The sequence below is a fragment of the Henckelia pumila genome, chromosome 3 (assembly GCF_033568475.1).
Source record: "Henckelia pumila isolate YLH828 chromosome 3, ASM3356847v2, whole genome shotgun sequence".
NCBI classification, from domain to species: domain Eukaryota; kingdom Viridiplantae; phylum Streptophyta; class Magnoliopsida; order Lamiales; family Gesneriaceae; genus Henckelia; species Henckelia pumila.
In genome coordinates this window covers 71,913,157-71,985,245 of record NC_133122.1, presented here as the reverse complement: position 1 = coordinate 71,985,245, position 72,089 = coordinate 71,913,157, and the positions used below count along the sequence as shown (strand labels likewise).

The 72,089-nt window shown below is 36.0% G+C and overlaps 3 protein-coding genes across 3 annotated transcripts; 1 reads left to right on the top strand and 2 right to left on the bottom strand.

Moving 5' to 3' along the window:
- Nucleotides 1-23,307: 23,307 nt before the first annotated feature.
- Nucleotides 23,308-24,206, bottom strand: LOC140889001 (uncharacterized). The gene is made up of 2 exons (XM_073296694.1): nt 23,685-24,206; nt 23,308-23,574 (listed from the first exon to the last, which is right to left on the bottom strand). Exons 1-2 carry the CDS (start codon nt 24,204-24,206, stop codon nt 23,308-23,310), a joined length of 789 nt encoding a protein of 262 aa, XP_073152795.1.
- Nucleotides 24,207-31,496: 7,290 nt separating this feature from the next.
- On the bottom strand, nt 31,497-32,483 carry LOC140889000 (uncharacterized). Its single transcript, XM_073296693.1, has 2 exons — nt 32,214-32,483; nt 31,497-32,093 (listed from the first exon to the last, which is right to left on the bottom strand). The coding sequence occupies exons 1-2, from the start codon at nt 32,481-32,483 to the stop codon at nt 31,497-31,499; spliced, it is 867 nt and encodes a 288-aa protein (XP_073152794.1).
- A 14,690-nt stretch (nt 32,484-47,173) lies between these two features.
- LOC140892696 (5-OH-xanthotoxin synthase-like) lies at nt 47,174-49,275 on the top strand. Its single transcript, XM_073301659.1, has 2 exons — nt 47,174-48,043; nt 48,370-49,275. Exons 1-2 carry the CDS (start codon nt 47,174-47,176, stop codon nt 49,006-49,008), a joined length of 1,509 nt encoding a protein of 502 aa, XP_073157760.1. The 3' UTR covers nt 49,009-49,275.
- Nucleotides 49,276-72,089: the final 22,814 nt, after the last annotated feature.

Genomic DNA, 72,089 nt, shown 5'->3' with positions numbered 1-72,089 from the left:
TTTCTTCCTAATCCTATTAAATTCATTCATATCACCAAAATACTCCTTCATGACCAATACGGACCAGTTCAATATATTCAAAAGACGAAGCATAACAATATTTAAAAATTGGTCAATCAAAAGGATCCGATTACTTGAAGAAAAATACAAAACTTGAATAGTGCCGTTGGATTATGGCTACCGTCCAAAGATTCCCGTGTCTGTAGTAACCCGATCACCATTTTGAGGTAATTAAATTTTAAACAAGATTAAGGGTTATTAATTATAAAAAAATATAGTGCTTAAATAAGTTCAAATTTTAATTCCAAACTTCGGACCCTCCGAAGAGTTCGGAAGCACCTAACTGATCAAAAGCAAGAACGGAAGCAAAGGCAGAGTTCGGAAGATCCAAACTGGGATCGGAACGTCCAAACTAGGTTAGGCCATGCAGAGTTGAAGTGTCAACTACACACAGACAGTGAGAGTTCGGAAGGTCCGAACTAGAGTTATGAAGAACTAGAGTTCAAAAGATCCGAACTCATCTAGCCACTTAGGTGTCAAGAGGCTTTAGACACGTTGATGCATGTTTGGGATCGGAAGCTCCAAAGTGGAAATCGGAGCTTCCAAATTGGCTAGTTCGGAACGTGGCATACATGCAAGGATCGGAGCTTCCGATCCAGAGATCGAAACTTCCAATCGATGTCGGTAAATAGTCCATTTGAGAGGCACATTTCTTGCTCGCTTTCAAATCCTCTCTCTCATATTCAGTGGTTTCTTAGGTGTTCTAACCATTTGATCGAGGCCCGGGCACTAGCGGCTCGCTTTCGGAGTAGTGGCGGAGCTGTGCCAAGAGGTGGGGCCTTCGACTTCAAAGGATTGACGACAAACGCAGATATAAGTCTAAACTCTTAATAGCTTTTGGGAGTAACTATTAGTCTAGTTAAGGTTTTTAGTAAATGGTAAGCAATAGGTGATATGGTCATTATTTGATTATAAACTTGGACTCGTGAGCCAGAGTTGCTAGGTTGCTTTATTAGAGGTACATACATATTATGAGAGATACCCTGGTTGAGTATGTATGTTCTATGTGTTGCATGTTTATCTGACATGTTTTATGTGCACAGGGACAGATCCATGAATTATAATTGAGGGGGGCTTGAACTTAAAGTAAAAAATTATATATTATTATAAAAATAATATATATATATATATATATATATATATATATTATTGTTCAAAAGATTTTAGTCCTACGAGATTTTGAAACATAAAATTCATCTATAACAGAATCAACATCTATATTCTTAACTAAATCTTGTTCAATATAGAGTGTCAAATAATCGACAAGAAAGCCATCTTCTATTTTATTGCGTAGTGTCGTCTTTACATGCTTCATTGCTGAAAAAACTCGCTCGGTAGTGGCGGTAGGAACATGTAATGTCAAAATAAGATGCATCAATTTAGTCAACATAACATAAACCTTTGACGGCCCACTCTCAGTCAATTGTTGTCACAACTCAACAAATGTTGAAACTTTAAAATTCTGCTTAACATCAAGTTTATAATGTTCCAACTCATATTCCAAAGCAATGATGTCTTGATCTGTGAAATCTTTCGAATAAATTTTATCCCTAAACACGTAATACATAAAAATCAAAAAAAATAACAATAAATTTATCACCCGTATATTTACTTTGCAATCCAATTTTATAAGGGAAAATATTTTAATAAATAAATTACATAAGATGATAAGAAAATATATTTTAATTAAAAAAAACACAATTCCAGTAGCATATATAAATAAGTTATTCAAATTCCAATTATATTTTTATTTTAGTTTGTTGATAATTTGTATGGCTATCGTTTTTCATATCTAAATCATGTGTATAAGTTAATTAAATTTAATACACTACAAATAATTGTTATCTGTAGCAATGAGTTATCATTATTTACTTAAAAAATTAGTCAAGTTGACATTTTGACCGAAGTGATGAGATTATGAGATAATCAAAAGGGGGATAAACTAGCAAAACACTCGATAAACACAGGATTTCAACCACTATAAACAAAAAGCTAAAGCCCAAAAACATGCAATCAAACTGTAAAACCCGAGACTTTGGCCCCAAGTATATTCAATAAGGAATAAACTTTCTACATTGAAGCCAAAATCCTTCCTTCTCAGAGTGCGAGATATTGACCGAAACCATAGCTCCATATCAGTTTTTTTGGCAAACAAATCAAGGAGTATAAGCTGCAAATTTCCTTTCATTATGCGCGAGATCAAAGCTGATTTTTTAGCTCCTATTTAATAGCAAGAAATCGCCCATTCAGTCACCGATTCCTTACGAATTTTTGCTGGTTTTCGATCACTTAAATATATATTCCCTCACCTATCAAGTTTCGAAGCATCAGAAGCAATTCATTTTCAATTCAAGTTTCCGAGGAGGTGGCTTGGGGAATTGGAAAGATTAATATTCATTATTTTCCACTAATCTGTCAAAACTTTTGGATTAAGGTTAGAGATATGCTCAAAATCATTTTCTTTTGTCCACTTCCTCTATTCATTCACGAGAAGTGTGGTTGACCAATAGGCTTATTAGTTTGCCATATTGTTTTTCTTGAATTCGAAGGTTAGGAAAAGATTTAAGGGAGGCTAAAGCTTAAGAAAAACCATCCAAGAAGGCTGCCTAATTATCGAATAATCAGTAGATTGATTTTCGAAAATTTCTTTCGGGAAATTTTAGATCAATCTTTGCTCCTCGAGTTACTAAGTTTCGTTTGCACAAATAATAGTAAGTGGGCTTATGTTTTAAAATTATTATGTATGATTTAAAAATTCGATCGTTGGAATTTTGTTACTTAATATTGTTTATGATGATGTTTTGATGAAAATATGTTTTGACACTGTTATGAATCGAATTAGGAGTGAAAAGGAAATTTCTGAACCATGTTATGTTATGGCTCTGATGCGGTGGGTAATAATAACCGTTCTATGACCTCACCCCTTAGAGGGATTACATATAGGGGACTGGTCAGTTAGCCACGAATAATGAGAGGAATTTCAGTGTCTGACCAAAGTTATGTTATGTTATGTCATGTCAATTATGTTATGATGATGTTCATGTTATGCTATGTTAAGACATGATATGAAATGTTTACGTTTTGAATATGCTATGAGTTTTTGAAATAAATATATATATTTTGGTATGATCGATCGGCCCCCACTTGCTGAGTGTTTCCCAAAACACTCACCCCTTACTTTTTCTCCCAGATGGTACCGAAGAACAATTAGAGAAGAAAGAACAAGACATGCTTTGGAGATGGTGATGAAGATAATTTTTGAGCTTTTATTCTTATTTTTAAGTTGTAAGACGTTTCCGTAAGTTTATTCCATTTTTAGGAATTTTGAGTTGTACAGAATATTTATTTTGGAATTTATTCATGAAATAGACTGGTTTTAGTTAAATTCTGTACTAAGAGCCTGGTTGTTTTCGAATTTTATTTGAAAGAAACGGCGATGTCACCCGACCCCGGGCACGGGGCGTGACACAAACAGCACAATCGAATCCTGATACACATAAATAAAAAGTTTCGCAAAGGTAAAAACAGATGATCAAAATTGAAATGAATTGCAGGATTAAGAAAGCCGAAAGGACAAAACATAAAAATTAAGGTAAACCTAGTTGGAGACTGCCGAGTGCCGACACCATTGCAGCCAAGAAAACTCAATTGAGAAAAGGCCACTGAGTGTTGGTGCAGCTTATGACAAGAAGAAATCTCAATTGAGAAAAGGCCACCCACCGACTCAAAGTAGGGGTGGGCGTTCGGGTTTGGGTTTCGGGTACCCGAACCGACCCGAACCGATCGGGTCGGTTATTTTTTAAAATAATCGGGTTCGGGTTTTTACCCGAACCCAATATATACTTTCGGGTTTGGTGTCGGGTTTTTTTAAAAAACCCGATCGGGTATCGGTACCCGACTATATTTAGTTTTAAAATTTTTTACACTACCCGACCATATTATTAGAATATGTTGTATCTCGGCCCAATATACAAATGAGAAGCCCAAATCTTTAATATTGTCGTCTTCTTCTTGTAGAAGCACTGAACAGAAGGGTTTCTGTTTCTGTCTCAATTGTCAATCTTTTGCCCTTTCTCTTGACTCTCGTTCTTGTTCGCTCTCTATCTTGTACCGCAATCAAAGCCATGAAGATTGAAGCACCATTCACGACAATCTAAATTCTCAAGTAGAAATAAAAAAGTGGACCGTTACACTGAATTTGATGGGATCAGATGGATGAAAACCGCCTGCGTGACTGGTTTCAGGCTTGTGTTTTGCTCATAAAAGTAGGTCTTGAGATTATTCAGGTTTTGGTCATTTCTTGGTAATTTTTTTTCCTAACAATTTTATATTTTCTGATGAAGTAGTTTCAAAAATAAATTTCCATCGTGAAAGCAATAATCCATCCAAGGATTTGAAAGTCTTAATCGTTGCTGCGTATTATCGTCTTTGGGATACTATAAAATGGAGACGTACTTGGTTTAGGAACCGATAAAAAAGAATTGATTCAGAAGAAAAGCGTAAAGACATTGGCAAAAAAAAAAAAGAAAAGTAGAACAACATTTCGGGTACCCGCATTGTGGTACCCGAAATTACCCAAGATTTTTGGGTACCCGATCGATATTTTCGGGTCGGTTTCGGGTAGTCAAAATGACTACCCGACCCGATAAACCCAAACCCGACAATACCCGACCCGATGCCCACCCCTAACTCAAAGTGATATTAAGGCTTATGAGATGGGCTGGACCTGAAAAAGGTGAGCTGGGCTAGGCTATGATATATAAGTAGTAAAAAAAAAAATTTTTTGGGCTGAGCTACAGCCCACCACAGCCCTTGAACGCACCCGTCCCTGTATGTGCATATATTATGTCATGGTTATGATGTTGCATGTATTATCATGTTGAGTCTATACCTTGTTATTGTCTGTAGTGGGGTCGCTCAGCCCCTTATTCTTTATTGGATGGTTGGATCCCTTAGTACGGGATCAGGTCACCTATATCCACATATTCTTTCTAATGTGTGAGCCACCTCCTGATGCGACGACCTAGAGTGCTACATACCATGATGCCACTCGACTGAACAGATTTCTACCATGATAGGTATCTGGTACCCTGTTTTGCATTCATGCACTCATAGCATGTGTATACTCATACTTCCATACCGAGCCTTATTATCGCTCACGTCCTCGGTTTTTGTCTTGACATCCCATTCCATGGGGCAAGGCTTAGGTTGGATAGACCCGATGTTAGCGGTTACTGAGATGAGGTTGAAGTAGTTTCCGGGGATCACAGTTTATTTTCCGTTTTAGTAGTTGATTTTCCGTACTATTTTGATTGTGTTTTATAACTTTATCTCTTTGGGGTTTTAGTGTCGGTTGTATTATTCCGGCTGTTTTGTTGTACGGTTTAAGTTTGTGCTTGTTATATCTGCTTTCTCTTATCTTAGGTTAATTTCATGCTTTTAGTTTAATAAGTAAGTGATCCTGGAACGGGTCGCTACATTTATGGTATCAAAGCATGCATGAGATTTTTTGGATTTAGGAAAATGGTTTTTGGGCTGATATCTGTTTCCTTTCGTAGATGGCGGATCACGATGATGAGAGTCACGGTAGCATGGGATGCTGGGGTGACGAGGATGATCGTGAGTACCATTGAGGACACCGCCACCATCGTGATGGTCGTCGTTGCTTTGACATGTATAAGTTTGTACAGATGGGACCCAAGCCGCTGGTTGAAGGCGAGACCATGGAGGTTGCGGAGTACTGGTTGGAGCGGATTGAGGGATGTTTATGTGATTTGCACTGTACCGAGGAGCAGCGCATGGAGTTCGTTAACTTCTTACTGGACGAGCATGCTCACAAGTGGTGGATGTCCACATCTGCACCTCTATTGCATGTACATGGTAAAGTTTCATGGGCAAATTTCCGTGCTGCATTTATGAAGTTGTATTTTCCGTCCGCACTCCGCCAGGCCAAGTCTATTAACCCGTTTAAACATTTGACCCACGTTTTTAATTTGAAAAACATTAAAAAAACATCTTCCCATTGTTCTTCAAAAAATGTACTTGGAGAACACTTTTTTAAAAAACTTTTTCAAAAACAATTTACAATTTTTTACCCAAACACAAATTTTAAGTTTTTTTGAACTTATAAAACGCTAAAAATATTTTTAAAGTAAATGTGCAAACACGGTTTTAATTTTGCGTAATTTTTTTACCCTCTTATCCAACTCAAAATCACATTTCAGTATTGTACTCAAGCCTTGTTCTTTTTATTATTATTATTATTTTTTTTCTAATCTACTTATACAGATTTTGTTCAATTTATTCATAGAAAATCCTTCCAAATATAAGAGTGTAATAAAGAGTAATATTCATTTTGATACACGAACTATTGATAAAATGTCAAATTGGTATGAACTATTGTAAATGATTTAATTATTGGCACATGATCAAGTTAAAAAAGTCAAATTTACCCTTAATTTAAATTGCTATTAAGTCCAATATAATTACTATTATTAAAATTTTATTAGGTACATATATAATTTTATTTTCAATTTTATTTATTGATTAATTTTAAAAATATCATATTTATTTATAATTATTTCATGATAAATTATTGTCAACTCAAATTATACAAAAACAAATATTTTAATATATTAATGAAAATATAATAAAATTAATATATTGCACCTGATCATGTTGATCTTGTTTTTTAACTGTTGAAGCACACATAATCACCATTTTAGCTTTTTGAAACCTGGTATTGTTCTGTTGAAAGTTCAAAAAAAAAAAAAAATCAACATTAATGTTTTAGATCATGAAAAAACAAATCTCATAAGAAAAAATCTCACTCAATGTCTCGATTTACGTGATTTTAATGACCTAAAATTTCTCCACTTGATTTAAGATATTGTGAGTTTATAGTTTTTACTCATTTTTTAACTAAATATAAATAAATAAATATTTATTATATTTTTATCGGTATTAAATATATTTTAGTTGTGTATGTATGATTTATTTAATGAGTGTGGCTTTGTAAATATACAACTTTTATATCAATATTTTTTCAAAAAAAAAGGATAATTATGTAATATAGATAGGAAAAAACCATTTTATTATATAGTTATTAACATTTTAAAAATATATTATATTGGAATAAATAATTTATAAATGAGAAAAATATATATAATGGAAACAGTAAGAAATTATTTCTTATAATTTTTAAATTAATATAAATTTATTTGTACACTTTTAATCAATTATTTTGAAAAATCAAATGCGCACTTAGTTGAATTTACTAAAAATAATTCAACTTTAAAGCAATTTTATTAAAGGATAAAATCGACTTTTTAGATTGATTATGTATCAACTAAACAATTTTCAATAGTTCGTGTATCAATTGGACATTTTATCAATAGTTCGTGTATCAAAATGCTTTAATCGTGTAATAAATTAATTGTAAATTATTGGTAATATTATAATGCGGCCAATGCATTATTTTTTGCATAAAAGAAGCCACTCATATTAAGGGAGTGTTTGCAATCACTAAAAAAAAGTGATAATTATATTTTAGCTTTAAAAAATCACTTTTGTGTGTTTTTTTATGCTTAACTTAATTGAAATCCAGTCATATGGTCATTATTATTCTTCAAAAGTGATTCTAATAAAAAAAGTCAATGTTAAAATCACTTTAATCACTTATTTATCAAACACTACCCAACTTTAATTTTTAGATTTTCACATTTGTTTTCAAACTGCACTATCAAATATTGATTTTTCTTAACTTTTTTATAATCTATAAATTTAATCACTTCTACAAAATCATAATCTTTTGCAAATATTCTTAAAGATAGGAAGCAAACATTCCCAGAATGATTGAGCATGCGGTGCGTTCGCATAAATGTCAAAGAAAGAAATTGTAAAAAAATTCACAATATTTGCGTTTGTCTCTGTTTCCAAAAATTTTATCTCCAAAAATGACAACATATTTATTTATTTTAATTTTTTGACGGTCATATTTATTCCTTTTCGATTCTCCAGCAAATGGTTAAAATAGAAAGCACCGACTAATTAGTACTTATCACATCTCCATATACATCAACATATATAGCAGCACTGGAAGGAAAAGCAAATCACAAAAACAAATCACTAAAGATGGTTCTCCTTCTGGCCTTGATCTTGCCCGTTGTCATTTACTTCCTCTTCAAAAATCCAAAAAATGCAGCCAAATCTTATAGTCCGCCATCTCCTCGGGGCCTCCCAATCATTGGAAACCTTAACCAATTCGACTCATGCAATCTTCACATTTATCTATTCAAACTCGCCAAAAAATATGGTCCTCTCATGTCCATGAAGCTGGGAAAAGTTCCAGTTCTAAGATTTTCCTGATTTCGAGGACGAAATCTCTTATGGTGAAGAATGTAGAAACCCAACTCCAATCGAACAATTAAACTATCTAAGCACGTTTAAATGGTTAAAAAATGATTATGGAACTCTTATTTGAGGAAAATAAGTTGAAAATCAGATTCAGGACCTTCGGAAATGACCCAAAGGGTATCTAAGGTCTGAACAGTTTGGAAGGTCCGATTTGAACTAGAGCATGTGAAGTTCGGAAGGTCCGAACTGGTTTAGATGGAAAGCAATTCGGATGTTCCGAACTCGAGATCGGAACGTCCGAACTCTCCCAAACAGACAGGGTATGGGTTTCTGATTGGTGATTTGACTCGAGTGAGTTCGGATGCTCCCAACCTAAGTTCGAAAGGTTCGAACTCTTCAAGCACATTGGGTTGTCTAATTAGAGGACACACGTTCGGTTACTAGAGATCGGAAACTCCGATTGTGAGATTGAAAGTTCCGAAGTACGTTCGAAAACTCCGAACCAATGATCGAAAGTTTCGAACATCTGTCTATAATAGGGGTCGAGACCCTCATTCAAAATTGCCAATTTTCCAGCTTCTCCCTCTCATTCATAGTCGATATTTGGGGCTTTTAAGCATCGTTTTGAGGGCCGAGCAATAGAAAGGCGCTACTGGGGTCGTAGAGAAGTTTTGCCTAGAATTTGGGGTCATCACTATAGTGAGATAACGACGGACGCAAGTAATACTGTAGCGACCCTCTCCGAAATTGCCTACTAAACAATTCTTACGCATGCAATTAAAAATTAAACATAAAAATCCAAGATACTAACAACCCGACAGAATACAACTGGAAAGTCACTAGAACCTAATCAATACAACCCAATTGAAAGAATACTGAAATAAAATCTAAACTTGAAACATATGGTGATCCCTTGCTACTAAGCCCTGATCACTGGTCCACCACTGAACTCGATCTTGATCCACCTGCAAACCTGTCCCATTTAATGGAATGTATGTCCGAGATAAAAATAGGGACGTGAGCGCTAACATCCAGAACAAAAAATAAGGGTAAACAGGTCTATAAAATGCATGCAACGTGAAATAATGAATGATATGGTACGCTGGGATCAAGATCTGGAACATCATGGTCACAACACAGGCGCCACTAATATGCGCATGCTGCTCCGAAGATACAGTGGGTGCCACACATTCTAAACTCCGACCATGTACTATCATCATGCTGGGTAAAACTGCACACACTTCTCTGTCGATACAAAAGGTGTGACATGGTACCCGATCGTACAAAGAAACCCTAGGGTTGAGCAGCCCTAAAACAACATGCTATCTTGAAGGAATACACAGGCTCAACGTGATATGGCAAATGTCGCATGTAACTCATGAACATAAATATCATGCATCTCATGCCAGATAACAATGCAACACATATTAATGCAATATATAAACATGTATACTCGCTGACTATCTCAGTCAGTGCTTACGTACCTCAACTACTGGTCTAGGTGAACAATTGTCTACTGTCCAAGACTACAAGGCAAGATTATACCACATCACCAATACTAATTTAAAAGTCTTAACTAGACTAATAGCTACTTTTAATATCTACTAAGATTCAAAACTAATACATGCGTCTATCGTCAGCCCGCTGATGTCGAAAACCCTGACCCAAGCATAGCTTTGCTACATGCCCCGTAGCACCTCGCTATCGCCCGACCCTCGAGAAGACGACTAAAACACTAAGAAATAGACACTGTCTCGAAACCCACACCTAAAACACACACTAACTATGAGAAATCTCGTATGTATTTATAAACGAAGATCGGACCTTTTGATAGCCAGTTTGGACGTTCCGAACGCTCTTTGGAGCTTCCGATCGCTCTTTCGATCATTGTCCATCGAACACATGTCTCTGATTGGACAACACACTGCATTTGTCACAGTTCGGAGCTTCCAAACTGTCACCCATCAAATCATCCCATCAAAACCCATACCATGTTTGAATGCATTACTTTGGAACTTCCGATTGTAGTTTGGAGCTTCAGAATTGTCACTCGTTTAATCACCCAATCAAAATCCATACCATGTCTGACTGTAGGACTTCGGAACTTCCAATCGTGGGTTCGGAGCTTCCAAACTCACCCTCTGCTTCCAAATTGCAACACTCCGTCTGAACACTTTGGAACTACCGATCTTCCTAGCTCACAAGTTCGGACCTTCCGAACCACTCGAGTCCTTGGAACCCCTTCGGACCATTTTTGGACGTCCTAAATTCAATTTTCTTACTCAATAAACCCTAATTAAGAATCCTTGATCATGTTTTAACCATTCTAACATGATTAATTACTAGAAACCGAATTGGGTCAATACATTCTCCCCGTCTTACGAGATTTCGTCCTCAAAATTAGGTCTAGGTGAAAACCCGATAATGTAACCATAAAATGCTTTTCAAAATTATCTGATCCATAACTGATCTAAAACCCATGAAAACTAATCTTTCGGAATTATAAAACATTAGATCCTCATGGTAGAAAAATGAGTAAAATCGAACATGAATCAACTTGAACCAACACTAAAATTTAAACCACAAAAAACCAAAATGCGATACAATTCTTATTGCAATCCCAAGACAAGAAAACAGAAACGAACCATTTACAAAGATACTCAAACAATCAAACGATCAAAATTCCTCTGGCATATCGTCATCTATCTTAGGTTGAACCTCTTCTCTCCGAATCTCATTCACTTGCCCTGGCACTCGAGACTGCTGACTACCTTTACCATGCCTACTCTAAGCTCTTTTTTGCATTGAAACCTCTGATGGTTTACTAGCCTAAGATGCTATCATCGATCCCTGTCCACTATGTACACCACGCTTAGGGAAATCTCTCTTGAAGTGTTCCACACTTCCACAGATAAAGCAAGCTCCTATGACTGTCCGGCACTTCTCAGTGGGTTGTTCTCTCTCGCAATGGTCGCACTGCAACTTCATCTTATGAAAATGATGAACCTAACCAGATCCTGTAGATGAAGAAGATCCGGGCTTCTTGAACGACTGTCCCCTCAGTGCCAACACACTTGGAGTTCTACTTGCTTGTAGAGACTTCCGCCTCAAGGAAATGTGCTCATCCTGCCTACACCAATTCACAAATCTCTCATAAGTACTGAGATTATCGAAAACAACCACATGCTCATAGATATCCTGATTCAGTCCTAGCATGAACTAATAATGCTTCGCAGCTGAACTCTCACTGATCACGTGAGGACAAAACGACAACAAGTCGATGAATTCTGCTGGTATTCATCGATTGTCATCTCCCCTTGCTTCAGGCACAACAATTACATTGCCCTTGCCTGAAGGAGTGCTGGAGGGAAATGCAAGTCTAAAAAGTCCTAGCAAAAATTTTCCCAAGTGACACTCACTCGCTCTGCCATCACAGATGCCGACGCAGACTTCCACCACTTGCGAGCCCTGCTCTCTAGAAAAAACTTAGTGGCTTCCATCTTCTGCTCTTTTGAGCAATAGAAAGACCTAAAACAACGCTCCATGCATTCTAACAAGTTCTCTACGGCCTCCAGGTTCTAACTTCCTACCAATCGCTTAGGCCCCAACCGAATAAACTTTTGCAAATCAAATCTACAACGATTGTCCTCCTGTCGATAACGACGATCTTGAGGATATCTCTAGACATCCTCATCACCCAAAGGTCTGTCACTATCATGATTGCTCTCATCTTCGAATCTAGCCATTTTTAAAAAGACACAACAAAAAATCAACCCCAACAGAAATTTCTATATCCCAAAATCTAATTCATGCTCTGATACCAATAAATGTAGCGACCCACTCTTGAATCGCCTACTAAACAATTCTTATGCATGCAATTAAAACTTAAACATAAAAAATCAGAGATAGCTGCAGAAAACTTAAATCAAATACTAACAACCTAGTAGAATACAACTGGTAAGTCACTGGAACCTAATCAATAAAACCCAATCAAAAGAATAATAAATAAAATCTAAAACTTGAAACCTCTGGTGATCCCTTGCTACCAAGCCCTGATAACTGATCAACCACTGAACTCGATTCTGATCGACCTGCAAACCTGTCCCATCGAATGGGATGTCCGAGATAGAAACAGGGACGTGAGCGCTAACGCCCAGAAAGAAAAGTACGAGTAAACAGGTCTATAAAATGCATGCAACTTGAAATAATGAATGCTCTGGTACGCTGGGATCAAGATCTGGAACATCATGCTCAGAACACAGACGCCACTAGTATGAGCACGCTGCTTCGAAGATACAGTGGGTGCCACACATACTGAACTCCAACCATGCACTATCACCGTCTTTGGTAAAACCATACACGTTGCTCCGTCGATACAAAGGGTGTCACATGGTACACAATCGTACAAAGAAACCCTAGAACTGAGCGGCCCTAGAACAACATGCTATCTTGTAGGAATACACAGGCTCAACTTGATATGACAATGCCTCATATAACTCATGAACAACAATATCATGCATCTCATGAAAGATAACAATGCAACACATAGACACGTATACTCGCTGGATATCTCAGTCAGTACTTACGTACCTCAACTACTGGTCTAGGTGAACAATTTTCTACAGTCCAAGCCTACAAGGAAAGATTATACCACATCACCAATAATAATTTAAAAGTCTTAAATAGGCTAATAGCTACTCCAAATAGCTACTAAGAGTCAAAACTAATATCTTTGTCCGTCGTTAGCCCGCTGATGTTGGATACCCTGACCTAATCAGAGCTCTGCTACACGCACCGTAGCACTTTGCTATCGCCCGGCCCTCGAGAATACAAATAAAACACTAAGAAATTGACACTGTCTTGAAACCCACACCTAAAACTCACACTAACTACGAGAAATCTCGCCTCTATTTATAGACAAAGATCATACCTTCCGATCGCTAGTTCGGACGTTTCGAACACCCTTTGTATCTTTCGAACGCCCTTCCGATCATTGTCCATCGGAAACGTGTCCTTTATTGGACAACACACTGCTGCCGACATAGTTTAGACCTTCCGAACTCTAGTTCGGAGCTTCCAAACTTTCACCCGTCCAATCACCGAATCAAAAATCATACCCTGTCTGACTGTAGGACTTCGGAACTTCCGATCGTGGGTTTGGAGCTTCCGAACTCACCCTATACTTCCGAACTTCAACGCTTCTTTTGAACAGTTCGGAACCACCAATTTTCCTAGCTCACAAGTTCGGACCTTCCGAACCTCTCGATTCCTTGGAACCCCTCCAGACTATTTTCGGACGTCTTGAATCCGATTTTCTTACTCAATAAACCAAAATTAAGATTCCTCGATCACGTTTTAACCATTATAACACGCTTATTAGCAGAAATGGAATCGGGTCACTATAAATACTCCGAGATCCTTGATAAGTTTGGGAGTATCTACTAGTTTAGTTAAAACATTTAAATTGATATAAGTTATACGGTATACTTTTGATTATAGGATTGGATACTAGGGTGTTCAACTAGACTTGACCTATAGAGGTACGTAAGTACTGACCGAGATATCCTGCTGAGTTTGCATTCTTATGTGTTGTATTTTATCTACCATGATATGCATGTAATACTGTTCATATTTTACATGTCCAAGTATCAAATTGAGCCGAATCTCCTTCAATATATCCATGTTTAGTAGGGTCGCTCATCCCTAGTTTGTGGACGATTGGACATCAAGAGTCATAGTGCCTGACGTGTCAGGACGACTGTGATGTTTACAGGACATTTTAGATCCACATCCGTTTTAGTTTGCTAGTATCCAGAGGGATATTACCGCGTTGATACTATGCACTTTGGCACCTCCAGTTTGAGCATGAGTTTTCCCTATTGATCCATTTACCCAGTTCACGTCAGATGCATACACATATAAGTTTGTATACTCATATTTAATATACTGGGAGTTAGCGCTCACGTCCTTGTTTTTATCTTGGACACCCCATTTTGCGAGACATGCCTCAGGTTGGATGAGATTGGCAGGAGTGAGCCCTTAGGCGAGGAGCAACGCCGTTGAGTTTAGGTTATTTGTTTTGGCCGTTTTATCTGGGATTGTATTTGATACACCAAATTTTGATATAGTTGTACCTTAACCAGTATTTTAGACTGATGTTTTTGATTTGGGTTTGATGTATTCCAGTATCCGCTGGATTATCTGACTATTGTTAATTAAGATTTGATTGCATTTGTAGGATTTGATTTAGTAGGTGATTCCGATGTAGGTCACTACAGGATGTCCCTGGCACAAGCTCAATCTCGATCTCAACATCTCTGACCAGAGAAATACCTAGAATCTCGTCCGGGAACACGTATGGAAACTCACAAACAACTGAAAGATCCTCAATATCACTACTCTATGTGGACTGTCAATCGCATAGATAAGGTAGCCTTATCTGATTGGCACCAAAGCTCGACAGACTTTCAGAGCCAATACGAGAGGCATAGGGGGTCACGATCCCTCACCATATAAAAAACAAATATTGCCCTCAACTGGACGAAAATTGCACAATATTCTGATAACAGTCGACAGTAGCTTGGTACGTCTTCAAAAAATCAATGCCCAAGATACAGTCGAAATTATCCATCGCTAAGATCATAAGATTCGTTGTCAACTCATTACCCTTGAATACTAGAGAGCAACCCATGACTAGATGCTTGGCCAAAGCTGAATGCCCAGTATTAATACAGAAAGTACAAAATCTAGGGATACATATGGAAATCTATGAAGCTTAACAAACCAGTCAGAAATAAAGGAATGAGATGCACCAGTATTAATGAGAATAAATGCAGGAATGACACATAAAAAATGTACATGCGATGACCCTATCGTTCTCCTCTTGGGCCTGATCCTGATTCAGTGAATACACTTGCCCCTGAACACGAGGTATAAGATTAGAGTCTCCAACTGACTGTATATGTGGCCTCTTCTAAAATGAAGCCTGAGAACCAGAACCGAAAGCTGATCCTGCACCTGCTTGCGGACAATATTCTTCAAATGGCCAATCTCACCACTTCGAAAACAAGCCCCTGCAACCTTATGCCACATATCAGAATGATTTTTTCCCCCTCAATTCTCACACTGAACCTTATTCTTCCAAAAGCGAAAAACACCCCGAGAACCCAAAGAAGAAGTGTATGAAGCAGATTTCTTTAAAGACTGGGCTCTGGACCCTAGAGTACTGGCCGATTTAGAAGACTGAAGAGTCCTACCTCACAGCAAACTAATATCCGCCTGTCGTCATTGATTCACTAAGCCCTAGCACGATGTCGGATGGTAAAAAATAAACACATGGTCGAAGATCTCTTGATTAAGGACCTGGAGAAAATGAACATATTTCGCCTTAGAACTGGCATTTATGTGCGTACAAAATGGTAAAAACTCCAAAAACTTCTATTGATACTCGTCAATAGTCATGCTTCCCGGCTTCAACCCTAGGAGCTCAATAGATTTTGTCTGGCAGAGTGCAAGAGCAAAATACAACTTAATAAATTCAGCACATAAATCTTCCAAAGAAATTGCACCATGCTCATGCAACAAAGTTGCGGATGCAAACTTACACCACTTGCGAGTGTGCCCCTACAGAAGAAAGTTAATAGTCTCCATGTGTTGCTCCTTGGTACAATGAAAAACACAGAAACATCCTTCGATCCGCTCCAACCAGTCCTCCGAAACTTATGGAGTCTCGCCTCCAACCTGGCTTGGGTTCCATCTGAACGAACTTATGCATGTCAAAACGACGGCTGCCATCCCAATGGTGAAGATGTCCTCGATGGTGCTCACGATCATCCTCGTCACCCCAGCATCCCATGCTACCATGAGACTCATCACCATGACCTTACATATACAAAAGACAACAAAGATCAACCCCAAGAAAGTTTTCCTTAAATCCAAAAAATTTCATGCATGTTTTGATACCATAAATCTAGTGACTCACTCCTGAATACCCTACTTTTTAAACTAAAAGCATGCATTTAACTTAATAGAACAAAATCAGATAAAATCAGAGGCAATTAACCAAGATAACAGTACAATCAGAAGAATACAATCCCAGCCTCAGCAACCGCTCCCAAGTAATAAAGTTATACAACCATATCGAAATAGTACGAAATACCATACACAAAAACAAAAAATAAACACCAATCTTCGGAAATAGCTGCAATCCCAGCCTCAGCAACCGCTCCCACTGGGTCCGTTCAGCATAAGCCCTGCTCCAAGGAATAGGATGTCCAAGACAAAACCAAGGACGTGAGAGATAATAGTGCTCAGTGCAGAAGTATGAGTATACACATACTATGAGTGCGTGAATGAAAATGTACAAGGTACTAGAAACCTATCACGATAGAACTCTGCTCTTCAAGTGGCGCCATGATATGTAGCACTCTGGGCCGTCGCATCAGGAGGTTGCTTTCACACCAGAAAGAATCTATAGATATAGGTGACTTGATTTCGTACTAACGGGTCCAACCATCTACTAAAGAATAAAGGGCTGAGCGACTCCCCTACAGGATATAACAAGGTATAGGCTCAACGTCATAATGTATGCATCATAATAATCATGACATAATACATGCACATAAAACATGCCAGATAAACATGCAACACATAGAAAATGCGTACTCAACCAAGATATCTCAGATAGTATGTCCGTACCTCTAAACACAAAACTAATTAACAACTCTGGCTCACAAGTCCAAGCATATAAGCAAGTAATTACCATATCAATTATTGCTTACTAAAAGTCATATCTAGAATAATAGTTACTCCCAAAAGTTAATAAGAGTCTAGATTTATATCTGCGTCTGTCGTTAGACCTTTGAAGTCGAAGACCCCGCCTCTTGGACGCAGCTCTGCCGCTACTCTGGAAGTGTCCTACTAGTGCCTGGCCCTCGATCGGGTGGCTAAAGCCCAAGAAAACACTAAATATGAGATAGAGAAGATGAAATTGAGAAAGAAATCTGGTCTCAGATGTCTTATTTATAGGCGCTGAACGAAAACTCCGATCCCTACATGCATATGTTCCGAACTGGCCACTCCGAAAACTCCGATCTCCACCTTCGAACCTCACGATCTCATGCAAACAAGGACGTGTCTAAAGCCTCTTGACACATAAGTGGTTGGCTGAGTTCGAACCTTCTGATCTTCCGAACTTTCATGTGTCTGTGTAGTTGACACCTCAAAATCTGAATGGCCTAACAAAGATCGAACGTTCCAATTCTAGTTCGGATCTTCCGAACTCTACCTTTACTTCCGATTTTTATTCTAATCAGTTCGGTGCTTCCGAACTACCTTAGGATCTCCCGAACTCTTCGGATGGTCCGAAGCTTAGAATTTTATTCTGAATTCAAAGATGCAGTTGATCTATTTAAATTAATAACCCTTGATCGCGTTTAAATTTTAATCACCCTAAAATAGTAATCGGATTACTACATACACAACTTCTCAATAGTCTTGAGAAATAGGAATATGGTCGAACACTTGGGCTATGATAATCATCAATCCCAATTTATTTTTAATTGGAACATATAATTTTAAGATCTTTAATCCCAGTGATGTCTTCGGACTCAAGATTCAGAGGTGTTAGCTAAACTTATTTTAAACATTTAATGAGGACATCACATAGAGAATTTGAAAATAAACTATCAAGGAACAAAAAAACAAAACAAAACAATAGTCTTAATCTATGAGAAAATTTTATTTTATTATAACATGAAAACAGAAGCGTTTTTGTTTTATTATAGCATCACAATAAACTATTAAATAATAGCAGGAAGCTGATGAAACAATAATAAATTTTATTTTCATTAGAGTATTAATGTGACATTACATAGATGATCATCACGTCATCGTCAAATCAACAATGTCCAAAAAATAACAAAATTTGGGATAAAAAAAAATAGCGAATTACGATTGAAATTTGACAAAAGAAAAATAAACAAACCAAATTCCTAATGTTCCTTGATTTCTAGTATATAATGGATGGGTTTAAGAGATTTTATTTCCATATATTTAAAAATTTTCAAATTTTTAATTCTAAAATATCTTTAGTCTTTTCTTATTGCAGAAATTGATTGATCAAGTATAATTGGTGACAACGTTGGACCTTTGGTCCACACATTATGAAAATTTCTCAAAAATCTAGAAAACGATTGTTCTTTATGATAAAAGTAGATTGGTAATCTAATATGTGCAAATTATTTTATTTTATTTTTTATATCTTGATTGAATATAAAATATAAGATTTGTTAGTCAATGATTTTTTTTACTCGTTAGATGATAAGAATATATGAAATAATTATTAGAAAGATATATATATATATATATATATATATATATATATATATATATATAGTTTTGTTATGCTGCCACCAACCGTGTCAATATCTGTGCCCACCATGTACAATAGTTGAGTGTTGTATACATAGTGCGTACAAAAGTTGGCACGGTTGGTGGGCAGCATAGCAAAACATATATATATATATATATATATGTGTGTGTGTGTGTGTGTGATTATTATATTTTAAGTGTATATGCATTAAATATATAATATATGTATGGCTAAGAAAAAAATTTTAACATTTCAATATAATAACAATATATTGGAAATAATCAATCTTCTCACGGAATTACAACCATTCAAAAGACCGCCAAAGTCAATCAACAACGATTCAATATCATTGTATGTGAAAACTTTTGGCGGATATATGAAGAAGAATCCATAGATGTAATACCTGTTGGTGTATCGTTTTCTCGCATTTTTAGATGTCATATGGAGGGATAATGTCTTAAAATGTCATTATTTCCGTGATTTCCCATTTATGTCCCTCAAATCTTTTTGTTTTCATTTATATCCCTAATTTGTACATTTATTTTCATTAAATATCCCTACCGTCAAATAGTTGGTTAACATTTAACGGGACATTGTTAACATCTAATGGGACACTCACGCACTTGCATGTGAGCCATGGAGACGCCCAACATAAATCTTAAATCCCATTTTTTCCAAGTTACAAACCCTAATCCCCAAAATCCACCTTCCACTTTCTCCAAATTCCATCGCACAATCGGCCGATTGGTCTCAGACATTGGGCGGCGAAGGGAAGCAATGGGAAGAAAGCATAATCGAGAGAGAACGGACGAAGGGAGAGCTGGCGGTGACGAGGAAGGATTTGAATTCTCCTAGTATCACATAAAATCAAGAGATCGAATTATTTACGCAAAGAGAACAATACTTATATACGAAACCGTAGGTCATTTCATATTTTGAGGAAATATCCATTAATGTAATAGCAATGTTCTACAACTAGCTAGACCTAGTCGGGCGTCAAAACAATGCCTAGCGCATAGATCTCCTAAGCGGGGATTAGATGCCGCTAGGCAGATTGCATAGTATCCATATAATAAATAACATTTTCTCCCACTCGTTCGATCTACAGACGACAGAAGAAGATGAAATTGGTGTTAGAAACCTACCAAGCTTTAACTGTTTTTCATGGGTTTTAAGGGCCTACAAAAAAAAAATTGTTCATGCTTTCAATTTATTTATTCGGCATTTAAATTAAAAATTCATTATTAAAAGCCCAAAAAACCCTTAATCGTCCTTAACTCCGAGGACGTGCGGGCAAATTATTCGACACCTAGGACCGCCTATGCAAGAACGCCTAGGTTGACTGACTAGCCCTTTTCCAGTGAGGTCGGTAGGCGCCTAAAGCCTAGATGACTGCCTAGAGCAAATTTTAAAACACTGAGTAACATAGAATTGGCATGATGATTTCTGAATATCGCACACATTCACATTTTTATGATCCACTCAAAATCAGATGAATTTCGATCCTCTTATGTAACTAGTTTGTTCATTTATTTGTGTGATTTTCTACCCTCTTATCCAACTCAAAATCACATTTCAGTATTGTAATTATGCCTTGTTTTTTTTTCATCTACTTCTACATATTCTGTCCAATTTATTCATATAACTGTCAATATTGTACCCTGAGGTTCTATATCAAATGGAAAATCCTTGCAATTTTTTTTCTTTCTTTGCATTACTCTACTTGAACAAATTAAACTCTTAAAATTGTTCAAATATTAACCCATTAACTAATAAGTCATGGTTATTTATAAATAATATATTTGTAGGAGAAACTAGCCAAAGAATAATGCAAAAAAGTAAATTCAATATCTCAAAAGTATTACTTGAGTGATCTATTTATAGGTACAAGAAATTTTAAGATATGATAACTATGATATTACAAGGAAGTGATATTATCTTGATTCTTTACCATCTCCCAAATATTTGATTATGATTTTCTTCGATCATCCAAATCTTTGACATCTATAATATTGTAGCACTCTCCCTTGGATGTGATTCGACGGATGTGCCCCGTTAAAACCTTATTAGGAAAAACCCAATGGGATAAAGGTCAAACGAAGGAAAAATAGTACAACATCCCTCGTTGTTGCTTAACTGCCTCGTTAAAACCTTGTCATGAAAAACCACTTGGAAAAAATCATGGACAAGGGAAAAAGAGTGCAGTTTGGATTAACTCCCCCTATTGCGAACATCACTTGAAATCTCTAAGTTGCCGCATTCCGATCTTGTTCACCAATTTCTCAAAAGTTGATGTGGGCAATGATTTTGTGAAAAGATCGGTCAGTATCACTTGAGCAAATTTGTTGAATTTAGTTGAGAAATACATGCCTAATTTCCTTCATAGATCTCCGGGATATAAATGTTCCATAATAAGTAACAAGCATCCAGTTTGACATCTTCCTTTGTGCAGATCAGATAGATATCTACATAACTAATCAATTGCAAATCATAAGAATTAAAATAAAATAAGTCTCTTGTACCATATACCTATAAGATATCAAAATTAATTGCATCCATTACTCCTTAATGTTTGGATCACAGGTCCCAAAACTCGCGTTTTGTTATTGAGTTTAACTCTTCTTGTATTGCAATATTTTAACTTAGTCAATCATGTCTACAACAACATTCATTAACAAATTTATGATCTAGATCATACCATCAAATGCCACATCATGGAAAACTTTATTGTCGACAATAATTTTCAATTGATTAAATCATTTCCCCATTTTGACATAATTTATCGAGATATCTTGATTTTCAAGTACTTGAACTTCTTTGGGGATTTGATTATCTACATTTCAGACTAATCAATTAATGAATCATATTATTCAAAATGGACATCTATATTATTGATTCTTTTTATGGATTTTTATCTTTGGATCCAATTTCTCTACCATGCTTGATTCATGCTCGTTGTTTGACTGTTCTTTCAGAACATCAATAGGTGTTGGAGAATTAGCAGCCATTATGTGTGACTTATTTGCCATTTTTCTCATTAAATACATCAGGTAATTTATTTGCAATACCTTGCAAATGGACTATTCTTGAACCTCAAGTTCACATTCATTTGTCCGATAATCAAAATGATGTAATGATGCATTTCAAGTTAATTAACTTGTTGATCGCATATTTTCTCCCCCTAATCATCGCATATGCAAATTTATTCTTAAGCTCTTGGACAAAAGCTAGTTGTAAATGAGAGAATTCATGGTAACTATCCAATCTGATGCGTATAAGTGTTGCTATACACAAAATATCTAATGCGTATAATTGTTTCTATACACAAAATATCATATCCCCATAATTGTTTGGGGAGTTTTTTTTCTAATCATAAATGGTTAGCTATCAATTGGAGACATTTAATCAATAATTTTGCTAAACCATTTATGAACATTTGCAACAAGATGTTCAACAATTATCCTAATTGACATACAAAAATATTAGTCATTAAAAGTTTGGGATTTAATTTCACCAGGATTATCAATAAAATCCTCTTAGTATGAATTGCAAACATCAATTTGTGATATCAAAGTAAATACACATGCAACCATTTCATAGATATTTAAAATATTTAAATGGTTCACATGATGGGTGAATGAGCCTATAAATATCAACTTGTACCAATTTAAAATGTAGGTGATTCAATATCAAATTTTAGCTTGTGAAAGCTTATAATTTGCCTTGAGAACAAGCAACACATGAGAATTCTTTAACATTAATAATATCTCATTCTTTAATTGATGCCCATATGAATTATCAATATTATTTTTCGCATCATTGTCATATCGAGATTTTCCCAATTGATTATGCCAAGTCATAAACATATTCATATAAATGAATTTCTTGGCTAACTGTTGTATTCGTCTCCACTATATTCATTTTTGTGTAGTATAAGCCAGAAGTAAATGTCGATAATTTTTCAACAATCTATTTTTTTCTCAACATTTTCTTCGTAATAAAAGATATTATTTTCCTTCTTGGCTTATAGTCTCAATATGATATCCATTCCGATGGATTTTTTTAAAGCTCAATAAATTTCTTTGTGACTTAGAAGAGAGTAACACAATTTGTCTCTTCATATAATATTTACTTTTCTAGCCCTTTCAATAATTCTTGTATTTATGTTGACGTAACTTTTTCTCCTTTGTAAATATGAGAAATATTTATTTCATGAATATGGAATGCATCATTGCGTTGTCAACATGACATAAATCTCTATTAATTTCATGTCTGAAATCCATATTCTACTCACAATAACAGAATCCATAAAAATAAAATATTTTATTTATAATAAAAAACAAATAACTTTTATTAATGATAAAAACAATTAAAGATAAATATAATCAAACCAACCTAATAAACCAATAGTCCTTAATAACTCATAAATATAAATCAAACTTAAATCGAAATAACCAAATAAACGATAAAAAAATTATTCAATATTGCACGATTCCATATCCAATCAAATGATCAATTTTTCATTCCGGATCTTCAAAGAAATCAGAAACGTCAAAATGTGCAGACAGAGAAGGGTCTTGACTTAAATCATCACCTTGATACATAAAATTAGTCTCAGCATCCTTTGCCTTTTCTTTTGTTGCTTGATAAATATCAACAAGGTGTTTTGAAGTACGACAATTATTATACCAATGCTCTTTATCTCTACATCTATAACACCCATTTTTTGAATTCATTGATTTATCATTTTGACCACTTTCAACATTCTTCTCTTGGTCATTACCCCACTTTTTGGAACTTCCATTACTTTGAAGTTAGATCATTATCATTATTATAACCACCATTAAAGTAACGAGGTTTTCCATGTCCACGAACATATATATATATGAAAGCGTACTCGACCGCGCCCACGGCCACGGCCACGCCCACGACCAAATCCGATCTTATTTTGTTTTATCTTTTCATCATGCATTGCCACATTCACTTCAGGGAATGGGTTGGCACTAGTGGGACAAATTTCATGATTTTTCATCAACAACTTATTATTTTGCTCAGCCACAAGCAAACATGAAATCAAATCAGAATATGTCTTGAAACCTTTCTCTCTATATTGCTGTTGTAAGACAAAATTTGAGGCATGAAATGTGAAATATGTTTTTTCTAACAAATTATCATCAGTTATTTTCTCTCCATACAATTTCAATTGTGAACTGATGCGAAAAAATGCAGAATTATATTCAATTAAAGAATTAAAATCTTGTAAGCGCAAGTGCATCCAATCATAACGTGCTTTTGAAAGAATCACCGTTTTTTTATGGTTATATCTCTCTTTCAAACTATTCCATATATCAAGCGGATCTTTTATCATCAAATACTCAATTTTCAAACCATCATGAAGATGGTGAAGAAGGAATATCATAGCCTTTGCACGGTTTGCAGTGATTCTTGGTTTTTCTCTTTGATTGCATTACCAATACTCATAGCATCTAGATGTATTTCAGCATCTAGCATCCAAAAAAGAGAATTTTTTCCAAAGATTTCAAGAGCAACAAATTTAAGCGTTGAGATATTCGACATGATGAAATGATCTATATAAAAAACATTCCATGTTAACAATCATATAATATTCATAAATAGATGATAAAATAAATTCGAACATGTATTTAAGATGATAATTCATGAAATAGACATAATTTAATAAGACAAACAAAATAATATGAGTTGGATTTATATATATGTGATGCTCATGTGTATGCGTGGATTGAATAAATCAAATCAACAAATCAAAGTACTAAGATCTGATAATGATGTGTAATCAAGTAGTCATGCTTTTAATTTAATGAATTTAACAAAACAACGAAAACATAAATTAATGGGAGATATCCACGTAAGTTAACATATGCAGTTTAATAAATAAAAAGATGATGATGAACTAGTCACGTGTCGCGAATGAGAAAAGCATGCATTAAAAATTCACGAAGTGAACGATGAGATGCGTTAATTTTCACGGTGTTTTTTTTGTCAAAAGTGATAGCAAATCGTGCTGATAACGTGTTGTAAAATAAAGAAAAAACTAACCAAATAATAATGCAAACAAGTATATTCAATATCTCAGAAGTATTACATGAATGACCTATTTATAGGTACAAGAAATTCTCGGGTATGGTAACTATGATATTACAAATAAGTGATATTATTTTGTTTCTTTATCATCTCCCAAAGATTTGATTATGATTTTTTCCGATCACCCAAATCTTTGACATCCATGACCATAATATTATTACAATTTTATTATTATAACTATAACTCAATGGAGCGTAGGTATGAGCAAATGATTGTCACTACCACGTCCAATTTTGTCATGATAAAATAGTGATAGGTAGAGTGTGGGTGAGATAATATATTGATTTTCTTTTGAATTAGATAATTTTATTTGTAATTGAATATAACTCAATTAATATTTTATTGATTTAAATAAATTAATATATGTGAATTTTAACTCTTAATTTAAACAATAGATGCAAAATTTCAAATATATATATATATATGGTTGTAAGTTGTTCGAGAACAATATATTTAGGGATTGCAATTGAAATGAAAAAAACCGTATTTAATTATTTAGTTGAATTGACAATAATATTACAAAATATCTTAACATCATACTTTATTTTATCTTTAATTTCTAAAATTGTAATTTTTAATTATCTCTCAATAAATATCCAAAGTTTACACTTTTCTACAAGTGTCTTTACAAACATGTTAGTAATGCTATTTATCTTATAATACTTTTTGATGTAGCAAAAAAATCACTTGTACTCGATACGTTGCTTCCGAAAAGTCCGGAGTATCAATAAGTCCTTGTACGCTCCCTTGGGAGATCTTCAATGGGTTGTTTCTACGTCACAAAACAAAGTCAGAGGAGCCGGGAGGGTTCCCGGCGAAGGCACTCCGACGCTCAAGTCAGTTATTATTCAAGGAATAATAATCGAGAGTAAAGCGTTATAGTGCTAAAGAAAGTGTGTACCTTAATAATGAGGTGACTTGAGCTATTTATAGATATTCGGAGAGTTTTCACGGGCTTGAGCCTCTTATGGGCTTTTGTAGAATTCATGGTCTGCTTGAATTAAATATATATAATATTGAAATAAGCTTGGGCCTCAAAAATATTTGGAGTGGACCTTCATGATTGGGCTCAGGCCCAGTTGAACTTTTAGGTGTAACCTATCACTTTTTCAATGAAATTGACGTTGAGAGCAGGTGGATTCTAGGTGCTCTTTTGTAATTTTTTTTAATATTTTATTTGGAGTACAATTTGATTAGTTTGAAAGCTTCATTAACGATGTTTTTAGTTTATGAAGTGTCTTTGTTATTGTTTTTTAAACTAATATATTTTTTGTTTAAATTTAAAATTACTTGAATAAAACATATGGTTAAAAAATAATTGTGAAAGAACGTGTTGTATGCAATTTGTTAAATAACAGTAGTGTTGTTCACGGTGTTACAACACTAGAGACAACATAGTGCAGCGAAAAATAAATACGTAAAATAAATAGGACTGTGATGCAATGAAATTAAAATTCTGGTAGAATAATGATTGTTGTATAATTGAAAAACAAAATCCTGCCAGAATAGTATTTTCAAAAACCCAGTAGAACTCTACCGTCTAATATCATTATAAATTCAACACCGCAGTACGTTTGCATCACAACGTGCTAACTCAAGTTGGTTTTTGAATTTTTTGTTGCAGTATTTGCGTGTCGAAAAGTAATAGACCAAAGACAACCAAATTAATTCATATGACAAGTAATATTAATTCTCACGTTTTGTTTTTATTTTTTATACTAGACTTTTCTCTCTTCCCTTTGTCAGGTACAACATGAGTGTAGCTTGGATTCTTGTATCTATGCGTGCCTATATGTATGTATATCTCTATCTATCCAAACATCTTCACCATCTCCAAGTACTTGTATCTTCTCATCGGGCGGCGACGACGAGTGGTGTTGGAGGGCTGTAGACGACATCATGCACCCCTAAGGAATCTGTAGATGCGGCAGCGGGAGGGAGGAGGCGGCGTGACGGGATCTGCAGAAATATGGAAGAGGCGGCACAACGGGATCTGCAGGGGGAAGAAAGAAGCGACACGGCGGATCTGCAAGGGGATGGAGGAGGCGGCGCGACGGATCTCTGCGATAGAAGAGGAGGAGCCGCGGCTGCAGATTTGGAGTGAGCGTGATGGGGGCGGATTGGCTAAGATTCAGCGGCGGTGATGGACGGCGGTTCTAGGAGAAGGAAGAGTGGTGGCCGCAGATGCTTCCGTTGGCGGGTCAGCAGCGACTCGGTGGCGAGATGGTGGCAAGACGACGATGAGTTGGTGGCAATGATGACGCGGCGGTGCGGTGACGATGAAGTCTTGGGCCGTGAGAGAAATTGGATAGATATATATACATATATATTGTTGTTGCGTGAATTATTGATGGGAATTATTTTGTTTCTGTCAACAGCTACTTTAACATAAAATCGTGATAACTTTGTTTTCTTTTCCCACTCTCATGTCTTTTGCCAAGTATTAAAAATATTATGACTTGATTAATTGTATTGATTGGTAGCAGTATATGATATAAATATTTTTTTAAAATATATATATATTTATGCAGGGCGTCCATATCGTGGTAAGATACTTTCCTTGTTAAGGGCGAATCGGAGGAACGATTTCACACGGAGTCTAGTGACAATATTAATCATGATGACTGTGTATCACCTTTGAGTGATTTAGATGCTCCTTTGCCACGTGATCCGGAGAGTCCGAATCCCTTAAAAATTGTTAGTGAATCTGGCTATTATGAGAGGAGTAGATCCGGAGGTTCATCGGAGGGGGCTGACGAGTGTGTAGTAGGCAACTCGGAATTTTTAAACCCTCACGAGAAACTTGAGTTTTTATCAAAACATATTATAAAAATTCCGACAAAAGAAGATTCTTGTCAGTACCCTCCCGCGGGATATTTCACCGTTTACTTGGAGTATTTTAATTACGGGGTTTTGCTTCCTCCTAATGTCATTCTGATAGAAATTGTTTGTAGGCTTGGTGTGAGTTTTAGTCAGTTGACCCAAGGAGCTATCCTTGTATTTTCATGTTTTCTCTGTAGAATGAGCGGAATTCAATTGATTCCGACCGCGAAGCTATTTTTCTCGATCTTCGTGGTGCGTCGTTCCATGCCCGACTCTTATATTTATTTTCAACCTCGTGTGGACTGTAAATTTTTATCCCGTTTTTCGTTTGCAAAGAGTGTGTGGAGATTGGAGTTTTTTTACGTTTGGGATTATGGTGGGGGGGTGCCCACGAGTTGGAGTCTGGGGCCTAGAAAAATCATACTTGGTAAAACTCACCGCACTTTGCAGCTTGACTGTTGATCCTTAGGTCTTTTTGACGAAATAGTCGATCCTAGGAGTTTGGTTCCCACTGGTAATGCTTTCTCCAAGTTGAATTTTGATAACTATATTTTGCGTCTCCTTGGGATTCTTCTACTTGTGTTAATTTAAAATTTATTAAATTTATTTATTGATCATTCTCTCTTTTCTGTTTTTTTTGTTTGTAGGCGACAAAATAAGTTTGGCGGAGGTTCTTGCTTGCATAGAGAAAAACGAGAAAACTTTATCAAAGATGTCGAGAAAAGCGTCCCCAATGGATCGTGGTAATCATAATTCTCAAGGGATTCCAAGGAGGAGGATTTCTCCCGGGTCATCCGATCGTTTCAATCGCTCTGGTCCACCATCTAAAAATACTGACGCTCGTGACAGAAGGAATGGTGGTAGAGGAAATGATTCTGCAATAAGAACTGACGCCGATGCTCGCACCAGGGAGTGCGATAATGGTAGAAGAAATCCAAAAAGAAGACGTGATGATGAACGAACAGTTCCTCCCGACACTCGTGAAGGTCGCCACTTGTTCTTGGAGGGTGTGAATCATAGGACTAATGCTGGTTCTTTTTGGGATTTGAAGGATCCAGAGATTGGTTGGAGAACCGGAGCTAACCTTATTGGAGATCATGATAGGTTGCATCTACTGCCTCAGCCTATCGAAGTATTAACTCGTTCTCTTGCTTTGTCCGCCTTCCAGGTATATTATTATCTGTTTGTTGTTATTTATTATGATTTTTACGTAATAAATAATTTTCTTTATCTATGGGTGTTTACAAATTTTATCGCTTGCTCACACTTTTCAATTTCGAGAAGAGAGGTCTCGAAATTCCGGAAAAAAATTTGATGACGAGCTGGTGTCATTAAGGGGTGAGTGCAAAAGACTCGGCGAGGAAGGTGCTAAGGCCCGAAATGATTTTTTCAAGTCGCAAAAGGAGCTTGAAGAGAAATCCAAAAAATATGATGCAATGTGTAAGGATATGGAGCTACTTAGGGGAAAATATTCCCATGAATCGGAGACCGATGAGATTTTTCTCAATTCGTCAATAGTCAAGAATCTCTTGCAAAGTACCGGAGAAAAAGAAATTGAAGGCTATCGAGCATCCACAACTTTTACAGATGAAGTGATTCAGCGGGCGATTGTTATTCATGATTAAGTTGTCGTGGATTGTCGCAAAGAACTTCGAGATACTAAACTAGTTCCGGAGGAAATTATTATGATGATTCACCCTAAAATTCCGGAACCTAGTACTGCAAGAGTTGAGGATGACTCGGATCCTCCCTTAGGAGATTTATTGGGAGGTCTGGTGATGAGAAGATGATCGAAGCTTTGCGTTCGAATTTTTAGCTCATACAATCAATAATGACGGTGTGTGTCGAAGCTACATGGAGACTACTCTTTGGAGTCATGGAGCAGTTTAGCTTTATTATTTCTTGCCAACTTTGGGCAATTTTTTTTGTCACAGAGTCAAAGTCATAAACTTTGTTTGTTTTTTTTGAGTAAGTAAGTAGTTGATGGAGGAGCAAAGGAAAAACAATAATTCATTTATATATATATATATATATATATATATATATATTCAATTTTATCGATTATCATATATTTTTTGCATTTTGAATTTGCTATTGCATACTTGTTTGATGAATAAAATAATATCGCTTTAATATTGGAGTACTTGGGAGGGGATCAGTCTCCCAAGATTTGTCTCATGGGGAAGTCCTAAACCCACTTAGTACGTGGTGAGGTATCCCGGGACTTATAATATTATTATTTTGTCTTGACCTCTTACAGCATCATAATTTCAAATGTCCAATGGGGCTGGCCAAGCCTCTTATTGTTGGTAATTTTTTTTTTTATGATTGCTAGGGTCTATGACGTTTATATTGTAAGTAAGCGTTAGTATAGAAGAGGAGATATGATAAGCTTTCGACAAAATAATCTGCTTGTATAACAAAATAATCATATTAGTTGAAAACTACATAACAAAATTGTAATAGCAAAACATAAAGAAAATATGCTAGTAACAAAAAAAGGTAAATATAGCCTAATATTGGAGATAGTTGCAGTTTATGCATAAAACTTCTTCAGGTTGGCCACGTTCCAAGGTCTGGAAAGTATTCTTCCATCTGAATGTTGGAGGCGATATGTTCCCATCTTCACAATCTCAACTACTTTGTATGGGCCTTCCCACTTTGGGTCCAATTTACCCACAGACTTCAAGATGTCAGACTTTCTCAAAACCAGGTCTCCTACTTGAAAAGATCTTGGTTTGACTCTGTCATTGTATGCTTTAGTCATACAAGCTCGATATCTCTCGGCTCATGTCGAAGCTTCATCTCTCAGTTCGTCCACCAAGTCTAATGAAATTCAGAGGGCTTGGTCATTTCCAGATGAAGTGTATTGTTTCACTCGCCATGATTTCTCTTCAATTTCGGCAGGAGCCACAGCTTTTGCTCCGTAAGCCAGGTTAAAAGGAGATTTTCCAGTTGAAGAGCGTGGAGTGGTTCGATATGCCCATAGAACACTTGGCAACTCATCTACCCATTTCCCTTTGGCATTGCCTAGGCGTGTTGCTGTAGAATGGTCCGGTTGGTGACCTCGGTTTGCCCATTCGCTTGAGGATTTTCTGACAGAAGTGAAGAACTTCTTGATGGAAAATCCTTTGCACCAATCTTTTATTTTCGCTCCAAAAAACTGAGTTCCATTGTCTGAAACCAAGGTTTGAGGAATGCCAAATCTGCATACTATATTCTTCCATAAGAAATTGATTACATCTCTTTCGGATATTTTGGCCAATGGTTCAGCTTCGACCCATTTTGTGAAATAATCCACAGCAACTATCAGAAATTTTCTTTGTCCGGTAGCAGGAGGAAAAGGACCTACCAAATCCATTCCCCATTGAGCAAAAGTTAAAGGAGATTCCAGGGGCTGTAAGATTATAGCCGGCTGGTGATGGAAGTTAGCATGCTCTTGACATGTGTGACAATGTTTCGCTAACTCAATAGCATCTTGCTTCATCGTTGGCCAAAAGTATCCTTGGCGTAACGCTTTCCCCGCGAGAGCTCTGCCGACTAAGTGATTCCCACAAATTCCTTCATGAATTTCACGGAGCACATAGTTTCCCTTAGCTGGCGTTAGACATTTTAGGTAAGGTGAAGAGAAACCTCTTTTATACAGTTCTCCGTCAATGATCGTGAACCGAGCAGCTCGCACTCTAAGTTTTCGAGCTTTGACTTGGTTAGCTGGTAGGTTACCCCGCATCAAATAGTCGATTATTTCATCTTTCCAACTAGGTTATTTGCTCTCAGCACAGAATATTGTAACATCACTTCCATCAATTTTTTCCTTGTCATATGTTAGGAATGTAATTTTCCTATTATCAATGTTGGCCAAGGAGCTTGCTAACTTGGCGAGATGGTCTACTAACTTATTTTCCACTCTAGGTATCTGCTTTACATCGTAGCTGTCTAAACGCGAGAGAAGCTCATTCACTTGAGTGAGGTATTCAAGAATTTTATCTTCCTTTGCTTCGTAATTTCCATTAATCTGACTGACGATTAGTTGGGAGTCACTGTGTATCGTCAGTCTTTTTGCTCCGACCGATAAGGCCAATTTAATTCCCATGATAAAAGCTTCATACTCTGCCTCACTATTTGTTGCAGGGAATAAAAATTTAATGGCATATTGAAATTTATCTCCCTGTGGGCTCTCCACAACTATACCTACCCCGCTTCCTGTAGAGGTTGATGACCCGTCGACATAAACCATCCATGTCAGGGTGGAGCTTTCTTCTTGAGTTACTGTCATCTCTACTAGAAAATCGGCCAAAATCTGTGCTTTAATTGCTGGACGTGGGCGATATTCAATTCCATATTGGCTTAACTCGACAGCCTACTTAACCATTCTTCCTGATGCTTCAGGACTCGAGATAATTTGTTTGAGAGGATGATTAGTGAGTACAAATATTGGATGAGACTGAAAGTAAGGACATAGTTTTCTCGCTGCAGTTACCAAATCCAGTGTCAGTTTCTCGATCTTTGTATATCTTAATTCTGCTCCGTGTAAAGTTTGACTGATATAATAAACTGGTTTGTGCTCACGTCCAACTTCAGAGACCAATACTGCATTTATCGCCTCCGCAGATATTGCCAGATAAATCAGCAGGGTGTCACCTTCTTTTGGTTTTACCAACAGTGGCGGAGAGGTCAGATGTATTTTCAACTCATCAAATGCTTGCTGACACTCTTCTGTCCATCGAAAACCTTTCCCACTCCTCAGCATTTTGAAAAATGGTAAACCCTTGTCTGCAGATCTTGAGATAAATCAGTTGAGGGCGGCCAAACGTCCTGTCAATTTCTGAATGCCTTTTACACTCTTTGGGGGATTCATGTTTAAAATTGCTTTGATCTTTTCAGGGTTGGCCTCTATTCCTCGTTCTGACACCATATAACCAAGAAATTTGCCTCCTCGTACACCAAAAGTGCATTTATCTGGATTAAGTTTCATCCTGTATTTTCTGAGTATACTGAAGCATTCCTCAAGATCTTCCAAGTTATTAAACGCTTGAATACTTTTGACGAGCATGTCATCTATATAAACTTCCATGTTATGCCCGATCAAGTGTTCGAACATGGTATTTACCAGACGTTGATAGGTAGCTCCAACATTTTTCAACCCAAATGGCATAACATCATAACAATAAATTCCTCGATCAGTGATGAAACTGGCTTTTTCCTGGTCTTCTTGCGCTAGGCCGATCTGATTGTATCCTTGATATGCATTTAGAAAAGTGAGCAGCTCACATCCTACTGTCGAATCGACTAAAAAATCAATTCGTGGGAGTGGAAATGGATCTTTGGGGCATGTCTTGTTGAGATCAGTGAAATCTATACACAAACGCCATTTTCCTCCAGGTTTTGGTACTAAGACAACATTTGCAGGCCAATCTGGGTATGTAACTGGCCTAATGTATCTTGCTACTAAGAGTTTTTCCACTTCAGCGGCTATATGTCGATTTTTTCTGGGCCAAATGCTCTTTTATTTTGCTTTACCGGTCTCATTTTCGGATCAACACGGAGGTGATAGAGCGCATATTCATGAGGTATTCCGGGCAGAGGCTCATATCCCCAAGCAAACACGTCCAAATTGCGACCAAGGAAATTTTTCAGCTTCTCTTCCAATTCAGGAGGTAATTCAGTCCCGATTTTCAGTTTCATCTTGGGATCATTTGGAAAAACTTCTATGTGCTTTAGAGTTTCGGTTGATGTTATTCTTTCTTTGCTCTCAGCTTCCTCATCCACCAAATGTATCCCGTTTTCACGAAAAACTTTTCCTGGTCTTGGGGCTCTTTCCTCACTAGAAACTTGTCTTTTACGATTTTTTGATGAACCCCGCAGTGTCACCGCACGACACTCTCTGGCTAGACGATGATCACCAATGGCTTCTCCTACTCCTCCTAGAGTCGGAAACTTCAGCTTCATATGATAAGTCGATCTGATGGCTTGGAATATATTGAGACTTGGTTGTCCCAATATCACATTGTATGCAGATGAAGATTTTACTACAAGGAATTTCACCATCTTAGTAGACCGTTTGGGGTAAGAACCCAAGGAAAGAGGAAGCGTTACTTCGCCCAAAGCTTCAACTATTTCTCCGGAAAATCCGACCAGTGGAGTGTTGACTGGAGTTAACTGCGCATTACTAATACCCAACTTGACGAATGCATCATGAAATATTATGTCGGCCGAACTTCCTGAATCCACTAGAATTTTCTTTACCCAAAAATTGGAGATTGTGGCTGAGATGATTAAAGCATCATTATGGGTACCCCGAGGGTTCTCCAAATCTTTGTCACTGAATGATAATCCATCTTGGATAGTTCCAATTTCATATATCGACAAGGATGTGGGGCTAGATAAATTGTTGGTTCTTTTTGCTGCCTGCATAAGGGCTTTTCTTGCATTGTTTGAGTCGCCACAAGCAGGCCCCCCAAGTGATTACGTCGATTACCCCTCCTGAGGGCAAATTTTCATCAGCTCGTTCATGTTGTTTCCCAGTTTCATCATGGCGCTTTTGATAGTCACGTTTTGGTTGTTCGTCCCGATGCCTGTCATCTCGCTTTTCACCGCGGGACTTGTCCACAAAATTCCCCAAATATTTGCGCTTTATGAGTTTTTCAATTTCTGCTCTCAAACTGAAGCAATCTTCTGTAGTATGACCTTTATCTTTATGAAAATGGCAGTAATTGTCCGAACGCTCGCGCTTTGGGTTATTTTGCATTGGGCAAGAGGGACGCAACAATCCTTATTTTTCAGCCACTACCAGTATATCGGTCAGACGTGCATTGAGGGGTTTATTTTGGAGGCGGGGGCTCTGTGTTGTTTTCTTCTCGTCTCGCTTTCTAATATCCGATTTATCTTCTTCTCTTTTTCTTTTATTCAAGTAGTGCGGCTCTATAGATTCTTCAACCCGTATGTATTTCTCAGCTCTTTCCAGTAATTCCTCTAAGTTTTTGGGCGGTCTTCCCGCTATTGACCCTTTGAACTTCCGATGGAGCAAGTTTTGCTGCATTATTCCAGCTAACAAATCATGGTTCACGTGTAAGACTTTTTGAACCGCGTGAGTAAACCGCCGAACATAGTCCCTCAAACTTTCCCCTTCTTTCTGAATGATTGTGAACAAATACGCTTCTGTTTTTGGGTATTTCTTGTTGATTGAGAATTGCTGGATGAAGCAGTCAGTAAGTTGCTCCAAATTGGCAATAGATCAAGAGGGTAACTTATTGAACCATGTGAGTGCTCTTCCTGATAATTCTGTTTGGAAAATTTTACAATATGCAGCATCTGTGATATCATACAAATCCGCTTTCGCGTAGAATTTGTCAATATGATCTTGGGGGTCACTCGTTCCATCGAACTCACATAAGCTGGGGATTTTGACCCCCTTTGGTAATGCTTCAGATAGGATGTCATCAGTGAAGGGGCTTCGACGTGACGGCAAAATTGCTGACGAATTCTCTCTAGTTACATGTGTGCGAGATCCATCCTTTCGGATTGGATTAGTGGTTTTGTTTTCGCTAGAGGTGTCATCAACTGTGTGAACACTTACTTCACCATCATTCTGAGTATTATTTTTCTTGGTCCCCTCAGCATCTTTGTCAATCACTTTAGACTTAGTTTTCTTTGAGTTTTCTTTATTAGGATCACCAGATGATGAACCCTCGCTCTGAACCTTTTTTTTGGTGCTTTTGCGCTTACGGGATTCCAAATACTGAGCAATCGCATCCTTTGCTGCGAGTGTGGCTGTGTTTTCCATTAGTGCAGTCAAGGCTTCATGGGTGAGGGTAATGCTTGGAGGTGCATTTCTATTGTTATTATTTCCTTGAGACATTTTCAAATTATTGTGTGCTCTCAATGACATAAAGAACAATTTCCCACAGACGGCGCCAAGCTAATGTAGCCAAAAATCACTTGTACTCGATACGTTGCTTCCGCAAAGTCCGGAGTATCAATAAGTCCTTGTACGTTCCCTTGGGAGATCTTTAGTGGGTTGTTCCTACGTCACAAAACAAAGTCAGAGGAGCCAGGAGGGTTGCGGCGAAGGCATTCTGATGCTCAAGTCAATTATTACTCAAAGAATAATAATCGAGAGTAAAGCTTTATAGTGCTAAAGAAAGTGTGTACCTTAATAATGAGGTGGCTTGAGCTATTTATAGATATTCAGAGAGTTTTCACGGGCTTGAGCGTCTTATGGGCTTTTGTAGAATTCAGGGTCTGCTTGAATTAAATATATATAATATTGAAATAAGCTTGGGTCTCAAAAATATTTGGAGTGGACCTTCATGATTGGGCTCAGGCCCAGTTGAAATTTTAGGTGTAATCTATCACTTTTTCAATGAAATTGACGTTGAGAGTAGGTGGATTCTAGGTGCTCTTTTGTAATTTTTTTTAATATTTTATTTGGAGTACAATTTGATTAGTTTGAAAGCTTCATTAACGATGTCTTTAATTTATGAAGTGTCTTTGTTATTGTTTTTTAAACTAATATATTTTTGTTTAAATTTAAAATTACTTGAATAAAACATATGGTCAAAAAATAATTGTGAAAGAACGTGTTGTATGCAGTTTGTTAAATAACAATAGTGTTGTCCGCGGTGTTACAACACTAGAGACAATATAGTGCAGCGGAAAATAAATACGTAAAATAAATAACACAAAAAATAAATTTTTCACGAGTATAAAAACTCGTGCGGGTGCCTTAGGGCTAAAGAATCACTAGAAAAGTGTAGACCAGTCTTACAAAGTAATACTAGTGATTTTACGAAAAACAGTAAATCCTAAATTTCTCAATAAGTTGAGAAATCAAACTTGCATCCTAAATAATCAGAGTATAAAATAAATAGATGCAACTCTCGTAAGTCTAAATTGAAGAAACAAAAAATATCTTCTAACAACACTATGCACTAAGTTTTGTCTCCGATGTCTTCAACACCAACGACAACATGGGGACAGCAACGAAGGTTGCAAAACCTTGCTTCAAAAAACTTCAACTTCTCGGTTGGAATTCTTCACTGAATGCTCTTGAGAGTTGTCGTCTGAAGTCTTCTTTTTGTTTGTGCGTGAAAATCTTCTTTTAAAGATTGGAATCCATGATCAATGATTTTCTTAGATAAAGTCCTACATAAATAAGGTAAGAATATTTATTAGGAATAAAACTCTATCAATAACAGTATATTATATCTTGATAATATTGTGTACATATAATTCACTCATATTCCATATCAAGATATAATTTTATCAAGGTAAGATATTTTATCATATATTTAACAAATCATATAATATCCTACCTTGATCTTATCTTTGTCTAGAAGGCAAAATTCAATTAATAGCAATTTAACCAAAGGACGGAAATTCAAGGAATTAAAATTCCTTTCAAATTGCGATCATTTTTTTTGTGTTACTCTACTTGAACAAAACTCTTAATATTGTTCAAATCTTACCCATTAACTAATAACTCATGGTTATTAATAAATAGTATATTTATTATAACTGCAACTCGACGGAGCGTAGGTATGGAAAAATGATTAAATGTCACTAGCTATCATGCCCAATTTTGTCATGATAAAATAGTGGGAGTAGAGTGTTGGTGAGATAATATATTGATTTACTTTCGGATGAGATGATTTTATTTGTATTAATCGAATATAATTCAATTAATATTATGTTAATTTATCTAAATGAATAAATGTGAATTTGAAATTCTCTTTAAACAATAGATGAAAATTTTCAATTATGGTTGTAAATTATTTGAGAACAATATATTTAGGGATTGAGATTGTAATGAAAATAATCGTGTTTAATTATTTGGTTGAATTGACAACAATATTTCAAAATGTTTTAATATGATAATTTATTTTATTTTTGAATTTCTAAATTCGTGATTTTTAATTATGTCTCAATAAATATCAAAGCTGACACTTATCTACCAGTGTCTTTACAAACATGTTAGTAAATGTCATTTATCTTAGGATACTTTTTAAATGAAATTGATGTTGCGAGCAGTTGGATTATAGGTGCTCTTTTGTAATTTTTTTTAATATTTTATTTGCAATACAATATGATTAGTTTGATGTATTTGAACTTTATTCATTGAAAGAGAAATTAATGAGAAAGTTAAAAAGAATGAAAATTACTTTCTATTTTTGAATTAAATGAATGAGATCATCCTTATATATATATATATATATATATATATATATATATATATATATATATATAGTTCTTTTATGGTGTCCAACAACTATGCCCAACTCCATGCCCACCATGTATAAGTCAACTCACCAATTGTGTTGGTCAACTCAACTATTGTAGTGGATACAGAATTGAGCATAATTTTTGGGCACCATAAAAGAACTTTATATATATATATATATATATATATATAATCAAGATAATCCTTACAATAAATATGAATTCATTCAAACTCTTATAAGATGGTCTTACAATAAGTGAACATATATGATTTATGATAATGATGTATTTTTATGTATTATGTTTTGATCCATTTAGATTTATAAATACTCATAAACATGATGTTATTCAAACCCTTTCCTTGGAAATACATCAATTTAACCATATAAAAACAATATATTGGAAATAATCAATTTTCTCGCGGAATTACAACCATTCAAAAGACCGCCGAACTCAATCAACAACGATGCAATATCATTGTATGTGAAAACTTTTGGCGGATATATGAATAAGAATCCATAGATATAATACCTGTTGTTGTATCGTTTTCTCGCATTTTTAGATGTCATATGGAGGGATAATGTCTTAAAATGTCATTATTTCCGTGATTTCTCATTTCTGTCCCTCAAATCTTTTTGTTGTCATTTATATCCCTAATTTGCACATTTATTTTCATTAAATATCCCTACCGTCAAATAGTTTGTTAACATTTAACGGGACACTGTTAACATCTAATGGGACACTCACGTGACTTGCACGTGAGCCAGGGAGACGCTTAACATAAATCTCAAATCCCATTTTTTCCAAGTACAAACCCAAACCCCCAAAATCCACCTTCCCCTTTCTCCAAATTCCATCGCACAATCGGCCGATTGGTCTCGGACATTGGGCGGCGAAGGGAAGCGACGGGAAGAAAGCATAGTCGAGAGATAACGGACGAAGGGAGAGCTGACGATGGCGAGGAAGGATTTGAATTCTCATAGTATCACATAAAAACAAGAGATCGAATTATTCACGCAAAGAGAACAATACTTATATATGAAACTGTAGGTCATTTCATATTTTGAGGAGATATCCATTAATGTAATAGCAATGTTCTACAACTAGCTAGCCCTAGTCGGGCGTCAAAACAGTGCCTAGCGCATAGATCTCCTAAGCGGGGATTAGATGCCGCTAGGCAGATTGCACAGTATCCATATAATAAATAACATTTTCTCCCACTTGTTCGATCTACAAAAGACAGAAGAAGATGAAATTGGTGTTAGAAACCTACCAAGACTTAACTGTTTTTCATGGGCTTTTAAGGGCCTACAAAAAAAATTATCCATGCTTTTAATTTATTTATTCGGCATTTAAATTAAAAACTCATTATTAAAATCCCAAAAAAACATTAATCTTCCTTAACTCCGAGGATGTGCGGGCAAATTATTCGACGCCTAGGAACGCCTATGCAAGAACTCCTAGGTTGACTGACTAGCCCTTTTTCCAGTGGGGTTGGTAGGCACCTAAAGCCTAGACGACTGCCTAGACCAAATTTTAAAACACTGAGTAACATAGAATTGGCATGATGATTGCTGAATATCGCACACATTCACATTTTTATGATCCACTCAAAATCAGATGAATTTTGATCCTCTTATGTAACTAGTTTGTTCATTTATTTGTGTGATTTTCTACCCTCTTATCCAACTCAAAATCACATTTCAGTATTGTACTTATGCCTTGTTTTTTTTTCATCTACTTCTACATATTCTGTCCAATTTATTCATATAACTGTCAATATTATTTCTAGGTACTATTCAGATGCCTGAGGTTCTATATCGAATGGAAAATCCTTGTAATTTTTTTTTCTTTTTTTGCATTACTCTACTTGAACAAATTAAACTCTTAAAGTTGTTCAAATATTAACCCATTAACTAATAAGTCATGGTTATTTATAAATAATAAATTTGTAGAAGAAACTAGCCAAAGAATAATGCAAACAAGTAAATTCAATATCTCAAAAGTATTACATGAGTGATATATTTATAGGTACAAGAAATTCTAAGGTATGATAACTATGATATTACAAGGAAGTGATATTATCTTGATTCTTTACCATCTCCCAAAGAATTGATTATGATTTTCTCTGATCATCCAAATCTTTGACATCTATAATATTGTAACACTCTCCCTTGAATGTGATTCGACGGATGTGCCCCGTTAAAACCTTATTAGGAAAAATCCAATGGGATAAAGGCCAAACGAAGGAAAAAGTGTACAACATCCATCGTTGTTGCTTAACTGCCTCGTTAAAAACCTTGTCATGAAAAACCACTTGGGAAAAATCATGGACAAGGTAAAAAGAGTGCATTTTGGATTAACTCCCCCTGTTGCGAACATCACTTGAAATCTCTAAGTCGTCGCATTCCGATCTTGTACACCAATTTCTCAAAATTTGATGTGGGCAATGATTTTGTGAAAAGATCGACCAGTATCACTTGAGCAAATTTGTTGAATTTAGTTGAGAAATACATGCCTAATTTCCTTCTTAGATCTCCAGGATATAAATGTTCCATAATAAGTAACAAGCATCCAGTTTGTCATCTTCCTTTGAGCAGATCAGATAGATATCTGCATAACTAATCAATTGCAAATCATAATCATTAAAATAAAATAAGTCGCTTGTACCATATACCTATAAGATATCAGAATTAATTGCATCCATTACTCCTTAATGTTTGGATCACAGGTCCCAAAACTCATGTTTCGCTATTGAGTTTAACTCTTCTTGTATTGAAATATTTTAACTTAGCCAATCATGTCTACAACGACATTCATTAATAGATTTATGATCTATATCATACCATCAAATTCCACATCATGGAAAACTTTATTGTCGACAATAATTTTCAATTAATTAAATCATTTCCCCGTTTTGACATAATTTATCGAGATATCTTAATTTTCAAGTACTTGAACTTCTTCGGGGATTTGATTATCTACATTTCAGACTGATCAATTAATGAATCATATTAATCAAAATGGACATCTATATTATTGCTCCTTTTTTTGTGGATTTTTATCTTTGGATCCAATTTCTCTACCACGCTTGATTCGAGCTCGTTGTTTGACTGTTCTTTCAGAACATCAATAGGCGCTGGAGCATTAGCAGCCATTATGTGTGACTTAGTTACCATTTTTCTCATTAAATGCATCAGGTAATTTATTTGCAATACCTTGCAAATGGACTATTCTTGAACCTCAAGTTCACATTCATTTGTCCGATAATCAAAATGATGTAATGATGCATTCCAAGTTAATTAACTTGGTGATCGCATATTTTCTCCCCCTAATCATCGCATATGAAAATTTATTCTTAAGCTCTTGGACAAAAGCTAGTTTTAAATAAGAGAATTCATGGTAACTAGCCAATCTGATGCGTATAAGTGTTGCTATACACAAAATATCTGATGCGTATAATTGCTTCTATACACAAAATATCATATCCCCATAATTATTTGGGGAGTTTTTTTTCTCATTATCAATGGTTAGCTATCAATTGGAGACATTTAATCAATAATTTCGCTAAACCATTTATGAACATTTGTAACAAGATGTTCAACAATTATCTCAATTGACATACAAAAATATTAGTCATTAAAAGTTTGGGATTTAATTTCACCAGGATTATCAATAAAATCCTCTTAGTATGATTGCAAACATCAGTTTGTGATATGATAGTAAATACACATGCAACCATTTCGTAGATATTTAAAATATTTAAATGGTTCACATGATGGGTGAATGAGCCTATAAATATCAACTTGTACCATTTTAAAATGTAGATGATTCAATATCAAATTTTAGCTGATGAAGGCTTATAATTTGTCTTGAGAACAAACAACACATGAGAATTCTTTAATAATAATAATATCTCTTTCTTTAATTGATGCCCATATGAATTCTCAATATTATTTTTCGCATCATTGTCATATCGAGATTTTTCCAATTGATTATGTCAAGTCATAAACATATTCATATAAATGAATTTCTTGGCTAATTGTTGTATTCGTCTCCACTATATTCATGTTTGTTAGTATAAGCCAGAAGTAAATGTCGATAATTTTTCAACAATGTATTTTTTTCTCGACATTTCCTTCGTAGTAAAATATATTATTTTCCTTTTTGGCTTATAGTCTCAATATGATATCCATTCCGATGGATATTTTGAAATCTCAGTAAATTTCTTTGAGACTTAGAAGAGAGTAACACAATTTGTCTCTCCATATAATATTTACTTTTCTAGATCTTTCAATAATTCTTGTATTTATGTTGACATAACTTTTTCTCCTTTGTAAATATGAGAAATATTTATTTCATGAATATGGAATGCATCATTGCGTTGTCAACATGACATAAATCTCTATTGATTTCATGTCCAAAATCCATATTCTACTCACAATAACAGAATCCATTAAAATAAAATATTTAATTCATAATAAAAAAATAACTTTTATTAATGATAAAAACAATTAAAGATAAACATAATCAAACCAACCTAATAGACCAATAGTCCTTAATAACTCATAAATATAAATCAAACTTAAATCGGAATAACCAAATAAACGATAAACAAATTATTCAATATTGCACGCTTCCATCTCCAATCGAATGATAAATTTTTCATTCCGGATCTTCAAAGAAATTAGAAACGTCAAAATATGCAGACAGAGATGAGTCTTGACTTAAATCATTACCTTGATACATAAAATCAGTCTCAGCATCCTTTGCCTTTTCTTTTGATGCTTGATAAATATCAACAAGGTGTTTTGAAATACGACAATTATTATATCAATGCCCTTTATCTCCACATCTATAACACCCATTTTTTGAATTCATTGATTTATCATTTTGACCACTTTCAACATTCTTCTCTTGGTCATTACCCCACTTTTTGGAACTTCCATTACTTTGAAGTTAGATCATTATCATTATTATAACCACCGTTAAAGTAACGAGGTTTTCCATGTCCACGACCATATAAATGGATGAAAGCGTACTCGACCGCGTCCACGGCCACGCCCAGGACAACGACCGAATCCGATCTTATTTTGTTTTATCTTTTCATCATGCATTGCCACATTCACTTCAGGGAATGGGTTCACACTAGTGGGACAAATTTCATGATTTTTCATCAACAACTCATTATTTTGCTTATCCACAAGCAAACATGAAATCAAATCAGAATATCTCTTGAAACCTTTCTCTTTATATTGCTGTTGTAAGACAAAATTTGAGGCATGAAATGTGGAATATGTTTTTTCAAACAAATTATCATAAGTTATTTTCTATCCACACAATTTCAATTGTGAACTGATGCAAAATAATACAGAATTATATTCACTTAAAGAATTAAAATCTTGTAAGCGCAAGTGCATCTAATCATAGCGTGCTTTAGGAAGAATCACCGTCTTTTGATGGTTATATCTCTCTTTCAAATTATTTCATATATCAAGCGGATCTTTTATCATCAAATACTCAATTTTCAAACCATCATGAAGATGGTGACGAAGGAATATCATAGCCTTTGCACGGTTTGCAGCGATTCTTGGTTTTTCTCTTTGATTGTATTACCAATACTCATAGCATCTAGATATATTTCAGCATCTAGCATCCAAGAAAGAGAATTTTTTCCAAAGATTTCAAGAGCAACAAATTCAAGCTTTGAGATATTCGACATGATGAAATGATCTATATAAAAAACATTCCATGTTAACAATCATCAGTGTTTTAAAAGGCGTAGCGTTGATCTGTAGCGTTTTTATCCTGTGATAGCGTAGCGTAAATAGCGCAGCGCATAGCGTAAGTTATTCGTGCACGTTAATTATTTAATTAAAAAATAGAAATATGCTTATATAAGTAAATATGTGAGATAATTAGTTATGAAATCATAATAATTTAGAAAGTCTTACAACTAAAACGACATAATCTAAAAATAATCGGATCTAGGGTTCATCTTTACCTCTGAAATCAGCTCCAGAAAGTTTCAATTCTGAATCGGCTCTAAGTTTTCTTCGCGTGAGGACTTCTGAATCGGTTCTAGGGCTTGGACGTGGGAATCGGCTTGGATGTACAAGTTGTAGTTCAAATAAATGAATTTATGGGCTTTTATTTTTAGGCCCAAAAAGCGTGGGCTATCACCAGAAAAGTGCAATAGCACACGCTATTTGCTTCCCGGCGTGCCTCGCCCACAAATAGCGTGCGCTATTGAAGCAAACCGCTAAGGACCGAGCGCTATATAGCGCTCGGCATGAAAAGTGCGCTATAGCGGGCTACGTAGCGCGCTATAGCGCGCTTTTGAAAACACTGACAATCATATAATATTCATCAATAGATGATAAAATAAATTCGAACATGTATTTAAGATGATAATTCATGAAATAGACATAATTTAATAAAACAAACAAAATAATATAAGTTGTATTTATATATATGTGATGCTCGTGTGTATGCGTGGATTGAATAAATCAAATCAACAAATCAAAGTACTAAGATCTGATAATGATGTATAATCAAGTAGTCATGCTTTTAATTTAATGAATTTAACAAAACAAAGAAAACATAAATTAATGGGAGATATCCACGTAAGTTAACATATGCAGTTTAATAAATAAAAAGAAGATGATGAACTAGTCACGTGTCGCGAATGAGAAAAGCATGCATTAAAAATTCACGGAGTGAACGATGAGATGCGTTAATTTTCACGGTGTTTTTTGTCAAAAGTGGTAGAAAATCGTGCTGATAACGTGTTGTAAAATAAAGAAAAAATTAACCAAAGAATAATGCAAACAAGTAAATTCAATATATCAAAAGTATTACATGAATGACCTATTTATAGGTACAAGAAATTCTCGGGTATGGTAACTATGATATTACAAGGAAGTGATATTATTTTGATTATTTACCATCACCCGAAGATTTGATTATGATTTTTTCTGATAACCCAAATCTTAATATTATAACAATTTTATTATTATAACTATAACTCAACGGAGCGTAGGTATGAGCAAATGATTGTCACTACCACGTCCAATTTTGTCATGATAAAATAGTGAGGGGTAGAGTGTGGGTGAGATAATATATTGATTTGCTTTCGGATGAGATGATTTTATTTGTAATTGAATATAACTCAATTAATATTTTGTTGATTTAAATAAATTAATATATGTGAATTTTAACTCTTAATTTAAACAATAGACTCAAAATTTCAAATATATATATATATGGTTGTAAGTTGTTCGAGAACAATATATTTAGGGATTGCAATTGAAATGAAAAGAACCGTGTTTAATTATTTAGTTGAATTGACAACAGTATTACAAAATGTCTTAACATGATACTTTATTTTATCTTTAATTTCTAAAATTGTGATTTTTAACTATCTCTCAATAAATATCCAAAGCTTACACTTTTCTACAAGTGTCTTTACAAACATATTAGTAATGCTATTTATCTTATAATACTTTTTCAATGAAATTGGCGTTGAGAGCATGTGGATTCTAGGTGCTCTTTTGTAATTTTTTTTAATATTTTATTTGGAGTACAATTTGATTAGTTTGAAAGCTTCATTAACGATGTCTTTAATTTATGAAGTGTCTTTGTTATTGTTTTTTAAACTAATTAATTTTTGTTTAAATTTAAAATTACTTGAATAAAACATATGGTCAAAAAATAATTGTGAAAGAACGTGTTGTATGCAGTTTGTTAAATAACAATAGTGTTGTCCGCGGTGTTACAACACTAGAGACAACATAGTGCAACGGAAAATAAATAAAACAAAAAATAAATTTGCACGAGTATAAAAACTCGTGCGAGTGCCTTAGGGCTAAAGAATCACTAGAAAAGTGTAGATCAGTCTGACGAAGTAATACTAGTGAATTTACGAAAAACAGTAAATCCTAAATTTCTCAATAAGTTGAGAAATCAAAACTTGCATCCTAAACAATCAGAATATAAAATAAATAGATGCAACTCCCGTAAGTCTAAATTAAAGAAACAGAAAATATCTTCGAACAACACTATGCACTAAGTTTTGTCTGCGATGTCTTCAACATCAACGACAACACGGGGACAGCAACGAAGGTTGCAAAACCTTGCTTCAGAAAACTTCAACTTCTCGGTTGGAATTCTAATATTTTATTTGCAATACAATATAATTAGTTTGATGTATTTCAACTTTATTCATAGAAAGAGAAATTAATGAGAGTTAAAAAAATGAAAATTACTTTCTACTTTGGAATTAACTGTATGAGATCATCCTTATATTTATATTTTTAATCAAGATAATCCTTACAATAAATATGAATTCATACAAACTCTTATAAGATGGTCTTGCAATAAGTGAACATATATGATTTATGATCATGATGCATTTTTATGTATTATGTTTTGATCTATTTAGATTTATAAATACTCATAAACATGATGTTATTCAAACGATTTTTGACATTATCTAAATCTCGTGATTATATTTTCTATCATCAGTTACCCAGGTGCATCGCACGTGATAATTCAGCTAGTCCTTTAAAATATAAGAGTGTAACAATTAATTAATTGTAAATTATTGGTAATTAATATTATAATGCCAATGTGTACTATATATTGTTTGCATAAAAGAAGCCACCCGTATTAAAGATAGGAATCAAACATTCACAGAATGATTGAGCATACGGAGTGCGTTCGCATAAATGTCAAAGAAATTGTAGAAAATTTCACAATATTTGTGTTTATGTCTGTTTCCAAACATTTTATCTCCAAAAATGACAACATTTATTCATTTTATTTTTTGGGATATATAGTTGCATATACTACCCATGTGAAATCATGAGATTGCTGAAAACCCCACGTGGCTATAAACCCCTTGTCTTTTCTAATGTTGTACCCAAATACTCCTGAAAATACTCACGCGCAAGTGGTTGTATGCTCAAAATTTGAGATATGTGCTCAAAATAAAAAACACAGGGAGCTAATAAATTATTCTTTTTACATAAGGGTTTTTTCTCGATATTTCACATGGCCAATGTATACAATTATTCCTTATTTTTTTTACGGTCACATTTATTCATTTTCGATCCTCCAAAAAATGGTAAAAATAGAAAGCACTGGCTAATTAGTACTTATCGCATCTCCATATACTTCAATATATGTAGCAGCACTCGAAGGAAAAGCAAATCACTAAAGATGGTTCTCCTTCTTGCCTTAATCTTGCCTGTTCTCATCTTTTTCTTCTTCAAAAACCCAAAAAATGCAGCGAAACCGCATAATCCGCCATCTCCTCCGGGCCTTCCAATCATTGGAAACCTTTATCTATTCAAACTCGCCAAAAAATATTGTCCTCTCATGTCCATGAAGCTTGGAAAAGTTCAAGTTCTCGTAGTTTCTTCAGCGAAAATGGCGAAAGAAGTTCTAAAAACCCACGACCTCGCCTTCTGCAGCAGGCCACCTTTTCTTCCCTGGAAGAAACTAACCTATGGTAGATTGGATATAGGATTCTCCCCGTACAACGATTCTTGGAGGGAGTTAAGAAAGATCTGTGTTCTTCATCTATTTAGCAACAAACAGGTCCGTTACTTCAGGACCATTCGGGAAGCTGAAGTGTTTCGTATGATAAAAGCCATAGCAATTAGTTCTAGCTCATCGACATTAGGTGGAGAAAATGTCATCAATTTGAGTTCGATCATTCTTGAAATGACTAGTACATTGATATGTAGGATTGCATTTGGCATGAAACCAGGTGAAGAGGAATCAAATAAACAGAGATTCGACCATCTTCTGGTTGAAAATGAGGCTATGCTGGGTGGATTCTTTGTTTCGGATTATCTACCTTGGTTAAGTTGGGTGGACAAGCTATCGGGAATGTTATCGAGGCTGGATAAAACTTTCGAAGAAATGGATGAATTCAGTCAAGCGCTGATCGATAAGCATTTGGATTCAAATTACAGGGATAATATGATGAATCCCAACAATATTCTTGACTTGTTAATCAAACTTAAGGAACAGAGGATTTGTTCTATTGATTTGACATGGAATCATATCAAGGCTGTGCTCTATGTAAGTTGTCCCTTCTCATTCTTGTAAATTTATTATTTTATTGGTTTTTAGTACTGAATTTAACAAGTGAGACTCGAAATCTGAATGAGAAAACAAGATATTTTTTTTTTTTTTGAAATCTTGCCCCAATCGGATGTCCTAGTTGTGGAGCAAGTAAGTTGTTGACAAATGTCCTAGTTCTTGAAATCTGAATGAGAAAACAAGATAGATTTTTTTTTTTTTTTGAATGACGGGAGAACTAGGACATTTGTCAACAACTTACTTGCTCCACAACTAAGACATCCGGTTGGGGCAAGATTGATTTCTTTCTTGAACTATGTTTCCAGGATATATTTGTTGCGGGAACCGATACCAGCGCAGTAGTAATCGTGTTGGCAATGACTGCCCTCATGAAAACTCCAAATACAATGAAGAAATTGAAAACTGAAATTAGAGAAGCCATTGGGAAAAAGGGTTTTGCAAATGAAGATGTTGTGTCTCGACTTCCATATCTCAAATCAGTGGTAAAGGAGACCCTGAGGTTGTACCCTCCGGCCCCACTTTTAATACCTAGAGAAACATTGGCAGAATGCATCATCGAAGGATACACAATCCCACCTAAAACTCTAGTCCACATTAATGCTTGGGCTATTGCAAGAGATCCAGAATATTGGGAAAACGCAGATGAATTCTTGCCGGATAGATTCTTGAACTGTTGTGTGGATGTGATGGGGCAAGATTTTGAGGTCATCCCTTTCGGCGCAGGAAGAAGGGGGTGCCCCGGAATATTGATAGGGCTTGCAACTGTGGAGCTTGCACTTGCCAATCTTGTTTACTTTTTCGACTGGGAGTTGCCTCAGGGATTTCAGAATGAGGACATAGATACTGAAGCCTCACCTGGGGTGACTATGCACAAGAAATTTCCACTTCGTCTAGTGCCAAGAAAATATGTTTGGGGAGCAGGTGAACTCTTGACCATAGGTTAGGAGTTCGATTCTCCTTGCCAACACCTTTTTGGACTAGCCTGTCACACAGGGCTTGCCTACTGTGGTTTACCTGACCGGCGTAGTTTGCAGGCTATTGCGTTAGTCCGAAGGTTTACCCAGAGCGCACCGAAAGGTAGCGGCTGCGGGTTTCCACGTCACAAAAAAAAAAAAATATATATGTTTGGGGTTAACCGAGTAATGTTGTTCATGTATTTACCTTCATCAATCTTACCTTAATATTCCACAAGTCAAATATGTGTTGTTATGGAATTAATGAGAGTGAATGAATTAATAAACATTAATTGTGATTTAACGTACGTTTTTAGGCTTGTTATATCTAATGTTGGTCTAACGTTTCTACAGAAAATGGAGTTAACGACCCAAGGATGAGATTGGGATTAATGGAATATTAGAAACCAGATAAGAATCCATACTAAAACCATATTAAATGATGTCCAATTATTTTACATGTTTCACCAATAGTTTTAGTGATAAGAAATTAGAATTCACTTTGTTTTCATTCCTTCCTATAAATGAATAGGGTCCATTTACTTTTTGAACAATCTCAATTGGCAAATTGATTCCAGCGCCTTGTTCAGAAGCACCATCGGCAGGGTTTTTTTTATAATTAATTTAAAATAAAATTTTTTAAAAAAAATACTGGAGTTTTGCAAAATTACTGCAAAACTCCACCACCAAGAGCGGACCCTGCAATTTATTTGCAGGGTTCGCTCAAGGCTGCATCGGACGCTGCAATCTTTTTTTTTTCTTTTTTTTTAATTTAAATTTTTAGTTTTTTTGTCTTTGTTATTTTTTATTTAAATATTTTTCATATATTGAGACCGGATAAAAAGATCTCTATCACATATTGAAACAATATTATTCGATTTTTGTTATTTTGAAATGATTGGTTTACCAAAAAATAATTTTTTGGAAAAATATTAGATGATTTATTAGATATTATTTAATTTAAAAAATTAATATTTTTCATAGGTTGCGTTAGCACATATGTGAGAAAATATCATTGTTATTTTTGTGATTTCAAAATTAAAATGATTGTTAACTAATAAGTCAGGACCTGTAACGTAACCCTCATATCATATCCAATTCCTGTCCCGAAAATAATCGGTAAATATTTTTTATCTCGACGAGATTCCCGACCCGTCCCTAAATAATATATTAATATATTTTATTAATAATATTATTAATATATTGAACTGAATAGTATTGTGTCTAAGCTTATATAATAATTAAACTACGACTTATTCGCATAATTGTTTATTGTCGAAATCATAGAATAATAAATCATGAAATAAAATTTTATTTTTGTGTTATTTTTAAAATTTACATTGATAATTTAGTTGACTCATATTTATAAATTATAAGTATCTAATTAGAACAAATATTAATAAGAGATGAAATTTAACATTATATTTAACAAAATTTATCAATACCCTGTATCCAAATATTAAATTAATAATTATCTCTCTATCCAACGAGATCCCAAAATTCGGATTCCAAAAATTATTGGCTACGGGATCGAGAAAAAAAATATTTATCGATTATTTTTGGGATAAGAATTGAGTACGAAGGTTACGGGACAGGTCCCGATCCTATTCCACCATAGAAGTTAACAATCATTTTAATTTTGAAATCACAAAAATAACAATGATAATTTTCTCACATATGTGCTAATTGTAACCTATGAAAAATATTAATTTTTTAAATCAAATAATATCTGATAAATCAACTATTATTTCTAAAATAAATAATATTTTACAAAAATTAATTTTTTGGGTAAACCAATCATTTCAAAATAACAAAAATCGAATAATATTATTTAAATATCTGATAGAAATCTTTTTACCGATTTCAACACATAAAAAATATTTAAATAATAAATAACAAAAACTAAAAAACTATAAATTAAAAAAAAGAGTAAGGCTGCAGCGTCCGGACCCTGCAATTTAATTGCAAGATCTGCTCTTTGTGATGGAGTTTTGCTAAAGTAATTTTGAAAAATAATTTATTTTTTAAATTAATTATAAAAAAAACCCCATCGGCATCAATCAAACACGCCCACAGAATTTCTTCGAAAAGTTTATTTAGTTGGAGTAACTTTTGTGTTTTTGGATGCTATTCTATTTCCGAAAATATTTTTGAAAGATTTGTTTAACATAAAGTAGTAAAGTACTTAAGACAAGAGAATTGTGTAACATATAGTGAATGTTTAATTTAACACACAAAATACTTTACACAAATAATTATGTATGATGCCTCAAAGCAAAACATTCACTAGAAAATATATCCAGTTTACAGATAAAACAACTTTAAAGATAAAACAAATACTAGTGAAACACTAAAAACTAACTTCCTTAACAAGTTAAAGAACATAAATTGCATCCTAAAATTAAATCAACAAAAATAACCAGACAAAAATCATAGAAGCAAATTTTGTGAAAACTGAAATTATGATCCATGAGCAACTATTCAAACATACTTTAAACTAGTGTTGTCTTCGAGCATATTCAACACTTCACGACAACATAGTAAAAGCATTGATACTTGTCTTCTCGAATACTTCAAATAAACTTCACCTTCCGATCTATCTCTGTCTATTTTGACGTACTCTCTCTTCATATATTATGCAATATCTATTCTCAATATATATAGGCTTGTTTCAACATAGAAATGATTTCTTGAATAGATACCCTACAAAACAAGGAAAGAATAGTTTAATAAGAAAATAAAATATTTTGAATATAAGAGATCATATCTTGAATTAATAGTATTAATAGTCTAGAAGGGAAAAAACGATCTTATGAAAATTCTTATCAAAAGGAAAATAATTTAAGAGATAAATTATGTCTTGCAAACCATGACACATTTCCTTTCAATATCTCCATTTTTTGTTTCTTTTTGAACAAAATAAGCACAACCCAGTTCATGAACAACACCCCCCCCCCCCCCCCCCCCCACCTTGAGTTAAAGACGTATCTCCCCCAGCAACATCAAAATGGTAAACAAAACGAACTAAACACAAAAAAATCATTGATCACGGTTAGTGTGAGAATCTTCTTCCTTGGTATATATCTTGGGAATCTTCCTCAGGTGTTTGTGCACCCCCATCTACCCCTTTTTGTCCAAAATGGACAACCCAATTGGGCTTCATAGTGAGCGATTAAGTCCTTGGATTGCAGAATCTGTTTGAGCGCAAAATCAATTTGTGCTTGCAGAGTTGCAAGGGTGATCTGAATAAAGTCAGAGGAGGATGCATTGCCAACCTCCGGGGCAACACCAAATGTAGACCATGGCAGGTTCACTTTCTTATTTCCTTTGAAATATGTGATTTCAATCTTCAACTCATCACTAACAACCGAGAGCTGCTCATCAATGTCTCAAATAAAGCCTTGAGATACCAGGTGCCCGTAGATTAGTGAGGGAAACAGTATCTTGGTGGAATTCAATCCTCCACCAGCAAATTGTAACACCGTCCAAAAACAAACTTACCAAAATTGAAGGTGATGTCTGTAGTAACCCTAATTCCGTTGATTAAATTAACCAAACATGTTTACAATAAGTAAAGCATGATTAAAGGATTTTAATAGGGTAAAACCAAATGGAAATATGACTCAAGAATATCCAGAAAAATTCCATAGGACATAAGTGTCTCGGGCAGTTCGGAAGCACCGAACCTAGGTTGGGTTCGGAGGATCCGAACTGATCAGATGGACAAGATGTAGCTCGGAAGCTTATGAAGATATTGGAACTTCTGAACCCGAGGTCAAAGCTTCCGAAGAGTTAGGTCATGCGTACTATCTACGTGTCAAGAGTGTACCAACACGTGGGAAAGCATGCAGATAAGAGCTTCCAAAGTGGGAGTTCGGAGCTTCCAAAGGAGATTGGAACTCCGAAGATGAGATCGGAGCTTTCGATCAGGGATGTTCGATGACGTAAAAAGCATGCGAGTTCGGACCTTCCAAACTAGGGTTCGGACCTTCCAAACTCCATCTATAAATAAGCCGAGATTTCTTACAATTCAATGTGTGTTTGAGGCGGAATGGGAAGATCAGTATATATTATTAGGGTTCTAGTTGTCTAATTGAGATTCGGGCGATAGCAAGGTGCTACGGAGCTTGTAGCGAAGTCGTGCTTGGGCTAGAGCCTTTAACATAAGCATGCTGATGACAGACGCATGTATAGTCCGAGATTCCTAGTAGCATTAGAGAGTATCTATTAGCTTAGGGATTTTAGATCAGTGTAAATGATATGGTATTGTCTTAGTTTGTTGATGTGGTGATATTTTCCTAGAATTATTCGAATTAATTTGTTAAGATTAGGTGAATTTGGAGTGATTAAACTTGTTATATAGTTCCTAATCATTGTATGCAATTTGATATAGGTAAAGGGAAGAAAAGAGATAAAAAAAACAGAAGAATAGCGCGCTCAAGCGGCCAAAACATGCGCTCGAGCGCGCCTGGGCGAAAAAATATTCTCGGGACAGAAAAGTAGCGCGCTCGAGAGGTCAGATGTTGCGCTGCTCGAGCGCGCCTGTGCACAAAAAATTTCCTTGGGCAGAAGAGGGGCACGCTCGAGCGGCCACTTCTTGTGCTCGAGCACGCCTGCAGAAAACTGTTGTACTTTTAAGTGTTGTTGAAAGCGCTTCGAACGACAACGGATTTGATCCGTTGTATTTTTCGATGTTGTTAAAAGTCCGCTAAAAGACAACGGATAAAATCCGTTGTCGTTTCTCAAATAAAAAACAAAAAATAAATAAATTTAATATACAAATTTCAATATTATAAATAAATCAAAATTTAAAATTTCCAAAATAAAATTTAATATACATTTTTCAATATTACAAATCAATCAAAACTCTAATTCTAATTCAATCTACACCGTAAAATAGAGTTATGAACTAATCTATATAAATTAACATGGAACACTCATTTCAACATAGATTAACGTCAACTTGTATCCCCTGCGCAACAATTCAGAACAAGATTACGATAGTAAATGCAAATACATTATTTCAATGTTAAGAAACAATTAATTAAAAAACAATTAATTAATATTTGCGAAACTCATTAAATAAAATTAAGAAAAGGGACTTACATTGTATCTACGGTACGTGGTCTTTCCCGACCAAGAGGGATAAACAACAACAACAACAACAACAAAAACAACAAACCGTTGTGTCTTAAAAAATAAAACACATTTTAAATCTAGAACCAAGACACATTCACTCAAAAGAAGTATTAACGATTTCACTTAGAAAGCATAAGATTTACATCCATTCTATTTCCTTTATCGTTACCAAACATTTTAAAAATGTAATTGGGTCAACATATGATGGATCCCATATACTCCTAAACTGGAGTAACATGAAGTCACAACTTGTAGTAACCCAGATTTTATTTTAAGATAATAATATGATAATCATGATTAAGGGTCTAGTCTAAACTGCTGAACTGATGAGCAGCTAGGGAATATGAGCAGCTAGGGAAACATGAGCAGCTAGGGAATATGAGCAGCTAGGGAAACATGAGCAGCTAGGGAATTTGCTGCTAGGGATTATACAGCTAGGGATTCTACGGCTAGGGAATTCTGTTGTTAGTCTATTAGGGAATTTCTTTACTAAGGAAGTTTGAAAAGCTGCTAGGGAATCCCGACCTGCTATTAAGGAATCCTGACCTGCTGCTAGGAAATCCCGAACTGCTATTAGGAAAGCCCGAAACCTCCAGGACAGGAAGGCAGGTGTGTGGACGCTTGCATGAATGACAGTTGGCGCCTAAGCATGAGCTGTCAATAATGGTAGTGACTCAGCTCAAGCATCTAATACGTGGCGTGCTTATAGGAGCTCGGACGTCTCGACGTCATCTCAAGAATCCCGATCACCCCAAATATTTGTCTATAAATAGGAGCTGGGGAGTCAGTTATTTTTCACATCACTTCCATCTCACTTCATATCTTAGCTCGGGAAAGAGTAGCTCGGGAATTCGGGAAGGAATAGCTCGGGAAGGAATAGCTCGGGAAGAAAGAGCTTGGGGTCGGACCAAGAGACCAGTTCGGGTCAAGCTTGAGACCAGGTCAGGTCGGGAGTTGACCTAATACAGCTAGGGGTTGTCTTTTTCCAGCTTATTCAGACTTCGGTGTTAAGTACGTACACATTGACTGAGATTGCCAGCGAGTATACATGTTTATATGTTGCATTTATTTGGCATTATTATATGGCATGATATATGATTTACCGTTTTCCATATTCATATGTCATGTGCATATACACATTGAGCCTATACCTTGTTATACCTGACTATAGAGCCGCTCAGCTCTATACTCGATAGTCTATCACTGAGGGTACCGCAACGGCGGGGGCATTTATGTCTGTCTACTCTGGTGTACTAGATGAGTGTGGTTGCACCCAGAGGTTGATCCGTGCGGTGGCAGCACTCATGTGGCGCCGGTACTGAGCATGACTTTTCGGATGACCCTTTACCAGTCATCATGTTGCATGCATTATATACATATGTTTACTCATGTCTATGTACTGGGTGTTAGCGCTCACGTCCTAGTTGTTATCTTGGACACCCTATTCCCTGGGGCAGGTCGCAGGATGGACGGAGCTGGTAGTTCAAGGCAGGACTAGGGAGCAGGAGCCTTGAGGAGTTTTTTTATGCAGCAGGATTCGATATAGCTGTATAATGTTTACTTTTAAGAATTTCGATATGGTTGTATCACTACAGATTTAAGCCTGGATTTTATTACTAAGCTGATATGTAAATTATGGTTATGTTTTCGCACGTTTTACTCTGTTAAGTTATTTTGCTGTATTAAATTTAATGCATGCTATTAGTTGCCAGTTAGTAGGTGATACCATGCAGGGTCACTACATTTTTGGTATCAGAGCATGCATAGATTTTGGGATTAGTACTTGGGATTTAGTCTAGTAATTCTTGCGCATTGGGATTTTAATGTGCAATTCTTTTCAGGATATGGCTGACGAGAGTCACGGTAGTGTTGGCTAGGGAGGTGTTCATCATCATCATCGCCATCATCATCAGGATGATCGACATCGTCCTCATGAGGGTAGACGTCGCTATACTATTAATAAGTTCATGCAGGTAGGACCAAAACCCTTGGTGGGAGGCGAGAATCCTGAACAGGCGAGGAGTTGGATGTCTAAACTCGAGAGTACTTTTCGTGCTTTCGATTGTACTGAGGATCAGAAGCTGGAAGTTCTAGAATTCGTTCTAGAGGATCGAGCACGTTTTTGGTGGGATTCTAAGGCTGCTCAGGCACGTACTGAGAGAGGACAGGTAACTTGGGGGGATTTCTGTTGGGAGTTCCGAAAATTGTATTTTCCTCCGGCTGTTCGCCAAGCACGATCTATGGAGTTGCTTACTTTGAGGCAAGGATCAATGACTATTGATCAATATCAGCAACGATTTCTTGATCTACTACCTTTCAGTCCTCATATCAGTAACAGTGATGCATCAAAATATGATATCTTTCTGCAAGGTTTGAATCAGGATATCTACTCTCAGATTGTCGTCTGTGATGACCCGGTATCTTTTGAGACTTTGGTGAACCGTTGCCGTCTTGTGGAGACTAGAAACAAGAGGGCACAGTTGATGATGCCAGGACAGCCTAGTGGATCTTTTGAGCCTCGAGCTCAATCTGTTGTGCAATCTGTACCTACGTCTTCTTTTACTCCTAGTACTTAGTCTGGTTCTCGTGGTTCATGAGGTACATTTCATTTTGGAAAGAAGAATAAGAAGGAGGAGTTTTGTAGACACTGTGGGGGGAAACATCCTGCAGCTTCATGTCGGAGGGCTACTGGGGCTTGTTATATTTGTGGGCAGCAGGGACATCTGCGGAGAGATTGTCCTCAGCGCATGGGTTCTGCTAGTGGATCGGGATCACAGGTTGGATCTCAGGCTTCTATTGTTCCACGTCAGCATCCAGCACCACAGAGTTCTTCTGGTTATCGTCCCCAGACTCAAGGGCAGGTGTTTGCTCTGTCTCAGGAGCAGGCTACTGAGGGAAGCGATTGCATGTTGGCAGGTACCTTTCTGTTATGTGGTATTCCTGCACTTGTATTAATTGATACTGGAGCATCGCATTCCTTTATTTCTAGTCGCTTTGTTAAGAGACATAGATTACCTTATGTATCATTAGATATGGATTTATTTGTATCTACTCCGTTAGAGCAAGAGATAGTAACTAAGCGTCTAGTGATGGGTTGCCTTCTGGAGTTTGAGGGTAATGTGTTAGCGGCTAATTTGATGATATTAGCGATGACAGATTTTGACTGTATTTTGGGAATAGATATGCTGACTTTGTATCACGCTACTGTGGATTGTTATCAGCGTCTGGTACAGTTTCATCCTTTTGAGGGTGATAGCTGGTACTTTTATGGTGAGGGTGCACGACCTCCGATGCCACTTGTTTCGGCTCTAAAGGCATGTCATGTCTTGGAGTCAGGTGGGGAGGGCTACCTCATCTATGCAGTTGATATGTCCGCGAGTAGTCCGAGTATTTATCAGCTACCGGTTGTCAGTGAGTTTCCTGACGTATTCTCTGATGAGATTCCTGGTTTTCCTCCGGTTCGAGAGGTTGAATTTGGTATTGATCTAGTACCAGGAACTACACCTATATCCCGAGCACCTTATCGTCTGGCACCGTTAGAGATGAGGGAATTGAAACAGCAGTTACAGGATCTGCTTGATAAGGGATATATTTGTCCGAGTGTTTCTCCGTGGGGAGCACCTGTGTTATTTTTCAAGAAGAAGGATGGATCGATGCGACTGTGTATTGATTACAGGCAGTTGAATCGTGTCACATCAAGAATAAGTATCATTTGCCGCGGATTGATGATCTGTTCGATCAACTACAGGGTACTTCTGTCTATTCTAAGATATATCTGAGATCGGGATACCACCAGATGTGGGTACGAGACTCAGATATTTCTACGACTGCTTTCAGGACCAGATATGGGTATTATGAATTTCTGGTAATTCCATTCGGTTTGACGAATGCACCGGAAATCTTCATGAATCTGATGAATCAGATATTTAGGGAATATCTGGATAGATTTGTCATCGTCTTCATTGATGATATTCTTGTCTATTCTCATGACAAGGATGAGCATGCACAGCATCTGAGAATTGTATTGCAGACGTTACGAGATAAGCAGTTGTATGCGAAATTGAGCAAGTGTGAATTTTGGCTTGATCGGGTAGTGTTTCTCGGTCATGTGATTTCTAGTGAAGGAATATCTGTTGATCCTAGTAAGATAGAGGTAGTGCTGAACTGGTCTCGTCCGACGACGGTTGCTGAGATTCGTAGTTTCTTGGGTCTAGCGGGATATTACCGTCGGTTCACGAGAATTTTTCACAGTTGGACAGGCCTTTGACTCAGCTTACTCAGAAAGATGTTACCTTCATTTGGTCCTCGGATTGTGAGGAGTCATTTCACGAGCTGCATAGACGTCTTACTACTGCATCTGTGCTAGCTCTACCTTCTGGATCAGGAGGTTATGTTGTCTATACTGATGCCTCTGGTCAGGGGTTAGGATGTGTTCTGACACAGCGTAGACATGTTATTGCCTATGCTTCTCGACAGTTGAAGACATATGAGACTAACTATCCAGTGCATGATCTCGAGTTGGCCGCCATTGTATTTGCGCTCAAGATTTGGAGGCATTATCTGTATGGCGAGAAATTTGATATATTTACGGATCACAAGAGTTTGAAGTATTTATTCACTCAGGCGGAGTTGAATATGCGACAGAGACGCTGGATGGATATTCTGAAGGATTATGATTGTGAAATCAAATATCATCCAGGTTCTGCCAATCTTACTGCTGATACCTTGAGTTGGCAGGTGAGACTTTCTGCACTTCAGACTAATGAAATATCTCATATGATTCAAGAGTGTTGTTCATTGAGTTTTACGCTCAAGCACAATAAAGGGAGGAATGGGATTCGTTTGTATACTATTCTATCTGAGCCAGCATTGTATTCTCGGATCAGAGATGCTCAGATATCTGATGTTAAGACTCAGCGTTTGGCACGTCTGGCCAATGGAGTTAATACATCTGGATTCCATTTTCAGGCAGATGGTTTATTGTGCCTATCTAATCGAGTGGTTGTACCTAATGTTGCGGAGCTCAGGAATGATATTCTATCTCAAGCTCACAGGAGTCGATTATCTGTTCATCCTGGTAGCATGAAAATGTACAAGGACTTGCAAACTAGATTCTGGTGGAAAGGGATGAAGCAAAGTTTTTATCAGTTTGTTTCTAGATGTTTGGTTTGTCAACAGGTCAAGGCTGAACATCGACGACCAGGTGGATTACTGCAGAATCTTGACATTACCGAATGGAAGTGGGAGCACGTGACTATGGATTTTGTCACCCACTTGCCTATGACTTCACGTCAGTGTGATGATATCTGGGTTGTCATTGACCGTTTGACGAAATCAGCACATTTCATTCCTTACAACCGGGAGTATTCTTATGATTGCATGGCACACTTATATATCCAGGAGATAGTGCGATTGCATGGGATTCCAGTGAGCATAGTTAGTGATAGAGATCCGCGATTTACCTCACGTTTTTGGGGTAGTTTTCAGCAGGCGTTGGGTACCACTCTGAGTTTGAGTACTGCATATCATCCAGAGACTGAAGGGCAGTCAGAGCGGATGATTCGTACGTTGGAGGGTATGCTACGTTCGTCTGTCATGGACTTTGGCTTATCTTGGCAGGATCAATTATCTTTGATCGAATTTGCCTACAATAACAGTTATCATCGTAGTATTGATATGACACCTTTTTAGGCATTTTATGGTCGACGGTGTCGTACTCCGTTATTCTGGGATGAAGTCGGGGAACGACAAGTCGAGGGTCCTGAATTGGTGCAGCAGATTGTAGACAAGGTAGATTTGATCAAACATAGGATCAAAGTTGCTCAAGATCGGTAAGCCAGTTATGCTAATATTCGTCGTCGGCCACTTCAGTTTGAGCCTGGTGAATATGTGTTCTTACGAGTATCACCTTTCAGGAAGGTGATGAGATTTGGTGTGAAAGGCAAGTTGTCTCCTCGTTTCATTGGGCCTTTCCAGATACTGGAAAAGATCGGAGATGTTGCATATCGTCTGGAGTTACCGCCATCTCTTTCCAGTATACATAATGTTTTTCATGTGTCGTTACTTCGACAGTACATAGCTGGTGAATCTCATGTGATTCAATCTACTGATATTCAGCTAGAGGCAGATTTGTCTTTTGTTGAACGACCAATCCGTATCCTAGACAGGAAGGAGAAAGTTCTTCGAAACAAGACTATACCACTTGTGATGGTACAGTGGCAGCGCCGAGGCATTGAAGAAGCAACTTGGGAAACGGAGAGTCGTATGCAAGCGGAATATCCCGAGTTGTTTGCTTTATACTTTTGATTACCATGTATCAGTGTAATTACAGTTTGTTGTAATAAGACATGGTTTTCTGTTTCATATTGTTATCTTAATTTATCTTTAGATTTTATTTCGCGGACGAAATATCTAAAGGTGGGGAGAATGTAGTAACCCAGATTTCATTTTAAGATAATAATATGATAATCATGATTAAGGGTCTAGTCTAAACTGCTGAACTGATGAGCAGCTAGGGAATATGAGCAGCTAGGGAAACATGAGCAGCTAGGGAATATGAGCAGCTAGGGAAACATGAGCAGCTAGGGAATTTGCTGCTAGGGATTATACAGCTAGGGATTCTACGGCTAGGGAATTCTGCTGTTAGTCTGTTAGGGAATTTCGTTACTAAGGAAGTTTGAAAAGCTGCTAGGGAATCCCGACCTGCTGCTAGGGAATCCCGAACTGCTATTAGGGAAGCCCGAACCCTCCAGGATAGGCAGGCAGGTGTGTGGACGCTTGCATGAATGACAGTTGGCGCCTAAGCATGAGCTGTCAATAATGGTAGTGACTCAGCTCAAGCATCTGATACGTGGCGTGCTTATAGGAGCTCGGACGTCTCGACGCCAGCTCAAGAATCCCGATCACCCCAAATATTTGTTTATAAATAGGAGCTGGGGAGTCAGTTATTTTTCACATCACTTCCATCTCACTTCATATATTAGCTCGGGAATTCGGGAAGGAATAGCTCGGGAAGAAAGAGCTCGGGGTCGGACCAAGAGACCAGTTCGGGTCAAGCTTGAGACCAGGTCAGGTCGGGAGTTGACCTAGGACAGTTAGGGGTTGTCTTTTTCCAGCTTATTCAGACTTCGGTGTTAAGTACGTACACATTGACTGAGATTGCCAGCGAGTATACATGTTTATATGTTGCATTTATTTGGCATTATTATATGGCATGATATATGATTTACCGTTTTCCATATTCATATGTCATGTGCATATACACGTTGAGCCTATACCTTGTTATACCTGACTATAGAGCCGCTCAGCTCTATACTCAATAGTCTATCACTGAGGGTACCGTGACGGCGGGGGCATTTATGTCTGTCTACTCTGGTGTACTAGACGAGTGTGGTTGCACCCAGAGGTTGATCCATGCGGTGGCAGCACTCATGTGGCGCCGGTACTGAGCATGACTTTTCGGATGACCCTTTACCAGTCATCATGTTGCATGCATTATATACATATGTTTACTCATGTCTATGTACTGGGCGTTAGCGCTCACATCCTAGTTGTTATCTTGGACACCCTATTCCCTAGGGCAGGTCGCAGGATGGACGGAGCTGGTAGTTCAAGGCAGGACTAGGGAGCAGAAGCCTTGAGAAGTTTTTTTATGCAGCAGGATTCGATATAACTGTATAATGTTTACTTTTAAGAATTTCAATATGGTTGTATCACTGCAGATTTAAGCCTGGATTTTATTACTAAGCTGATATGTAAATTATGGTTATGTTTCCGCACGTTTTACTCTGTTAAGTTATTTTGCTGTATTAAATTTAATGCATGCTATTAGTTGCCAGTTAGTAGGTGATACCATGCAGGGTCACTACACAGCTACAGCTACTCCTCTGAGATGCAAAATCGTCTGATCCAAAAGCAACCTAAAGGAAAACTTTTCCTAGTAACATTCAATTAATTGCCTCTTGCAAAACACAATTTTCAACCTACACGCAAAAGTTAAAAAGAACAAACACATGCACCAAAGTTTTACACTTTCCACGACTGATCGCAACACGTATGATATAAATTCCATTTTTATTTCTCATTTTGGGCATATTAGACAATCAGAACCCAAGGATTTAGCAAAAGAAAGTTGAAGGACACACGCATAGCAGAATAGTTAGTTGGCATAATCTGAAATTAAATGAGCCAAAAAAATTGTTATAAAAAATAGCAAAACAAGTTTATTGGAGGATAAACTTTAATCAAGCTAGCGGTGGTCGCAAATACATTATTCCAATTTTAAGAAACAATTTATTAATATTTGTGAAGCTCAAGAAATAAAATTAGGGAAAGGGACTTACATGATATCTACCGTGGCAGCGAAAGCTTCTGGATAATCGAGTGCTGCTGCGTGATCGTGCTAAAATTCGGACATGAAAATGTATTTGATTATGTGGGCATCAGAAATTTATTCCCACATACACAGGCCATACTTGAGGATTAATTTTTATTCGTATTGATAAATAATCATGCAATGCAATAATTATGCATGATGCATATATTAAATAAATAAATAAATCTTGAAAAATCAATAATGATAAACCTACCCATTACACATTCACACAAAAACCAGTGCACCCAATGAATCAAGTCCTTTACAAAAACTAAACAAAAGCACGTTGTTGTGAAAATTCCTCGCAAGCGTACGAGTGTCAAGTTTTAATATAGTGAATAATTCAGATATCGATCCCACAGGGAGTAAAATGAAAATATTTAGTGCTTGTAATTAAAATAGTCCAAACTTTATCTAGAAAATCAAAATCTCAAAATTTTGCAGAAAAATAAAATAGCAAGATATTTTTGATAGCACGCACACAACTTTCAGATAAAATCAATCAAAGAAAAATGGTCTAGAGGTATAGATTTCACCTGATTTCAACAATAATCAATCCTAATTAATTAATCTTCATGAATTCCAATCAATTAATAGCCAAGAACACTTAAGTTTATTATTTCCCTCTCCCGAGCAACAAATAATGTTTATCAACTACAATTAAATTCCAATATTCCTATTAAGAATTTATCACAGTGATCTATCAGAAAACAATGTTCTCTTTAAAAGCTCCGTTAAAATTATACACTCTCCAGAGCTGTATAAATAATTAACAGTGTATTTTCTAATGTCTTATTCAAAATACCCTCTCCCGAGCAATGATTTCAAATAAATATAACAAATCAATTATTAATCAGATAATTGAAAAGACAATCAATTCTAGAAAAAAACAATTAATCTAAAAGAAACTCAATTCAATAAAATCAAAAATTCATGAAAGTGTCTACACCAGGTTCCATCCGACCTCTAGACTATAAAAAATTAGTTCATAATAAAAATCTGAATAAAACAAATCATGTTCAGAAAATTCAACATAAATTCAGAATAAAACTTGCTACAACTTAAATTGTAATTCACCCAAGTGTAGGTTGTCTGCAAGTAATATACTCGTGAATACGAGATCGATCCACGGAGAGGATGTTGTAAGTTTAATTTTAGCAATAATATATTATAGATGAAAATATTATTATAAAACTTCAAATACACAAATTATAAAATTGTCAAGGCTTCAAAGGTTCATTGTTGGTTTATTTAAGATTTCTTAATAAAAATAAATAAAAAAAACTAAAATAAGAATAAACATAAAAGAACAATGAAATATTTAAACAAGTATATCATATAATATAGTTCCCACTATATTAATATCAGATTAACCGATATTTAATACATGGTACCCATAATATATATATAGATGAATAAATATAAACATAAAAAGAACAATTAAATATTTAAACAAGTATATCATATAATATAGTTCCCACTATATTAATATCAGCCGATATTTAATACATGGTACTCATGATATATATATAAATGCATAAATATAAATTGACATAAAAGTAAATGTTAGATCAAATCACAATATTTTATTTAGAACAACCGGCAGAGCCACACTATCGTCTAAATAAAATATATGACTTTATGTTAGATGCGATAAAGTAAATGTTAGTTGCGGAAAAATAAATGTTATATGCGAGAAAGTAAATGTTAGTTGCGTAAAAGTAAATGTTAGTTGCGATAAAGGAAAAGTTAGATGCGAGAAAGTAAATGTTAGTTCAAATCACAATATATTATTTAGAACAACCGACAGTGTCACGCTATCATCTAAATAATATATATGACTTTATTATAAATAGATACTTATATTTATAGTATATGAATAAGAAATAAATTCGTCGTCGACGCCGTGTTCGGTCTATCGAACTCCATCTTCGTTCTTCAATTAAAAGCACCAGAATATCTCTCAAAAAGTTCACGTCTCTGATATATCGTAATTGTGTTATGGCGGCTCTCCTCTCTTCTGATGGAATTAAATTCCCTTTTATATCGTGTGAAAAAGCCCACTCAAAAGCCCAATAGAATAATTTCCCAAAATAATAAAACTTTCCAAACAGCAACGGGCAGGCGCGCTAGGAACGGCGCGGGCGCGCTTTGAGTTCGACTCTTTCAATTTCTCTTTTTTCAGGAACTTGCGCGTTTGCTCTCTTTCTTCTCTTCTTCAGCGCTTGCTTTAGCGCTAACAATCAAGTCCCACAAAAAAGCCCAATAACTGTTCCTCTTTTGTCTGATCGATCCTTTCTTCTTCTTTTCTTTTCTCAGCCTCTTCTTTCTTATTTTATTCTTTTTCCTTTCTTTTATTTTCTTCACAAATTCTCATTTTTCATCACAAAATTCCATAATTCACTAAATTCCTACAATCACAAAAACAACAACAAAACTCCGCATAAATCTGCTCGAAACAATTATTTAACAATTAAAATCATATATAAATTAAGTGTATAAAATACACTTATCAAATACCCCCAAACTTAGACTTTTGCTAGTCCCGAGCAAAACTTTTCAAAATCAAATTCTAAAAACTCATTCTACCAAACCAACAAGAATAGTCAAGAAATATTATGGAGCAATGGCCTCAGCAGTGATTTCAAAGAATTTTCAAATCCTATCTCATCCAACCTACTAACAATTACTTGAAAGTTTCAATCATAACAAAATAACCGCATAAACTCACAATCTCCGCAACTCGCGTTCAAAACACTCTTATCTAAATTCAATTCAAACATTCATAGATCATGAGGACTTTTCAAGGTAGCATAGGATCAAATTATAGGATATTAAATAAAAAACACTCACAATTAGGTAAATGCAAAGAATAATAGTGTGTGCATGTTTCGATCAAAATTCATAATCATTAAAAGCATCAATCAACAGTCCATAGGCTAAATTCTCGCAACTCTTCTCCACTAGTATATTAATTGGGCAACTGAGACTCGGTCAATAGGACTTAATTATCTTATAGTGTAAGGCCTGGCTTATGGCTACAGACGAAGGATAAGAATTCAAAATAAGGAGTAATTTATATTCATGCTCTATCTAATTTCAATCTCAACTCCTTTTCATTCACAACTTCACACTTTTTTTCTCAATTCACTTCATTGATTTTTTTTCAACTTTTCACAACTTCTTTCACAAATTTTTTCAACACAATTTTTTTTCTTTTTTTCTACTACCTCTTTTCATCATTTTTAATTCATCTACCACACCATTTCTTTTTTCACAAATATTAACTAGGAGCATATAACATTTTAGCATTCAAATTACTCCCTTAAAGGTAGGAAATAGTGTTTAGACTATTCAGGTAGTCAATGTAGGACCTCAAAATAATGACGAATGGGGGTTTTATCATACGTTTACACGCATGCCATTCGATTTTCTATAAGGCTCAAACAAGGTACTAGGGATAACAAATATAAATAGGTAGCTTGAAAGGCTCAAACAAATTCAGAAAAATCGCCTAAATCATTCCTAATATCAGTTTTGCCCGTATTTTGCCTCGAAGAGTGTTTGAACTAGTTCTAGACAAGTCTCAATCCACAATTAAATCATACAAATTTCAATCAGTGCAAAAAAAATAATCATCAGCAGTAAACGATGATTTTCAACAAATTTCAGATTTTTCTCGTACCTCAATGTACTAATATAAGTGTAAGCTCAAATAGGCAACTAAGAATAAATTATTTCAATGAAAATCAGGCCCAAAAATTTCAAACAATGCCTCAATCATATCTATGTCTGTATGTCTCAAAAATCAGAATCAAGTATTAATCACAGAGTATATAGAAAATTGTTCATTCAATTGGTTGCATTTTTTTAAAAATATTTTTCAGATAGGTAGACAATCATGGATTTCAGTTATAGCACAAAATTTATTTCATCATTGGCCATGCATTCCATTTCTTTCTCGACTTCATTTAAACTCAACTCAATTAACACAACAAATAAACTCAACAAAAATTTTATCTATAAAGCACACAATAAAATTCAACTACTCAACTATCAACCAAACAACTAAATCAAACATTGATTTACCCCTCCAAACTTAATATAATCATTGTCCCTAATGATTAAAAACAATAAAAAGAACAAGGGACTCATACCTTCGACACCGAGCATCAGGACTCGATGTAATCAAAATTTCCACGAAAAATAATTCGCAACCGCAAGACCATGAGAGAGATGGTGGAGATACACGACTTAGCATCCAATTTAACCTAAAAAGAGTACATGCACTCGATTAAAACACAAAAATGGAAACCCAAAGCATGCAAGACACAATGCTTAATGGTTAATAAAAAATTTTTTTTTTTTTTTGAACGTGTATAGTGGAGCCATCAGATGTGAATGCGCAAGGAAAAAGGGCCGTTGAAAGGCGTGTGATCGCAAGGTGATGTCGCCTTAAGAACTCGAAGGTGCAATGAAGGAGTGCTCGTTGTCGCACAAGTAAAATAAAAGGATGAGCGTCATTATCGCATGTACGGAGCAGCTGGTAAAACACGATCATGCATGGTATTGTTGCTGAAGATTCGTTTGCTCAATAGGAGGCTGGGCTGCATAGGGCTCTGAGGTTCGCTGGTGGAAGCTCCTTTGCACAGGAGAGGTGCTGCTGCTATAACTTTCAAGTGCATAGGAGTACGAGCTGTAAGCTGCTTGTTTGTGCAAGGATGAAGCGCAGATGACAAATGGAAGCGCGATTGCGCTAGGTAGATGCACACTTTGGTGATTGTTAGCGCAAAAGTGAATCTTGGATGCGCGTTTGCGCTGAAGTAGGCGCGGATAGAGAGGCCTGGTTAGCGCTAGATGGTGCGCTATCGCGCATGGGGATCGTTTTTAGTGCTTGGGTGCTGCGCTGATGGTGGGGTGGGAAGATGCGTGATTGCGCTGGTTGTTGCGCGAACGAGTTGCGCGATTGCGCAAAGAAGATGCGCTAATGGCTAAGCTTCATGCGGTGAGGAAGCGCGGGCGCGCCTTTAATTCGCAAAGCATCGCCAATTTCGTCCAAGTAAGGCGCGGGCGCTCTGATAAATGGGGCGGGCGCTCCGCTTGCTCGAATTTGAGATTTCTGGAGCCTGAATTTTTTTTTTTGAAAATTAAGAAAAATTAGGCTTCAAAAATTGATAACAAAATACTTAAAAAATAAATAAATAACAAAAATTAAATAAACTAAAAATAAAAGCAAATAAAATAAAATTAAAAAAAAATGCTTAGGTTGCCTCCCAAGTAGTGCTTGGTTTATAGTCGTCAGCCTGACTTTCACCGGATTAATTCTTCCCTTTCTCTTTCACTCGCCAAATAAATTCCACGAACCTCCTGTTAAATTTTGCTTTCTTCTTCTTCGTGGTTTTCTTCGTCGATAAATTTGGCGCTTTGTCCTTTGCTGAATCGACCGCAAAATCAGCTCTTTGACAGCTCTCCAATTTCATAATCGGTTCAATTGAGCATAAGTCTTCGACGGGTGGATTAGATGTCTTCATGAATAAGTTAAAAACCACTCGTTCGTACTCCACACCCATCGATAATTCACCATTCTTGACATATATTTTGGCATCAGCAGTAGCCAAAAACGGGCGTCAAAAAATCAGCGGAGCACCATGATCCGCTTCAATATCCAAAATCACGAAATCCGCTGGGAAGATAAATTTATCCACCTTGACTAGAACATCTTCAACAATTCCTAGTGGATATGTAATGCTCCGATCCACTAATTGCAATGAAATCTTAGTCGATTTCATGTCTCCCATCTCCAAGGCCCTGTAAATAGATAATGGAATTAAGTTAATACTGGCCCCTAAATCACAAAGTGCATTATTAAAATGAGAACCACCAATAGAACATGGAATAGTAAAACTCCCTGGATCTTTAAGCTTTTGTGGCATCTTCTTTTGAAGCACCGCACTGCACTCTTCATTCAAATTCACCACCTCGTTCTCTAGCAGTCTCCTTTTCTTAGACATCATCTCCTTGATGAATTTTGCATAATTTGGCATTTGCTCCAAAGCATCAGCAAAAAGGATGTTGATGTGAATTTTCTTGAAAATCTCCAAAAATTTGGAGAACTGCTCATCCAATACTTTCTTCTTGAACCTCTGCGGGTAGGGAAGTTGAGGCTTGTACATCAGTTTTGGCTCAGTTTTAAGCTCCTTCTCTTCGACTTTCTTCTCAAATTTCTCCTCTTCAATAGCAGGTTCTTGGACTCCAACTTCTTTTCCACTTCTCAACTCTATGGCATTGCACTGTTCCTTAGGATTCACCTCAATATTGCTAGGGAATTGGCCGCGGTTGTTGTCTTTCAGTGCGTTTGCCAACTGCCCAATGCTAGCCTCTATGGATTGCAAAACCTCGCCCATGTTGGCCATGTGCGTCTCCAAGCTGTCAAGGCGAGACTCAGTTCTGGCCATCCTCTTACCTGATTCCTACACAAAAGTACTAACCACATCTTCCAAAGACGGCTTACCCTCACTCTTATTTTTCATGAACCCCGAAGGATTCAACACATTATTATTGTTAGCATAAGAAAAATTTTCATGATTTCGCAAGCTAGGATGGTAAGTATTAGGGACAGGGTTACCTCTGTAAGCTCCATAACCTCGGTAGCCATTAGGAGTGATATAATTAACTTCCTCTAGGGCGTGTGATCCTTCAACTCCAGTTGAATCTGCAACATTAATCTTATTCAAAGAAGCTACCTGTGTAGTCAGTGCAGATAATTGAGCGGTGATGGATGTGAGAGGATCCACTGCATACACTCCAGCCGGCTTCTTGACTCCCATACGCTCAGATGGCCATTGAAAACTATTAACCGTCATCTGTTCCAGCATATCGTAGGCCTGTATGGGGTCCTTTGCAAAAATAGTTCCTCCAGAAGCAGAATCCACGTTCATCCTTGTAGGCGCATTCAGTCCGTTGTAAAACCACTCGATCTATTCCCAATCTGCAAAATTGTGGTTAGGACAATGTCTAAGTAATTCTTTGTACCTTATCCACGCGTCGTATAGCTGTTCAGTGTCCAACTGCCAGAATGTGCTGATCTCTATCTTCAGTTGGGTGGATTTGGCAGGTGGAAAATATTTTGCAAGAAATTTTTCTGCCATTCTCTCCCAAGTAGTGATGCTTCCTAGCGGCAGTGATTGCAAACAACTTCTGGCTTGATCCCTGAGAGAAAAAGGAAACAAGAGTAAGCGAATAATATCCTCAAACACACCATTAATTTTTACCGTATCAGTTATCTCTAAGAAGGTGCGTAGGTGTAGGTGAGGATCAGCAGTGGCGGTCCCATTAAATTGGTTCTGTTGAACCATGTTGATCAAAGTAGGTTTCAGCTCAAAATTGTTGGCATTGATAGTTCCTCGAGCGATTCAAGAATCGTGAGCCTGGATCGTTGGCCTGAAGTGATCTCTGATTGGAACCAAGGGAGCTTGATTTACTTCTTCAGCCATTCTTTCAATTTCTTCTCTTCTAGCTCTTCTTAAAGCACGTGCAGTGCGCTCGATCTCCGGATCAAACAGTAGAGAATTAGCACTTTGAGATCGCCGCATAGACTGCAATTAAAAATAAGAAGAAATTAATTAGTAACTTAAAATAAAATAAAATAAAAACTCTAAATTAAAATCTGGACTAATTGGTAACAAGACTAAAAAATAATCAAAATTTACTCCCCGGCAACGGCGCCAAAAACTTGTTGTGAAAATTCCTCGCAAGCGTACGAGTGTCAAGTTTTAATATAGTGAATAATTCAGATATCGATCCCATAGGGAGCAAAATGAAAATATTTAGTGCTTGTAATTAAAATAGTCCAAACTTTATCTAGAAAATCAAAATCTCAAAATTTTGCAGAAAAATAAAATAAAAAAATATTTTTGATAGCATGCACACAACTTTTAGATAAAATCAATCAGAGAAAAATGGTCTAGAGGTATAGATTTCACCTAGTTTCAACAACAATCAACCCTAATTAATTAATCTTCATGAATTTCAATCAATTAATAGCCAAGAACACTTAAGTTTTTTATTTCCCTCTCCCGAGCAACAAATAATGTTTATCAACTACAATTAAATTCCAATATTCCTATTAAGAATTTATCGCAGTGATCTATCACAAAACAATGTTCTCTTTAAAAGCTCCGTTAAAATTATACACTCTCCCGAGCTGTATAAATAATTAACAGTGTATTTTCTAATGTCCTATTCAAAATCCCCTCTCCCGAGCAATGATTTCAAATAAATATAAAAAATCAATTATTGATCAAATAATTGAAAAGACAATCAATTCTAGAAAAAATAATTAATCTAGAAGAAACTCAATTCAATAAAATCAAAAATTCATGAAAGTGTCTACACCAGGTTCCATCCGACCTCTAGACTATAAAAAATTAGTTCATAATAAAAATCTGAATAAAAAAAATCATGTTCAGAAAATTCAACATAAATTCAGAATAAAAGAATAAGAAACAAATCCGTCGTCGACGCCGTGTCCGGTCTATCGAACTCCATCTTCGTTCTTCAATTAAAAGCTCCAGAATATCTCTCAAAAAGTTCACGTCTCTGATATATCGTAATTGTGTTATGGCGGCTCTCCTCTCTTCTGATGGAATTAAATTCCCTTTTATATCGTGTGAAAAGGCCCACTCAAAAGCCCAATAGAATAATTACCCGAAATAATAAAACTTTCCAAACAGCAACGGGGCGGGCGCGCTTTCTCTTCTTTTAGGAACTTGCGCGTTTGCTCTTTTTCTTCTCTTCTTCAGCGCTTGCTTTAGCGCTAACAATCAAGGCCCACAAGAAAAGCCCAATAACTGTTTCTCTTTTGTCTGATCGATCCTTTCTTCTTCTTTTCTTTTCTCAGCCTCTTCTTTCTTATTTTATTCTTTTTCCTTTCTTTTATTTTCTTCACAAATTCTCATTTTTCATCACAAAATTCCATAATTCACTAAATTCCTACAATCACAAAAACAACAACAAAACTCCGCATAAATCTGCTCGAAACAAATATTTAACAATTAAAATCATATGTAAATTAAGTGTATAAAATACACTTATCACACGTAATATTTGAAACACCAAATTACTAGTATTAGCTTTCAAAACCAATGAGAGTAAAGATATTCAATAATCCCAACCAAATAATGCCTAGAATTAGGTATCGATCCAATGCCATAAATTGGAATTTTTTATATTTTATGATAGCGACAACATGTTCATATGGAATGGAAAAATTCATACCATGAAAACACTTCAATTTTCAGCCAACCTATCATAACCCATCAAATAACCAATCAAAATAAAATAAAAACGTAACTGATATTCCTCTTTGAGCTCCAAACTAACCTGCCAAAAGAAAAGAAAAATGTAATCAATATTGCACATAATTCGTATGACTAAATTCATATACAAGACAATTTAATCTGTTGCTATCATTAACAATACCTCGAAATGATCAAATCCATGCTATTGGTGTCCTGGAAATGGAAGAAATATAGTAATTGGTGTGCTTTCAAAATAAAAT

What these genes read in the sequence shown, in the direction of transcription:
- LOC140889001 (XM_073296694.1), bottom strand. Translation starts at nt 24,206, where the DNA reads ATGATATTCCTTCTTCACCATCTTCATGATGGTTTGAAAATTGAGTAT. An exon ending in GTGGCCGTGGGCGCGGTCGA is followed by an intron (nt 23,575 to 23,684) that starts GTACGCTTTCAT and finishes AGTTCCAAAAAG; the next exon opens with TGGGGTAATGACCAAGAGAA.
- LOC140889000 (XM_073296693.1), bottom strand. Translation starts at nt 32,483, where the DNA reads ATGCTGAGGAGTGGGAAAGGTTTTCGATGGACAGAAGAGTGTCAGCAA. An exon ending in AGAAACTGACACTGGATTTG is followed by an intron (nt 32,094 to 32,213) that starts GTAACTGCAGCG and finishes ATGGTTAAGTAG; the next exon opens with GCTGTCGAGTTAAGCCAATA.
- LOC140892696 (XM_073301659.1), top strand. Translation starts at nt 47,174, where the DNA reads ATGGTTCTCCTTCTTGCCTTAATCTTGCCTGTTCTCATCTTTTTCTTC. An exon ending in ATATCAAGGCTGTGCTCTAT is followed by an intron (nt 48,044 to 48,369) that starts GTAAGTTGTCCC and finishes CTATGTTTCCAG; the next exon opens with GATATATTTGTTGCGGGAAC.